The sequence below is a fragment of the Meleagris gallopavo genome, chromosome Z (assembly GCF_905368555.1).
Source record: "Meleagris gallopavo chromosome Z, MGAL_WU_HG_1.1, whole genome shotgun sequence".
In the NCBI taxonomy this organism is placed as follows: Eukaryota; Metazoa; Chordata; class Aves; order Galliformes; family Phasianidae; genus Meleagris; species Meleagris gallopavo.
The window spans coordinates 66968039-67040127 of NC_139435.1; positions in this window are offsets into that span (position 1 = coordinate 66968039).

Sequence of the window (72089 nt, forward strand, 5' to 3'; positions counted from 1 at the left end):
ACATGCACCATGGCATTCAGATCACTCAATTTCTGTAAGCTAACTCTTCAACACATGCCAGCCTATTTTCAGGCGCAGTCTGTAGTAAGAATCACTGAAATTTAAGAAGTGGATAAGCAAACTCATTCACTCATTACCAATTAGACATCAAATTCCAAGTTTTTTACAATCAAAAGGAAAGTAATATTTTCTGTAGATGTAATTTTCATTTGGCAAGAAGGTAAAACATTTACTGAAATGCTATTATATGCCAGCCATGAACATATACTGCAAAAACAGAGAAAGAGCTTTAATAGCAAACAACTTCCTTTAGGCATTAAATTAAAGTAAAATTATAGGGAATTAGATCAATTTACAAGGAAACATTTTAAATAAGATCTACTTAAGTAAAAGGCATCACAAATCTCTACTATCACCAAGCAAAAACTTAGATTCCAAAACAGCCATGCTGCTCTCCTCAAGCGATTTAATGGTGGAGGGTCCTTAGATAAAAAATGACAGAAAATAAAGCATGTGGAGCATCTTCACCAGCTAAAAGGCACCTAGCAGCTCCTTAAAGGCAGGAATTTGGATACTCTGCTAAAGCAATTCTTTGTTTCAGTCTGGGATGTGACCACACTACAGATGTCTGCTTGCCTGTCAGACTCACCATCCAGGCATATTTATATAAAATGTTTATTACTGTGAAGATGTGTTTACTGCCATTTTGTTTGGAAAAGTGAGGTGTATCTATGAAATCTTCCTGCCACTGAACATTCTCTTCCCACATAATCAGTTTCTCCAAAGGACCTTTCTTGCAGGTTTCTGCAAGGTAAAAGCATCAATTCTTTCCAAGCTTTATTGTCCTTCCTGCTTTCTGTTCCAATCATCCAATACTATTCATCCAGTAGTTGCTTCTATAAGTGAACTTTCAGTATAAAAGGTCTGTACCACTCTGGGAACATAGCTGAAGTCTTTCAACAGGCAATCCAGAGTAGACAGGGTTATTAGCACCCTGCTAGTTTAGATCATCTAACTTGTGATTGAAGATTCTTTATTAATAGGGTACCAGAGGCAAAAGTGTGTGCCTGACGTCCAGCCAAATTTCTTTTTTAACCTTTTGAGCATTGCTGTCCTTTCTTTGAATGTTGCTGCCTCCCAAAAAGGAATAAAAGTATCTCACAAGAAGTGATTCTGAATTCTCTTCCATCTCACTAATCAAGTCTGGCTTTTGGACACACTGAATGAACAGGTGAAGAGAGTGATAGCACATAACTGACCACACTTGTGAGTGTGTAGAAAACAAAGTCCTCCATTGCCAGAGACACCCCACACACACCCATAACATTTCCACCCCAGACAAAAATTCAGCCACAAAAACAGGGGTTATTCTTTTGCTTTTTTGCAGTCTTATTTCTCTTTTCATTACTAACCTTTCATGGTTAGTTGACAGCCAACTGAACATGAGCCAGCACTGTGCCCAGGTGACCAAAGCCAATGGCATCTTGACTTGTACCAGAAATAGTGTAGCCAGCAGGTGTAAAGAAGTGACCATTCCCCTGTCTTCAGTTCTGGTGAGGCTGCAACTCAAGTACTATGTTCAGTTCTGGGCCCCTTGCTATAGAAAAGACATCAAGGCCCTCCGTTCCAACTCGTACATGCCTTCTCACCTAGCAGCCTTTTACTCACTTTTTGAACTAGGGAAAAGAAATAGCTCTAAGAGCTTAAATTAATCCCTATTGGAGCAATCTTGCTACCAGTCCAAACAAACTGCCGTGGGAACAAAAAGAGGAAAGAAAACCAAGCAGCTTAAACATGAACAAATAACTCCCCACTGGAAATTTCTAAGAAATACAAGAATGTGGTGTTATCAATGGCCCAGAGCTGGAACTTCTGTTTCAGAAGTATCCCCATTTTAAAAAGAAAAAAAATAACATTGATTTTTAGTTCATCTTTTATTAATCCTCCTTCAAACTAGGTGTCATCCCTTAAAGTAAAGGGCAATTTATATTTATTAGATTTGAGTTATATTTATGATAGTTCATGTAGGGCTGTTCTCATTTTACACCTGAGAATTTATTGAAATCTGTGGAGACTGGCACAAAGTAACAATTTATCCTGACATAAGTGACCTTTTCAAGATGATAAGGGTAATACTTTTCATTTGAATGTTCTACAGCACAGAAGATCTGTTATTGCAGACTGTAGAGCCTGTTTATTAAATGAAAGCTTTCCTGATGGGCCAGGATATGTGAAATTTTAGAAGTATAATCCAAAAAGAGGAATATATTTTAGCAAAACTACCATTAGAATACTGAATTTGGGAAGTTAATTTGAAAGCAGCTGGCATGAATATGTATAAGGCATATGCAATTACAGAATATAATTCCAGCTTCAACAAATATAATCAATCTAACAGTTAAGCAGACTCCCAATTTTGTTCTTTTATGTGTTTTATATTTGGAGCACAGCAGTAAGAAGACTCCAAATTTTTTAACATTTCCACCTCTACAATAGTTAGCTAAGAACAGATTTACAAAGGCATGAATGCAAATTAGCCTGAATTCAGTGATTCCTCTTGCTTTTTCCTGCTCCAGCATTAAAAAAAAAAAAAAATTCAAGATAATAAAAATATATATTCAAATTGGCACTTCTTGAAATCAAAGAGCCATTGGGTACTCGTAAATGTCTTCCATTTGGTCTGGCAACCATTAATCACTTTTCATGAGACATGGCCCTGGAGAGAAGAGGGATCCAAGAGTCTAGGAGAGCTGACTGATTCCAATGATCACTTCTTCTAAGCTCAAGAACACTGAACTGAAAATGAAGTAAAGCCAGCAAGAAGCCCAACTCAGACATAAAACAGTGGTACAGAAGAAGTGGTAGCAGGCCAGGTGACCTGGAAGGAGTGCAGAGACACTGTGCAAGAATGGGGTTAGGAAAGTAGAGGTCCAGCTGGAGGTTTATCTGGCAAGGCATGTCCAAGGCAATGAGAATGATGTCTACAAACGTGTTCAGCAGAAGGATGAGTAGGGAAATTGCAGCTCCATTGACAAAATGATGCAGAGATCATGGGGAAAAGCAGAAAAAAAGCTGATGTCCTCAATGTATTCTTCATCTCTGGCTTTACTAGTAAGACCAAGAGTTCGGGAATCTCACATCTCTGAACAGGGAAGTTTCATCCACACTGGTGCACAGCAAGGTGAGGGAATGCATAAACTAACTGGATGTGTGTAAGTCAATGATATTTGATGGGCTGCACCCACAAAAGCTGAAGGAACTGGCTAATGGCATTATGATGCTACTCTCAGTTATCTCTGAAATGTGGTGATTTGCAGAAGTTCCTTAATACTGGAAGAAACCAAGTGTTGGTTCTACCTTGAAAAAGATCAAAAAGGAAAGATGTGGGAAGTTAGCTTCACCTCTGACTCTCAACAGATGTTCTAATGCCCTAATTAATAAATCAAAAACAATAGGATGTGTTTTCTTTGTTGTTGTTTGTTTGTTTGTTTGCTTGTTTCATTTTCTTGTTTGTTGGCAGCTGCCTTTTTCCTTTAGAATTCCAATCTGAGAATGAGTACCAGTCCCCCCCCCCCCCGCTTTTTGTTGTTACTGGCAAGCACTCGCAGGAGGAGAGATATAGATAGCACAGACTAGCTAGGACAGTTCATTAGTCTCACATTTATCGGCAAGCAGAAACAGACAGTGCAGAACACAAAACACAGAGTGTGGTGTTCCAAAATCAGCTTGCTCCATTTTCCCATCAGATAACTGATAACAAAAAGAAAGATGCAAGTTGCACTGCAGACAGATGAAAGCATACTGTGATAAACCTGTCTGCCCTTTCCCACCAATTTAATTGCCTGGACAAGGCTAGTTTTGAAAATAAAAACCAAAAAGATCTTGGTTAAAGTTAGATAATAGTGTCTGGGCAACCCTTCTGTCTGTGTTGGTTGCTGTTTTCTGTTTGTTTGCTTGTTTACTGCCTGAGAGGACAAATAAAAACATGAATCTAAACTTGGTGAGCAACTGTGTTTTCTTTTTTTCTTGCCACGCTGCCTCACAGCCATTAGTGAGGGCTGGTGCAGCACGGCTGAGGACTGTGAAGGACCCTCTCATGAAGCTGTGTATGTCACCTCCTCAATCCTCACCAGCAGAGCATGGCTAGTATCATCTGCAGCCACGCAGATGAAACCAGCAGTTAAATCCTAAACATCCTCTAGGACACTACACCATAATCATTATTAAAACTAAACTAGATGACACTGAAGCAGCAACTTGACATTAAGGACAAGATCCTCCATTAGACTGCTCATCCTTCCCCGTTTCCCAGGTTACAACACTGAGAAGTCTTTAGGCCTTTAATGAAAATGCTTGCTTTTACAGAATTCACTTTCAAAACATTTACATCTTCACCTCTCACAATTAGGTGACTGCATTTCCCCTAATTTGAGCAAGTTGAGATTAGGCATTCTTTGAGGTCAAAGCAGATTTATATGGCACAGCTGTCATTTGCATTTCCCAGGAGTAGCAGAGCTGAACTAAGAGCAACCAAGAAAAGCTCTGAAGGGAAAATCATAGATTTTTCTAGTGTCCAGGTTATTCTGCAGTTCCACTCCCTCTCAGATCATAGGCAGCAGGTAACTGGTACCTAAACAACGATATGTACACAAGAAGTGATGAGTAGGAGTAGATATACACTTATAAACAGTCCAGTGAATACTCAAATACTCAATACTCAAAAGTGACAAACTCACTTCTGGAAAGGAGTAACTTGTTTTTTGACTTGCTAGCTTGCTGCCTATTACCAAATGATGCGGAAAGCATGCTGAGCATTCAGAAGTTGGATCCACATCCTTAACCACAGCACTTGTGCTTTTATTTCAATACAACTGTAGCAACACAAATTGCTCTTTTCATAAAAATGCCATCGTGAGAATAAAGAAGACAAATAAAAGAATTCATGAAAGCATTGAGCTCTGCTCTCTGGTGAGAGTGACAGGGCTGAGGGAACAGCATGGAGCTGTGTCAGGGGAGGGTCAGAGGTTCAGGGAAAGGCTGTGGCCCAGAAGGTGGTTGCATGGCACAGCTCTCCAGGGCAGGGGGCACAGCCCTGAGCTGCTAGAGCTCAGGGAGCATTTGGACACCACTCTCACACACAGCATTTGGGTTTGAGTGGTGCTGTCATTTGTACCATCAGTTAGATTTGATGAACTCCTCGTGCCTCCATTCCAATTCAGGATATTCTGATTCTGAGATTCTATAAAATGCCTGTAATACTCAAAAGCACAGAGGAACTTTTAATTATAGCTATGGTGGGCTGTACTAACAAAAGAAGACTGAGCCCATAACTGAGTTGTTAGCATGCCATTCAGGATACTCACATTTGCTCATTCCCAACACAATGCCTTCTATTTGATACCAACTTTCTTGTTCTTCTCCTGTAATACTTCAGCGCCAATTGATGGTTTCATAGAGGTCAATTTTTTAGAGATATTAAGACGCCGAAGATAAAACAATGATGGCAAATATATATCTAAGATAGATGGCTATTATTTTGTCTGTACTTCTGATGATGTTAGAATTCAGATTCTAATAAATTATTTTATACTTTGGCTAGTTATAGTAATGCTACTATGAACACGGGAAAATATAATGTGAAAATTAATAAGATACCTACAAAAACCGTACAAAGGCTGTCTAGTTTTCAAACATTTTTCACTTAGTGAAGAGACTATAACACTATCACTTTGCAATGGTGCAAAGAACATAGCGAAGAGCATAGGAACAGTCTAAAAATGTGGCATGTAAGTGCAAGATCAACTAAACCACTGGAAGACAGTCATAGCACATTAAGAAATAATTTGGAATAGGAAAATTGTTTTTGCCTGATTTTTACCCTTCCATTCTTCTAGAAGGCACAGACACTCTTCTCATAATACACCAACAAGTTCAGTCTTCTCATAACACTCTTCTCATAATACACCAACAAGTTCAGTGGGTATGTATATTAAATATATTGACAGTATCTTGTTCTGTTTGATTAAGGGCGTCATAAAGAGCTCCAATACTCTTATAATATATATACTCCAATACATGAATAATTACATGGATAGGAAATAATATGTTTATATGCGCAAAACATCATATCTAAAAATAAATTCAGTCCAAGAACAAAACTTCAACAAAACTCTTTCCCCACTCAATGCCTTTGCAAGGTAAACTGTTGCTACCAGCCTCAATTCTGCCAAACTGTGTGACCTGTTGGATTGCATTAGACCTTGTCCACTTGGAAGGGTCCTACCATCATCTCTTGGCAGTCATCAAGCAGGATGGCAGAGTGCACATGGTGATGTCACTAAGGCTGTGAGCTGATTTCCCAAATACCTGGCTCTCAGAAGAGAAGAACTACATACCCGAGAGGACTTTGTGTTCAGAGGGGAAAATAAAGCTGGCAAGTTATGGGTCTTTGTGGGTGTGCTCCCCAGACATGTCGTCTTCAATTCAGAGTAAGGCCTTCAGTTTCAGACATTCTTTCTCATGTTATTTATTACCCTCAATTCCAATTATATATTGTATTATAGTGTGTTATCTTGCATTCTGATATCATATTTAGTGAACTAACTTTCCTCTTCAGATCGTTGCAACTGTTCTGTTTCCAGGTCCAGCTCCTACCTCTCTAGTCTTCCCTGTTTCCCTTTTTCCAGGCTGGTGGACAACAGAGACTTTGTATTCATGAAGTAAGCTTACAAACTCAGATGCAAAAAACACTCTGTTTCAGGACTGATATGTGCTTAAAGACATATCAGCTTCATCAAAGACTTACGGCTGACCATCAGCCTCCTACAGAATTCATTGGGTTCAGAATGTGGCCGTTGCCACTTTTCCAAAAGAAGAGAAATAAAATAAAATAAAAAATAAGCAAATATACTTATCCTTGCTGCATTAGGATACTGCAAGCAGATGTGAAAAAAGCCTGACATGTAGTGTGAAAGACAGAGTTACACAACTGATCTATGTTAAAAATATTAATAATTTCAGCTGATGCCAGGGTAATGTTAAAAGCAACAAAATAGAAGAACCAACCTAACAGTGAAAATATGAGACCCACCTTAAAATTAGGGAGTATATTGTTGAACAAATAACCTTATTCAGCCCAAACATCTCTATTTGAGATTATGAGAGTGGGACTGATACAAAGAGAAAGAAAATCTACATCCTCATCTGCTCCCAGAATATAACAAAACATATCCACTAGTAGGAAAACTTTAGAGGCAAAATTCTAACTCCTGCAGTGACACTTCCAAACAGGTAAAAGAAAAATACAGATGGGGAAAAAAAAAAAAAAAGAAGAAGAAGAAAGTCTAATTAAGCAGACCAGGCAAGCAGATAATCAAGATAGCTGTAAGATCTTTAGCTAGTGTTCAAAATACACCGTTATACAGCAGTGTGTTGGTGCGTTGATTTTTGCTCCTGTAAGTATGTATACTATACTTGAACTTCCCAAAGCTGCATTGGTAGACAGAAGCCTTCTTAGTGAAAAACATCTCCTTTTTTTTTTTTTTTTTTTTACAAAGGTGTATGTTTTCTGGCATTCCAAAATTCTATTTCTAACAACAACAACAACAACAATAAAAAAACATTTAAATTATTCAGTATTTTTTAAGCTTTAATATTCATCAACTCATTGTGTGTCCTTTTAAAAACTTCTACAATCTGATTAATGCTGGAGGCTTTAGGAATTTTGAACAAGAGAAGTGTGTTGGACATTTGCATTCAACATGAAAATTTTGACTGAAGTAAAACCTAGAATGTTCTTGAAGAAGACAGAATGGTCTATCAACTTATATAATTTTTTTGCTGCAATGGGAAGGTCAGTGACATTACGAGAGTTTGGAGCATGATTTTTTTTTTTCTTCTGCTGAAGAATAACAAATCTAAAGCTGAATATAGTTAATTTTCAGTTAGAAATACCTTTTGTCCATTTTCAGACATTTGCCAGCAATCATTCTAACCAGTTTTTAAGTAAAGTGGCATTCAGGATTCCAATTTTGTAAAATTCTTGTGGTTTTCAATTTATTCTGCTAGTGAACATCAAATATATATAAACTTTAGAAGTTATCAGTGGAGGTAATAGGTGAACACTTCAACACATCCATCTTTTCATGCTGTTTATGACCATGTTGTCCTCTTGTTTTGATGGAAGCTGACCAGCCACCAGACAACATACTGACTGTTTGTAGTTTATTAAAACTAATATAAAATCAAAGCCAGTTAGCTTTTTCTACTAGAACGTACAGGATACAACCTCAGCTTGCTGCTGAAATATTTATTTACTCCTGACCCAGAGGGCTCTACACAGTAAAGACACCAATAATTCTTTCATATTAAAAATCTTACAGTGAGTATCCACTTATCTGACAAGTTTGTTGTCTGTCACCCTGCTGAAAAAGAGAAGAACAATATCTATAGCTTGAGACTCACAGGCAGAGACTGATGTTGAGGAATATCCCATGAAACATCTTTGAACTTATTACCTTTATCCAAACATGTCCAATCTTGTTTGCAAATCAATATAGCTTCCGTCTGGGGCCTAAGATGTTATTAAAATAATTCTTTTTTTCTTTCTGCTCAGCCTTCTAGGCCACATGGTGTTGAGAGCAGACTCCTCCCTGCCAAGGAGTAGCACTTGGCACTGCAGCACCTTCCCAGAGTGGTGGGAGGAGGCACACTCCTGACAAGTCAGCTCCCCAGGAACATCTGGAGGCTCTGCTCACATTTCACAGAAGATTGGAGCTCCAGAATCAGGCAGTAAATGAACCCAGTCATAGTGTTTATTTCACTGTTTAATTATCTCACTGTAGTCCAGAAGCCAGTTCTGAGCATCTGGGAAAGGAGCAGGATAAGGTCTGGCAGTTTGAGGAATAGAGGACGTCTTTTCATTTCTACTTTTAATTGCTGTTTACTCTGTTTCTTAGGCTGAATAAAAAATTATGGCAGTATTTTTGCATAATATTTTATTTTATATTCCTGAATATGACTAAGTACGTGCACACAATTATACAAATTAAAGTCATGTTTACATTACAAATTAATTCTGTTCCTATTTGAAGCTGGGAAGCAAATACAGCTTGCTCTGTGTGCCATGTGTTTCCTTTGCAGACTACTAAGCACAACATTTTCATTGATTCCTGCTAAGACCCTACTGTTACAACTGCTTTTTTTTTTTTTTTTCCCCCCATCAAGGAATGTCACTCTGGGAACTCCTCTGACAGGAATGTTATTGTTTGGACTTCATTTTGAGATCTGGTAATCAACAAACATAGGAAAGATCTGAGCCAGAAATGAGGGTTGCTTGTGAATTAAAAGCTTTGAGTGTAAGCTATCAGAAAAGGAAAGCACAGCAGGAGTTTGGCTAGGAAGATGTGCTTGCATGTCCCAGTCTTGGAGAGGGTCAAAGTCTGACATGACAGAGGATAAGGAATCCCACCACTCATTTAGTCTTTAGTGGCCAGGCAAGACAAAGTCATAACAAAATAACTCTTGGTGCAATGCTGTCTCTGACTATCTTGTCTGGAGATACAGTATGTGTGAGTGCAGGCACCTTTGTGAAGCAAAAGGCAGAACAAGATTAGGCTGTGTATGCTGGCTTCCAGCACTGATGCATTTCCTCACACAGACCACAGCACTCCAGAAGACAGGCATTTTCAGATTTTTTATGTACGAGGTCTGATTTTGCTTCCAGTATGTATAATCAGGCCTTTTAAAGCCATATCAGGTTGAACAGTAAACTGTAAGGATGCTCAAAATGTGGTATTTCCCATATGTTTCAATTCTGACACTATGCTTTTCTTTCCTTCTAAAGGAGCACGTGAAGTCAAACTGTTGGCAATTCCTGTGAAGGAATTTTTTCTTTAAAATTACTGAAATGGCTTCATCAAAAGACCACTGTATTCTAACAGAGTTCACAAGCCTTAAAAAAAACATTTTCCCTTTTTAAACAAAATCACTGCAACTTTTAGCAACACAGCAATAAAATAAATATATTTCTGTTGAAAGCATGAGTAACAGTATTTTTGCAAACCAAAGATCATTTTCTTTTGCATCAGAGGACATGAATCATTCTTGAGTTCTGAAAATCTTGGACAACACCTTATTCAATACCTGGAACTGAACAGGAGTAAGCATGTATGCTGCCCAGGCATCCGCAATATGTTTATAATCAGCATATACTGCATGTTCTGTAGACTCTTTCCCCTTCAATTGTCTTCCAGACTACTTGTAAAAAAGAAGTTGTTTTCTGCATGGTTTCTCAGTGAGCAGCAACTAGCTCCTTAACCTAAAGTATCTGAGACACACTCAGTTTTCTGAGCTCTCTCAGTGTCAGAAGAGTGAAATAAAATAAAAATAAATCAAAAGTGATGTAACAAAGAGAAGAAAAGAAAAGCTGCAAAGTAAACAACAATAAAAAAAGATCAGCTATTCCACAAAGCATAGTACAAGCTGGCAGTCTTCTTAACACTACATGTTTGAAAGAAGAGCTAAAAATACCCTGGCAGTCAACACATAAAGGAGGATGGGGGGCAAAAGATTCTGTTGTCCTGATGGGCTGGTGGGAGAAGTAATCACTGAAGACAACAGTCTGTGGACTGATGCTGAAGGCCCTGTTCAGTTATTTTTACCAACCTTGTTAACCCACTATTGTATCTACAATAATGAAAAACAATCAGCATGTTCAGATTCATTTCTAAAGTTAACTCTCAGTAAATGGAAATGTGGATACTGAGCAAAAGTGGATGTTCATGTGTTATGACAACAGACTGATGGCACTTTGGAATCAGGGATGTGAGATCTGCTGACGGTCATAAAGGTGGGAACTCTTTGAATCCCTAAGAGAGCCTAATATATTTTAATCACTAGATGCGTTCTTTGGCTTGATGGTTTTTTTTTTTTTTACATATCCCAGAACACAAAACCAGAAACCAGTGTAAGTATTCTGCTTCAGTGAGCGATTTGCCTTGTAACTGTCTGACAATATCCAGTTCTTAGCCTTAATGGGTAAGTTACAATCCTCATCCAAAATAAGTGCCAGTAAAACACATCCTCTACTATACGTTTTGTTACAGAATGTCTCCTGAACTCACTTTAAAGATATTTTGGTCTTTATTGTATTATCTTCATCCTTTCCCTGAGCAGGCAGAGCATGCTCTGCTATAAATCTGTGGCTGTGTCACCTGTGTGTCCTATCAGGTGTGTGAACATCATCATATATGGTCCAGCCAGCCACTTTTAGCCATGGAGAGCTCCCCAGAAGTCCTACTGCTATCGACATTTTTGCAAAATAACCATACTCTTTGCCTGTCCTCCAAATTTGAACACCTAGTCAGTGTATTTTAATGCACTAAATCTTACTCAGTGATTACCCTAGCAGCTCTGATGAAATTTCAGTACCCAACTGAATTTGATATTTAAGTACTGAACAATCCCTTTGATATTGTTAAGCTACTTGCAAAGCAGCCAATTATAATTGGAAAAAAATGGCCTGTGGAATTTTTTTTCATGTTCTCTTCCACAGTAAATTCCACAGAATAAATAAATATCAGCTCTGTTTGTTTTTAATAACAGTTCATTTTCTTTTTCTTTTTCATTGCATTAATAACATTTATTTTTTTCAGATGAAGGTATTGCCATTTCAGAAACATATTTAAGCTTATGGATGACATTTATTATGGGATCAAAACCCATGGGTTTCAACAGGAGCACAAATTATGCTTAAAATTGAAGATTTATGTGAATAGGAATAGAGTGCTGAAATACATTCAGATCGAGAGTCATGCCTCCTTTAATTAGATGAAGACTGACTGAAAATCAATAAGCAAAATGCATTTTAGAACAGTATCTACGTGTGTGGAAATCATCCCTTGAGGAAATGTATATAGATGCACACATGTGTGCACACATACAGACTCAGAAACATATTTATATATTTGAACATACATAGACACATAGAATACCAGCATTTATACATGTGTAATGTAGAAAAGTGATCTAATTATGTCTCTGTGAGTTTCCCATTTTTTTCTCTTTACCATTCTTCTGGCTGTTTTGATGAGAAGCTTGAAGCAAAGAGCTGCTCCCCTGGGAAGGTGCAGGAAAAGTCCATATGTATGCTATCCATAATTTGTCTTTCATTTTTTTCAGGGGATAGATATGATAGGAAACTGTGGAGTTTTTGTTTTCTAACACAGAGCATCATCCTAACTGCTGAGATTTGTTTATGGGAAGGATCAAAGCAAAATGACACTCACCTACTATTCAGTATGCTTTCCTTTTTTTGGATGGGGTTATTTTCCAACATGTAAAAGAGTGGCTACTTCAGTAATCTCTAGCACAATAGACCATATCAAAGTGAAGAATCATCTTAGGGCTGAATAAGGGGGATACACTCCGAACTGATTTACCCCAAGCATTAATGTAGGACAAGGCATAAATACTTTTGTCAGGAATGCTATACATCAGTAGCATTTCTCTCATGGAAATATTCCACCTGAAACTATTGCAGGCATTTTTATTGTTCACACAACAAATTTTGTTCATTTCTTTGACCTCTCCAACAAATGCTCAATAAGGTTATTTGTGAATCAGAAATAAAAATGACACCAAACACCATTTTACTGGAACAAAGCATCATATTTGAATTGAACTACCATACCAAAATAAATGTGCATTCCTTTTTATTTTATGTTTCAAGCCCATCTGTGATGAGTACTGCTGGTCAACAACAAGGTCAAAATGAAATTCCTGGGAAAAGAAATAATAACGATGCTAAATTGAAGTCTAGTTTTTGAATCAGTACCTGCAAATTGTTTGTGCAGTGATGTCTGTTAGACCCTTTTAAGTACCCACCTCTCATAAGGCTAGGCAAAATGCAGGGATGTCAATAGGTTATTTTGCCATCCCTCCAGCATATGTGCTTTTTCAAAATACTGCTTCTTTAATAATGGGATGTTTAGATCTTGGGTTTTTCCATTTTGTGGATGAAACGCTGGATTTCTTCCCGTATTTTGAAACTACTTGTTTCTTACAGCTCTCAAGTGAACTGTTTATTTCTTGGCAGCTTTAATTCTCCTCTCATTTGTGCTATATTTCAATTAAAAAGCAGAGTATTTCTGACCTGCATGGCACATTTTTGCCTCATTTGATTTTCCCTAGGGTTGATGAGAGAAGTAGCACGACCGTCAGAATAAGCTTCTTCATACAAACAGGAAAAAAAAAAAAAAAAAGAAGAAAAAAAAAAAAGAAAAGAAAGAAACATCAGAAAAGACCTTTGCACCCTCAACTTGGAGCGGATTTATCAGTGATCCATGGGGTAGTTCTGGTTTCTTTGAAGTATTAAATGCAGCAGCTACAAACAGCAACATGAGTAAGAGCCAGGCTGCTTCCTGCAGACATGGCCAATTACAAGGAGAGAGCCAACACAAAAGATCACTAATAGTACAGCCTGAGATTTTCAAAGTGACTTCGCCGAGTAAGGTACACTGCCTATTTTGAACATCTCTGAAAACAGAGACTTACCAGCACAGCACTCTACAAGGCTACAATAGCTCCCAGCACACACACAGTAATCTCCTCGGAGGTTAAAATGCGATTCTTCAGCTGAAGGAAATATGTCTGTTGTGAAGAAAAGCCAATGCAGAGCAAAGGGAAAAAATGGAGTGAGCATTTTTTTCTCATAGCACTCAAAGCAAACCCAAAGAAAGCCTAAAATTTATTTTGCAGGTGGAAATACACATCAGTAATATAATGCTAATTGCTGTTGGGGTTAATGGCATTATCATCATAAATATAGTGGAAGGCTGGTGAAAAAAAAAGCACAATAAAGCTGTCTTAAAACAGTTGGGGCTAGTTTTCTACGATAAATTGGTCCACTTTCTTTTCGCAAGCACAGACAGAATGATATTTACCTATTTTGTGTGCTAGATAATGTCCTTCTATCACAGTGCATTCTTACTAGGAAGTCTGTAAATTTTAACATCTCTGCAGGATTTCCTCATTGTTTGTTATCCTACCGTGCTCTTTCCCAGGGCATAGTATGGATTCTGCAATCATTTCATGGATCATGCTAACCACAGGAAAGAACTGTAAGATATTTAAATCTCAGTAACTTCCCAGTAAATTACTTTATAATGGGTAGTTCCACATGACTTTTATCTTTTTAGAAGCAGCTTTTTCCATTAAGCCAAAGGGAATTTTGTTATTGGAGTGAAGTGTCTGGACTCATGGCTCATTTCTTTATGAAGAAGTACACAAATAACTCAAATCATAAAAACTTATGTTATTTACAACATTTATAATTTTTTTTCAAAGGATACAAAGAATCCAAAGAAAGGACTCAGAAATTGTATTCTTAAGCTCTGAATGAAGTATTAATGGATTTTTCAACCACACTGCTTAAAAAGCTCTGTCAGTGACACCTAAGTAAAGTAAATATCTATTTAATATTCTTTTGGAGCCTGAGACCCTGAATATCAGGTGGAATTATTAAAGAAAAGACAACACAGAAGGAAATGAGTAATGTCATGTTTTTCTGTAGGAACATTCTGTGCTTCTGTTGGAACTGTTCTTGGAACTCTGCGTTATGTTCTTACAAATTGAATCTTGGATTGAGAAAATGCTCAAACTTGCAGACTACCATTTATTAAACACAATTTGTCTATGGAATGAACCTTTAGTTCCTAAAGACTTCCTTGACATCCAAGAAGTTACGAATCCTTTCAGAATTTATATTTAATGATGTATGGCCTTGAATGGTACATTACAAATATGTAATGCAGTTTCTTTTAGTAATCTCTGCCTCCTCTTCAGCTATCTGAAGACATTCTAGGTCCAAAAAGCTATCTGAGGTTGCACAACCACTTGTGTAACTGATATATTTTCATATTTTGTGAAAACACTGTGCAAGCATTTCATAACTGGCAATTTCACAGCTTGCACAGATTATTTTGTTGTTTTTAGATGCATAATGAAGCATATCTGTTTGACATATGAGAACAAAGTTACATTGATGCTCTTTATGAGAAAAAAAAAATTGACATGGCATCAATATTGATGAACCAGAGTATTTTGAATTCTTGTCCAATGAATATTTTCATATAGTACACATTATTTTAGAACAACTATGGACATGGCGGTATTTAAGTGTTTCTTGTCATCAGCTTGTGTAAGTACAATACATTTGTCAATTTCTCACATAATTGCACTTTCATTACAGTCTCCTTTACTTGTTTTCACCTTCCTTTACTCCCCTATGTATTCCCTTCCTTACCCAGGTTCCTCATCTTTCTTAAAAGTTCATTTTTGCTGAGATATGCATAGTGAATCAAGATGATTTATACCCTCCTCTACCCACCTCCTACGCTCATAAAAATATTTAAAACTGGATCAGAAATCAAAATGTCTTGCTGGATACAGGTGTTTGTAAATAATAGCTGAGAAAAATGTCCTCATTTAAATGGGAGGAGGAAGGTTTAAAATACCAAATACCCTTCTTACAAGAACAGACACACAGTCTTCTGTGTTTAAAGTTTTTCTGTACATAAGGGTATTTTCCCGGTTTCAACTTTTCCTCTACTTCATTTTCTTTGTTGTCATAAAAGAGAAAAGAAAAAAAAAAATTAAGATAAGGAAAATGAAAATGACTAAGTCCCATCTTTAGGCCTCCTCCCAGATGAAACTAAGAATTACTATTAATAATAAGAATATTAATATTTAAATCCAAACAACAAAATAACTGATTGGTGAAAATCACTAAGAATCACTAAGAATAAGGAGTTGGAAGGGACCTCTGGAGATCATACAGTCCAGTCTCCCTGCTAAAAAAGTTTCCCTACTGTAGGTTGCCCGGGAAAGTGTCTAGGAGAATTGTGAACACCTCCAGAGAACATTCCACAACCTCTAGGCAGTCTGTTCCAATGCTTTGTCACCCTCAAAACCTTGAAGCTCTTTCTCATGTTGGTATGGAACTTGTCATGGTCCCATTTCTCCCCATTCCCCTTTGTTCTGTCATTGGGTAACACAGAAGAAGGCTTTGTACCATGAGCTTGAATTGCATCCTTTAGATATTTTTAAGTATTGATAAGATCTCCTTTCAGTCTTTCCAGTCTAGATCTTGGAATCACAGAATCATAGAATCACAGATTAACCAAGGTTGAAAAAGACCTTCAAGATCATCCAGTCCAACCATCCACCTATCACCAATAGTTCTCACTAAACCATGTTCCTCGCAAAATCCAAACTTCCTTGAACACCTCCAGGGTCGGTGATTCCACCACCTTCCTGGGCAGCCCTTTCCAGTGTCTGACCACTCTTTCAAAAAAGTAGTATTTCCTAATGTCCAGCTTAATCTCTCCTGGTGCAGCTTTAAGCCATTCCCTCTAGTCCTATCACTGGTTACACGAGAAAAGAGGCTGACCCACATCTCACTACAACCTCCCTTCAGGTAGATATAGAGAATAATAAGGTCTCCCCTGAGCCTCCTCTTCTCCAGACTGAACAATCCCAGCTCCTTCAGATGCTCCTCATAAGGCCTGTGCTTCAGACCGGTCACCAGCTTCATTGCCCTTCTTTGAACCCGCTCCAGGGCCTCAATGTCTTCCTTGCAGTGAGGGGCCCAAAGCTGGACACAGTACTGGAGGTGCAGCCTCACCAGAGCTGAGTACAGGGGGACAATCACTTCCCTATTTCTGCTGGCAACACCATTCCTGATGCAAGCCAGGATGCACTGTGGTAGCAGTGGTAATGAGAAGACAGTTGGACTAGATGATCTTATAGGTCGTTTCCAACCTTGTGATTCTATGATTCTATGCCATTGGCCTGCTTGGGCACCCGGGCATACTGCTGGCTCATGTTCAGCCCAGTGTCAATCAATACCCCCAGGTCCATTTCCTTTACACAGTCTTCCAGCCACTCTGCCCCAAGCCTGTAACATTGCCTGGGGTTGTAGCGGCCAAAGTGCAGGACCCAGCATTTGGTCTTGTCGAACCTCATCCCATTGGCTTCAGCCCAGCTATCCAGCCTGTCCAGATCCCTCTGTAGGGCCTTGCTACCCCCAGGTAGATCGACACTTCCAATCAACTTGGTGTCATCTGCAAACTTATTGAGGGTGCACTCAATTGCCGTCATCCAAGTCATTAATAAAGATATTGAAAAGGACAGGCCCCGACCCCTGGTAAACACCACTCGTGACAGGTCGCCAGCTGGATTTAGCTCCATTCACTACTACTCTCTGTGCCTGGCCTTCCAGCCACCTCCTTATCCAGCTAAGAGCGTACCCGTCCAAGCCATGGGCTGCCAGCTTCTGCAGGAGAATACTGTGGGAGACAGTGTCAAAGGCTTTGCTGAAGTCTAGGCATACGTCAACAGCCTTTCCCTCATCAACCAGACGGGTCACTAGATCATAGAAAGAGATCAGCTTGGTCAAGCAGGACCTGCGCTTGGTGAACCCATGCTGGCTAGGCCTGATCCTCTGGTTGTCCCACACAGGCCACATGATTTCCCTCAAGACAATCTGCTCCATAACCTTCTCTGGCACTGAGCTCAGGCTAGCAGGCCTGTAGTTCCCCGGATCCTCCTTACAACCCTTCTTGTAGGTGGCAGTCACATTGGCAAGCCTCCAGTCTTCTGGGACCTCACCAGTCAACAAAGAGCGCTGATAGATAATGGCGAGTGGCTCAGCTATCACCTCCGTCAGTTCCCTCAGATCTCTCAGGTGAACTCTCTCCAGCCCCATGGACTTGTGACAGTCCAGGTGGAATAGCAGGTCTCTGACTGTGTCCTCCTGAATTGTGGGGGGTTCTGTCCACACTCCAGTCGAGACTATCAGGTCAGAGAGTGGAGTACCCTGAGGAAACATAGTACACCAGAGATGGCCTCATGAGGGCGGAGAGGGGGAGAATCACCTCTCACTCTGCTGGCCATGCTCTCCTTAATGCACCCCAGAATACCACTGGCCTTCATGGCCAAGAGGGCCCACTGCTGGCTCAGGGCCAATTTACTGTCCACCAGGACACATAGGCAGAGCTCCTTTCCAGCAGATCAGCCCCTAACCTGTACTGATGTGTGGGGCTTTTCCTCCCAAAGTGTAGCATTTTACATTTGCCATTGTTGAACCTTTCTGCCCAGCTCTCCAGCCTGCCCAGAACTTGCTGAACAGCAGCACAGCTTTCTCGTGTGTCAGCCACTCCACCTAACTATGTATGATCAGCAGATACACTGTAGGAGGACTCCACCCCTTCATCCAGATCACTGATGAAGACGCTGAACAAGACCAGACCCAGTACCAACCCCTGAGCTACAGGCCTCCAGCTGGATTCTGATTTTCATCACACACTCTAAGCTCTGCCAGTCTGTCAGTTCTCTGTCCACCTCACTGCACACTTATCTATCCCATATCTCCAAATGTTAGAAAATAAATAAGTCTTACCCACCTTTTTGCAGCTTCTAATAAACAGTAGCTCAGTAAAAATCTCTGGGATTTGTTATGGACAAAGTGGAGAGATAAGAAAGATCAATTCTGTCCATTCCCTCACATGCTGAGACCAAAGTTCAATGGATCATTAAAACATCTGTATCTCTCATTTACAATTTCTTAGCTGATTTCCAGTGTTATAAAATATTTGATGTTTCTCTATGTTCAAATACCAAGAACCAAATCACTGTGTGAACATGAATTAAATCATGTATGCATTGTTTCATGGTTGCTGGAAAATTTTGCTCTATTACATGCGTACTCAGAAAATGTGCTGATCTTTTCAACAGTCTTCTGTATTGTGTAATATCCTACATATTGTACCTCACATTTTTAAATAGATTACATTGGCTTGAGAAACATCTATCTACACCCGTTGAGCGATTTCCATTTCCATTTTAGATGCAATGGGCTATTTTTCAACTAATACTTTGATATCATTTTTCAGCATGCAACCTTCCAAACAAAGAACCAATGAACCCTTTATAAATAAGGAAGAGACACACCTGTTTCAGTTTTTTCCTTCTCAATATCTCCTTTCAAGGTCATCCAGATATAAAACATTGCATTATTTTGAACTGGTAAGCTGAGAAAGGATCACTCACTGTTTCCAAATTACTCCATATTCCCAGTAATGCTGTGTACTAAATAAATAAATAAATAAATGAAGATTAAGAATTGACAGAATTTAACTGCAGAACGATCTTATGAAAAGACTATATTACAAGTGCAGTTACAATGCAAATATTGTATTTTTATGTGACTGAGGGCTAAGATTTCTGAGAATGGAATTTTGCCCAGCTCTCCAGGGTGCCCACTTCTTTGATCCCTCACTTCTGTACAAATCTTGCAGCTTGACGGCAACAGCCAAATCACTGGCAGCATTGCTGAGACTCAGTGTTCCAAAAATATCAAAATTGCTCTTTCCTGGTGCTGCAAAGGCTTATCTCAAAATTTTGCACTGTTTTTGTTTCAGAATGGCTGACACAGTGGGCAGGCATAGTCATCACAATTCACAAGCTAGACAGAACGCTCAGGCAAGACTCTTTTTCCTTTAAGATACAAAGGACAGAAAAATGTCTCCGTAGGTGAGGGATAGCAATAAAGGTTACCATAAGTGTATTCATATTATTTTTAATACAATATGATTTGACGTAATACAAATATTACATATAAGAGATTGCACAAGTACTACAAAGAATTCACCACTTCACAAACACCAGTTAGTGGCAGTGTCAGCCTATTTGATCAGGCATCAAACAGCTGGTTGCCTACAACTGATACAAGAGAAAAATCTGTGTAACTCAGATGGATGTGGAGAAACGACATAATTTAGATGGAAATGGTGAGCAGTGGGTGAGATGGAGAAGAGAACAGAAGGATTAGGGAGTCTCCTAAGAAAGGGCTGCCTGTTGCATGGGAGGTTATGGCTGTGGAAAAGCCAGTCTTATGATTGAAAAGAAATAGATCCAAAGACCAAAAGGTGACTGCAGGCTGTGAGCTGGAAATTCAGTTCTTACTCCACTCAGGGCTTCTTCAAAGCAATGTCCTCTTCAGCACAGGATATCTGACTCACACCTTTTTTCTTCCAGCTCTGCTGGCAGATGCACTCAGCTCCTCGCAGGCATGGTGCAAATGCAAACCCATGCAAGCAAATACTCCATCGAGGCAAAGTTCAGCGTAGAGCAACATGTGTACACACACTGCAGTACAGGCAGGGAGCAAAGCTGTGCTCCCCCCGTGCCCGCGCACGTGACATAGTGAATCCCAGATAAATCATCTGTCACTGCTGACTGGCAAAATAATGGCACTGTGTTAGTAAAGAAAGTGACACAAAGGATGTGTTGTGAAGCAAGAGCACAAAATGATTTAACAGGCATATGAAAAATAGCACAAATGTCTGGGGCCGGGGAAGGGGGGGGAAACAAGCACAGCATGAGAGGGAACTAGATGTTAGTGCACTGGTACAAGTAGGAAAATAAACATTTCTCCAGCTAGCCAAAAGTACAGTTTGATCATCTTAAAATCTCTAAGCCTAATCACTGTAGGAGTCTCTACCAGCTCTACCTGTCTCCTTTTTTTTCTTGAGTTAAGGAGGAGGAAGAGCTGGTTAGTACAACTATAAAGGAAAAATTAAGAGATAATGGGGATTACCGGGAAACTGGAGAAATGAATAGCAAGAATTTAGGATTGTTGTCTAATGCATTTCTAGTAGCTCTGCGTGGGTGCCTTGTAAAATTGTCACCTGCACAGCAATTCGAATGCCAGAAGATAGGAGACTGCAGAGGGGATCTCCAGAGGCCTCCAGCCTCTCCTCCTGCCCAAAGCTCAGCCAGCCAGCAGTTCAGACCAAGAGCTGTGCACATAGAACAGCCACTTCTTCACTGCACATCACTTGTTTTACTTATTGCACATGTTTTTGTGTATCTGGGGATATCTGCATGGAGAAACAAACAAACAAACAAACAAAAAACACAACCTGTTATTTTTTTTTTTCCTCTATTGGCTTTTTTCAGCTGCTTTGACATGTGTATGTCAAAATAAACATAACTGGGTGACTGAAGATGCCTTTGTGCAAACATTTGCAGTAATAATTGGCTTACTTGATCCTAAGGAAGACTTATGGCATAAGCTCCAAATAATCTCTTTCAGTTTAAATGGAAAGGGAAAAGGAACAATGATGCAGCAGAGGAATTCAAAACAGAAACTGTGATCTATTTTGTAATTACCAAAATTTACAGTGAAATAAAAGTTTGAATTACTTATTGGGAGATAAGCTCTAATTCTACTGAAGCATTTTATTAAAAATATTGTGTTAATACAAGATAATTTTCACTTAATCTTTATGTATTTCCGTTGCAATTTTCTCCCACATCTTTCTTTCTCAAAAGACAAATCTTTCCTTCCCAAAACTAATGCCTAGGAGTAAGTTCCCTTCAGCTGTGCAGAGAAATCATCTCTGTACAGAGAAACCATGTGCTGTTTTAGAGGACGAATGCAAATACTGGCTGTTAGAGAAAGCACTCCAGTACTCCCCTTTCCAACTGAACTGCAGCAAGAAGAACTGCCCATCTTGAATAAAAGCCACATCAGTACATTTTCAAAGCAGCTTAATGGCTTCTAAAATGTGGAAAAAGAGGTTCCTGACAATGATGTAACTGCAACAAATGGCATTATGCTTATTACCTCTGCATGCCAGCTTTGACACTGATCCTCCAGACATACCGCCTGTACACGAGATGAGTGTATTCGATAAAGCAGATTGCTTGTTATACATGCCTACACACAGAAGGTAAGGTAAAATTACAGAAAACATAAGCCTAGCAACCCTTGATTTAATATGGAGAGAAAGATAACAAAAGCAGTGAAAATGCCAGCACAGGACCTTATATCAACCACCAGCCAGCAGACTCCCCAAGGATCATAAACATACACAAATAACATAGTTTCTGAGATGTGCCAGAGCCCTTGCCATTGCTATAGGTGAAGGATATACTTAGTCCTTGGCACTGCAGACATATCCATATTGTACCAGGATTAGTCTAACGTCCCAAAATCAATTCTCGTCATTCTAGAGGTTATAACTAAGAGATCTATCTGACTTAGTGACTATAGAGAGCACTACCCTCCTGGCAAACACATCGTGCCACATCACCTTGGGTACATGACGGCACAAAAGCAGTGTTCTGTTCAGATAACACTCAAGAGTTACAACTGCATCAAGTCCCAAAGTGAGGGGATGCAAAGCAAAGGAAGAAGGCTTTTTGATTCGTCCCCTCTGCTGAAGGCACATCCCAAGAAAAATAAGTAACAAAAAAGGAGTAGGTATCATTGATGAGTCTATTACTAATTCTCATTCCACGAGGCAGAAATTGAGCACGCAGACCTCCACTGTGATCTGTTTCACAATCAGCTGCGTGTACTGCAGCACTGTGCTGCCTTTTAACACATCCCCGTGGATTTCTACAGGCCTTAGAATAGCTTCCTTATCTTTTCCAGAGACATGCAACTTCAAAAAACACATAAACTGAAAGAATGATGGTTTTATGGTATTTTCAGACTCGATTTAAATTCAGTAACTGTCACTGAAATAATTCCTAAGAAATGATCGTGTGTGACAGCTTCCGTATTTGTTCTACTTCAGTGTTCTTTCATATCTAATTTGCTCAGTTTAAAAGCTAGAAGATGCATTTTCTTGCTGCCAGACAGCATGCTCAGCCAGGGAGCTGAAAAATCAAGCTGCGATCTTTTCGCCTCTTAAGTTGTCTGCCACTACAAATACTTGGCAGCTTGAACTCAGCTGACAATTTGGCTGATGATGTGTAAGGTGGGCTCATTAGTCTGTTCTTCTGGTGATTTTTTTTTCATGAGAAAACTGAAGATGTAGACAGATATGAAAATGCAGCTTTTCTTCTGTTTAACCTAAACCGGTAGCTTCCTGTGACAGCTTCCTATGTTAATGAGTTTACTCTGACTGGTGAATATCTTTTTAGTTTGAGTGCTTAGATGCAAGCCAATTGCTGTGAAAACAACAATCGCGTGGAAATATTGATGGCATCCTTTGTGCTTTCAGAGGTGTAATGTCACAGTGGCTATTGAAGTCAGACTGCTTGCATGCATTCTTCCTTATACATCTTTTGCTTTGCTGTGCATGCTGAAGGCTTTGGCACCTTCTTCAGGTGTCTGTCCACAAAGGCAACATGAACAACCAACCCCCTTGCAAACAATTTAAATGGAGATGTAATTTACACTAGTTCTGATCAGCAAATGGTCATCTGAAATACCATTTTTGGTCACCTCAATTGTATGCACAATAGTAGAATATCCTACAGTTTCAGATACTTATTTCAAATTCTTTACGGCTGGGAGCTAGAGAATGATTTAAAAATGGCAAAACAGGCAAAATATTTGTGTTTCATTAATAAACGCTAGTGCTAGTGGAGTACTTTTTGTTGTGCTGGATACAGGGTTAAGGTGGATTAACTCAGGGAGAAAACACAGGTTGGTGTTTCCATATGGAAAGGCCACTTTGTGTTTCAAAAGCTTAAAAGCATAAGCAAAGCAGCCTTTAAAACAAACAAACAAAAAAAAGAAGTAAATCAGAGAAAGAATGCTTCCTAAAATAGTGTACTTTGGCCTTGAAATGGATTTGGCTGGTATTATGGAGAGGTACCAGGAGTTCACCAGCACACCAGCAACATCTCTGAGCTTTGCATAACGGGTGGGCTGAGACTCGTGTTTAAAAAGGCAGCATCATTTCTGCCCAAATATGAAAATCAATCTGCCAGAGTAATGCAAGAGAAGTTCTTCTGCTCTGCACTGTTTCTTACTAGTTCCCCATACATCCATTCATTAAGAATATTTTCATATCTCTGATAAAGCAGAGGTGATAGGACAAATATAAACCTTTATATGCTTTCATAGAATGAGGAAAGAGAGCAGAATAGAACATCTATTTATATCATCTTTGTTCCCTAATTATTTGTTCCCTCATTACAAGAGTGCAAAACTCTGTTGATGTAAACAAATATATTTTTCCTACACCATTATGAAAGAAGACCTGTTTACCTCATTTGAGATCTGGCTCACTTATTTTCATTTTCAATTTAGCCTTGCTCTTAGATCTTATTTTTGCATATGAAAAAAAGTAGAAAGTCATTCGCTATTTACTACATACACTGAAACAAACAACTGAATAAACAGTTATTTGCACTGTTAAGCAAATGTATAAGGCAATTTCAATAAAATTAAGGTAAATGCATATCCTGAAAGAGAAACACGTGACATCAGATTTTTCCAAACCCCTTCTTTCTAAAACAAACTCATAACCCCAAATGTGCTTCTTCTCCTTTCTTTATTCACCTTGAATAAAATAGAGTTGTTTTCAAGAAGTATTACAAAAGTATTTCCTAGTTTCCACTTAGTAGGTTCCAGAATATTTTCAACTTCCATCTGTTAGTGTAGGAAATTCATTAATACAGGCATCTGTTAAATAAAGTGTGCAGCAAATATGAGATCACTTTTGTGTGCTTACATTCTTTGCAATATGTTCTTTCCTGATGGTCCAGTGTGCTTCAGGCCTTTAAATTATTAATGTACTTTGTATCTCATTAGCTGCATGTTATGGAAATTCACCTAAGCTTCTACCTCTAGTTTCATTAAAATAGAAAATGGTTAAAAGAGGAGGAGAAACTTTATTGTGTGTTTGCAATTAAATTGGTTTTCTAAGAATGGTAGAAGCTTACAGCTCTACAATTTCATCAGCTGTAATTTAAAAGATCCAAAGTGCAGATTGATGAATAATTCATGCTTCATTTATTAGCCTGGTAACCTTATAGTCAGCCTCATAAAAATGAGGATAATACTTTTTTCTTCTTTCATGAGGCACTGGGGGACTGTGTGCCTGTGTATGCATGTGCTTACTCCTGTGTTCGTGTAAGCTTGTGTATGTTTTGATTCAATGAGTTGGACTGAATGATTCTTGTGGGTCCCTTTCAATTTGGGGTATTCTGTGATTCTGTAATTGTGTATAGGTTCTTGGTTGAAAACCAAGGCTGTGCACCCATTCACATTCATTGCATTGTGTATATACAAAACCATGTTATGAACATAAGAGTTCGCTCACAATGCACACATCAGTGATGAGGACCTCAGTGGTAAAGTTCCTCTGTATGAAACACATTTTCACAGGGGCTGACTCTAAGGATAAACTCAGCTCCAGACCATCCCATTCAAAGCACAAAAGCCACCTACTTATCTTTGCTCACTCTAACATAGATACGGGAACAAATCTGACAAATGCTTTCCTGCAGTGGATGAAAGAGAAATATATGACAGATATTGCTGAGTGTTCCTTTTTGGGATGTGTACAGTAAAACCATCACAGTGTGGCCAAGTCAGAATTGCTATTGGAGAAAAATTATCTGAAAATACTCCAGGTATTGAAAACTTTGCAAGAATAGTTCTGAGCTGAAATATGAAACGCATCTTTGCTCTCATGTAGAGAGTGGATAACCTGGTCAGTATCTAACTAATATTTTTAGATGATAAATGGCAAACTGCTAAAAGTAAAACCTCCCACTGGAAAAAAAAAAAAAAGAAAAAAAAATCAATTTCAACATCTTTCTGTTTTATAAGAAAACTAGAAAAGACAAAATATGTTTGAATGGGAAGTTTGGGTCTTTTTTGCTTCACATGATTTATGAAGTTAGAATCAGAGGACAAAGTTTCGATATTACTTAGAGGAAGCATTGTGATAAAAGTGATATTTTTTCCTACTGCTTCCTTTTACAGGAGTTTCTCAACCACACTGTTTAATAGCTATTCTTACCCTTTGCAAGTAGAACAAGTACTGTGCCGTTAACAAGCCATCATTTTCTTCCATAGATACACCTAGAAATAATGTTCCTAATCTGGGATCTATAGAAAACCAATTGAATATGGATCCCAAGTTACTGTCCTTCTGCTGACTGTCAGAAAGGGTTACAAATTCACACAGCATGTAGGGCAGGTGGAAAGATACTAAAGATAATAATCCAAAGCAATCTTCTAGAAGAGGCTGGATAGAAAATGACCTATCACATCTCCATGAGTCAGCACAATCATTCTGAACTCTCAGAACATCGTTATCCAGCAACCTTGGAAATACACTTCTTGAATCTCTTCTTATCAATGAAAGTTTTTATAGTGGCGTTTGGTTATCAGTCATTAAAACACAATTGAAAGAAAAAACTTCTTTGAAAGCTTCAAAAATAAATCACAAGGAACACGTGTAATCCATTGCTATTTTTAAGATATGTCAAAACCTGCATGTTAAAAATTTGATTTTACAAGAAAAAAATGGCCAGACAACTTTTCGTCCAAATGCAGCAATCACAATGACTACTAAGCAGCAAATAATTAGCTTTCCTATGCCAGCAATAAAGCCACTGTTGACAGCTTTTCTCAAGCAGTGAATCTACTGTGACTTCTGTATTCTACCACATAAGACATAGATTATTTACAACCACTGTCTCATTTTCTTGTTTTCTGTACTACTGACTTAGAACATATCAAGTCACGTAAAGTGTGGAAAAGCCTAAGCTGGACTACAACAGCAAGAGTAACACTAATGAGCACTGTGTTTTAACTTTCTCATTTTTGGTAAAGAAGCTGTCATCACAGTTCTACTGTAAAACATATTTTCTGGCTATAGATCTGACATCACTTTTTTAACACTTCTGTCCTCAGCCTTGTAGCCAGCTAGACTTTATGTAGCTACTCATGGTGGATGGCATGGAAAAGTTCAAGACATTAAGTAAATGCACATTTTCATCACACTTCATGTGATGAAGCCCTTTCCCCTTTGGATTATCTCCTAGACATTCCCCCAAATACCATTCAATGTCTCCCTGTTTTTGTGAAGCCTTCTCCTTTTCACCCCAGGCTCCCTGAAGCTCTCTATCCATCTGTTCTTTGTGTGGCTGAAATCTGTACAGATGGACCCCAATCGATTTTAAGTCAGTATCAGCAGAAACCAACTTCTGGTTTTCAGGCAGCCCCTGCCTTAACCTGCAGTGTAAGTAGTTCTTTACTGTTCTTCTCAGGCTTACAGTTTATGAACAAGAGTTCCAGAAACACCATCTTAGACAAGACAAGCTCTGATGCATGACTACAGTGTGATGGCCAGGCTCTGGTAAACCTCTCCAGTGACTACAGGAAAGAAAATATTTGGGAATAATTAAGACTTGAAGAGGCTGTCTAAGCTGGGGACAGGAGAAAGTGCAACAGGAAATATGGAAATACACTAAAGAACTTCCTGCTGGTCTAGGGTGAAACACAAGATTTCTACCCGACCAGTGTTGAGGAAATCTCCACTATTGTCCTGTAACTATGATAAGCTTCTCAGCTGTATTTTAATTCAAATTTATTTGCACTTTTCTTGCACGGATATTTTGCTTTTTATTTTTTTAGAAATTAGGTTCATTTGAAGGGCTAGCAAATTTTTTAACAAAGCAGAGCTGATTTTACAGTAACAAAGTAATGTGAATCTCCTGAATGTTCATCATGGGTGTTATAGCATAATCTGAACATAAAATAATTAGGAACATTGTATATGAAAAAAAATTAACAGAGATTGAACATCACAAGACAGGAGTTGCATATATAGCCAACAAGTTGTTTTTTCTGACAGGAAAATCCTATATATCTGGTATCGGGCTTCTCTTGAAGCTCCCTTTACCTGTCTTCCCTCTTCTTCAGGGACTTTGTGCCATCCTTTGTACTCTCACTACGTAAGCTCCAAGCACCAACAAAGTCATAGATGTATTTAATGATAACAGCGGTGTTGCTGACAAGCAGTCCTCACTCCTTGCTTTTCTAGACACTGGCTCTTCGAACATTTTCATTAGGAGATGTCCCTTAGTCCAGTTCCACAGATGATTTTGAGCCTTGATAGATTTTTATTTGGCTGTCCTTTCTGGCAGTTGTTTCTCTCACTGTGTACTGGGTCCTTGTGTGAAGGACACTAGGTAACTAAAGGGATTGGATTGGCTGAGTAATTCTTTTTGACTTCATCAGGTTGTTAATCCTGCATGCCTGTGGTGATAAACCCAGAAAATCCCAGATAATCCTATATAATATTCAGGCAGAGCTGGCAACAGCTATAAATACATATCAAACTGTCAAAAACCATTATAATTTAGACTACTATGCATTCCCTTCCAAATTACATTAGAATATCCAGGCTTAACTTGAACTCACTCCGCCACCCCTTCTTGCCACTTTATGACAGGGTCCTGTGTGCAGCTTAGCTTGCAAGTTTAATAATGCATGTTCACTGCACACCTTCCTTTTAATACAGCTCCATGTCTACCTTCATCCTGCTTCCTCATGGCTCACAGCACAGCAAGTACTTGCAGTTTCCTAGATAAGGAAATAATTTTTGGCACTTTCTAAAGCCAAAGAATCCTAATGCCAAAAGGCTTCTTTTCTAGAAAACTACACAGAACAAATGCTGCTATCAATGCAATTCTAAAAACACCTTGTAAATATATCCTCTCATTAAAATGCTGTTGTAGTCTTAGTGTCTGATTAGATACGTAATAAAATAACAAAAGCTTTATTTTCCCTTTTAGAATTTTAGGTTGGCTAATAGCCAGATATGAATAACAGTTTAGTGTCTGCACTGCTCCACAGCAAACCAGTATTTAATACCATTATAATTATTACTGGGCTATGAATCTTTTTGATAAGAAGAAAACCACAACCTTTCTCCAAACTGCTCTTCTGTCCTTTTAATTCTGCCTCACAAGGAGGAAATATTCATCCCCTTTTTTTAAGGTATGAGAAAACATGCACCATGCATCCCTGATTAATTATACAAGTATAAACTGGGAATTTCTCTGCTTGGGTCAGTGGAGTGATTCCACAATAAAATGGGATCATATAGAAACCAGGGTCTGAAGAGGAGTTAGACATTTTTCTCAGAAATACAGCAGAGGTGTGCAATGGACACGTTTTCTCTGCCATTTTCTCACTCAATTAGCTATCCAGAGACTCGGGCAAGTAATTACCCAGGCTAATGACAGAGAAGCTGAAACCAAAACACTACACACAAACTCTTCTTGACAGAAATTAGCTCTTGCAGCACAGACCTATTTTAAAATCATTTGATCCTGTTCTTTCAACTGGATAAAGATCTGATTTTGCTCACTTCATAAGGAGGAGTGCACATCCTGTCAGCTTTCTGTCTGGAAACTTACTGCAGCATGTAGAGAGTTGGAATAGTGTTTCAATATTTCCTGCCTCCTATCCAAAAATATTTCTATAGTTCTTGCTTTGCTTTTAAGCACTGAACTATTACTGACATAATTGCATTTCGTATCTTTTTCCTTTTGTCACAGAGCACATTTAATAGGTCACATAATAAAAGAGCCAAACTCCCATGTGGCTGAGGGCACTCCTGCTGCTCTGCCTGCATGCAGAGGATCTCACACAGTCCTTACCCTTGCTGCCACTAGTCACATACAGTCTCTTCTTGCTCTTTTGTTTCTTCTGTGGGAAATCGAGTCTTGACATTGAAGATAAACCAGCCCAAACTCACCAGTCATCATGAGATACATGAGAACAGCGTGGTGAGGGTAAGTCTGAATCTCCACACATGTCTGAACAGTGCATTAAGATATGGACTAGTGGTAACACGGGGATAACAAGGTGTCCCTCATGACTCTGAGACCGTGTCTGCACTTGCAAGAACGAAGGAGATGTTATGGGAACAGCCTGGCTTACAGAGAAAAAGCCATGGCTCAGAAAACGCAATCATTCACATTGCTACTGTGCTGAAGGAGAAACTCTTCCATAATATTTTGTAATGGTATCTAGTTGGGTCAAAACACTGGTTCTCAAAATATTCAGTCAGAAGGTCATCACATTATAGAAAAAAATGCAGTGTAGAAACTAAAGCTACGATTCTCAGAAACATGGCAACATCTTAGCAGATGTACAGAGCTGTCTGCCTAGTATTATTTCCAGTATGAATCTGAAATAGTCAATGAAGCAAGGAAAAAAGCATGGCTATTGGAGAAGAAGAGCAGACTTGTCTTCCCATTCAGCAAGAGCAGAGAGCAAGGGCTTCATTTGGAGCTTAAGCATCTGTGTTGCATTTTAACCTTGGAATGTTCTTATATAAAGATGGCTGATCTTCTCCTGGTTGATGGTGTCTCCAAAGAGGCCATATGAAGAGCAATGGTCAGTTAAATGTTAATCCAAACTAAACCATGATTGTGTCTGACTTCAAGTTTTGTGGGTTCCTCATTGGCAATCTTCATAGCTGTTACCTTATTCTGAACTCATTGCAATAAGATGAAAAGAAAACGCAGAGGAAGAATATAAAGGTTTCCACATGTTATTCTTGTTCTTTGATTTGTTTTGTGGGTAGATTTTTTTACCTGTCTGTATAGAATTGAGGGAAGGCAGTGGTGTGGTTAGAAGCAAGGCACTGCACTGTGTTCATTTTTATTTCTGGGTTTTGACTTTCTGCTTATCATGAATATCAGACATACATATATTTGGTTTTCAAGCCCTTGGGATTGTGTTGGACGTTTTAGACCTACCAAAACAAAGAAAAATCATATGAAATTTCAAAATGCAGAAATGTTGTTTGTAGCGAGAGTTCAGTTAGAGAACGGTGGTTTTGTGGCTTTGTTTTACAAATACATACGCATTTGAAATTTTATTTCTTAAACATTTGCCTTCTTCAGCTTAGCTATGCCTCAACAAACCTTATAAACAAAGAATCATAGAATCATGGAATTAATAATGGCTTGGGCTGGAAGGGACCCTAAGTTCCAACCCCCTGACAGTGGCAGGGTTGCCAACTGCTAGATCAAGACTAGACCAGATTGCCCGGGGCCCTATTCAACCTGGCCTTAAATTCTGTCAAAAGACAGGTTGTTTTTCCCTTCTTAGAGTCAGTGAACACTGCTATAGATATTTCCAGTGATCATAAAACATTCCCTCAAGAAGCAACTGACAACCAAGGAACTATATTTTTTCCCACTAGAAACATGACAGCCAACAGCTGCAGTGTAGATTAAGTATTGCACATTCTTTTTTTTTTTTATTTTTTCTTTTTCCGGTTCAGCATATCTGAGTTTCCAGTTTTGCCCTTTTACAGAGTCGGAAACTGCTGTTTGAATCACAAACATAAACTGCATCAGAATACGCGCTTGGACTGATTTCTCTCCTAAGGATTTCTTCCTTCTTTTAATAGTCCTCTTAAACCAGAATAAAATATTTCTATAGATTGTATACAATCCCTCACATACATGGAAATACTTAGCTTGTTATTTCCATTATTGATTTGAATGCTAAAGTCCTGTAATTGTACACTGCGAAATTCAAGTTTTGTCTTTCAGACACCTCACACATTTTAGAGTATGTTTAGCTAATTCAAGCTACACTGCATGGGTTGAGAACTGGAAACAGTTCTTTCTAACTCTTGCCAACAGCATGATAATAATCTTCTGGTGGATTTGGTGTATGCACACCAAATGTGCACCATTTGCTCCATATGTGTGCACATAAAACTCACAAATACCTAAAAAGTCATACTCAGGACAAAACATTTACTACAGTTTACAGCTGCTACTGCTGCTACTGACAGGAGGTGAAATGCTGCTGCCTATTTTCAGACAACAAATCAATTAGATATATTTTATTAAAAAAAATTAAAGGGATTTATTTGGGCATCTTTCACCGGCCTGCTCATAGTATTTCTGTGCTTGGCAGCTGGTGAGAATAGAAAGATAGAACTTGTTTCGGAAGCACATGCTGGAATAGGCTGATTTTTGCACTTTATTTTTCCCCTTCTGTTTCATTTCTTTCGCACTTGCTAGTTCTCACAGAAATCTTCCTATTCAGAGCCATTAAGTGCTGCAACCACTCCAAAGGTAACCAGCCACAGCATTTTTTGAATGACTGCAAACACGATCAAAAAACAATGAAGTGTGAGCCAATGAAAACTCTGGCAAGAGAGCACCACCCACACAGACAGAGAAAACTTAGTAAAGTCATCTCAGAGACAGGATATCTGCTCAATTTAAGGGAGTTCTTTCTGGTCAGTGGGAAAATCAACTGAAAGATTTGCAGCAGTCATAAAAAGACCGAGGTTAACATCTATCCTCTTGCACTCGTGAAATGAAATCAGTGTCTGAAATAAGTGGCTTGTTGGCATGTGCTGAAGATGTGAAAGCAAGTGCTCAGTTAGGTGGAATGCCCAGGCCAGGACAAAGGGAGACCCTGTGTGGTGACAGGAGGTAATGGAGTGGTTCTCCTCGCCTAAAAGGCAATGGGTTAGGTCATTTTGCTTTTATTTTTATTTCAAGTTATTTATCTTTTTTTTTTTTTTACTTGTTTACATTCTTTAGATCTAAATGGACTTAAATGAGTAAATACTTTCACTTGGCTTAATCCTTCCATTCTTTTTTTGCTGCATCCTAGATCAAATTCAACTCATTTCTCATACCAGCATTCCCATTCTTTCTTTAAATGGTTTGTGCTTAAAACTGTTCTACTGTCATCATAATAGCATTAATCTAATCAGCTTTTAAATAAGCCAATTATTCTTTACACAGATTAGGCCTAAATATTAATTAAGTTATGTAGTTTAGACTTGTCTATTTCCATTAAACGGGTAAAGCAAATGTTAAAAATTTACAATATGAACTCACAGCTGATTTTTTGAAAATATTTTCTTGCTAAATTTAATGAATAACAGACACTTCTCATTCGGTATTCCCCTTATATTTATTTATCTATTTACAGACAAAAGCCAAGAGTCTTTCTCAGGTGTGTATACTAAGCACCTTGCCAGTTGATAGTACACTTAAAAACAATGCCTTAAATAACTGATCCTTTTGCTTTTTATACAGATTACTACTTCTTTAGTACTCTGCATTGGACAGCGCACTTTTGTTCCCTATCTCCAAGATATTGTTCCCCTATCCCACTGTATTCATCATGCTTTAGCTTCTTTAAGTTGAGCATATATTAAAGTGTTACTCTGACAAGAATTAAAGTTAAGCATTTCCTCTAAAAAGTATCGGGGCAGAAATACTCAACTCTTATGTTTACCTACAGATGTTATCAAAATACGTGCTCATTATCCACTGCAGCCTATACAAATGCAAGTTATTTAATGCTCGAAGGGAATGATTCTTTTTGAGACTGAAGAAGAGAAAGAAACAGTTGCATGTTGCTATTAATATTCTCAGCATCTAAATATCAGTAGAGAACTTCTTGTCTCTGTGCTACACGGCCTCTTTCAAACTTCCCTTTTATTTTCAGCGTTAGGATTGGTAGGATTGATTAGGACTTAACCAACATTATTTAAATCTTATTGGCAGAATTATTCACGGTCATAGCCTCAGTCAGTGCAGCTGCACAGATTTCAGGGAGTGACACAGTACAGATCTTGATGAGAATTAGAAAACCAGAAATATATGTTTGTTGTAGAAAGCCTTAATGTGATGTCAGCTGCAGGCCTCAAAACAAATTTCTTTACTCTCCATAAAGAAGACATCTATGCTGTTTTATTGATTGGTATCTATTCCTTTATTTCTTCAATTTCTATTTAGTACTCTTGAAAATGGAAATCTAGGTTTTAGAAAATGATACTATTATATGCCACAATTAACTGTAAGCCTTACGTTCATGACAGCTTAACAAAAGAAGATAAATCGGGCTCACAGAAAAAAATGGTGAGTCAAAATTTGAGATTTGCAAACTACAGTAGCAACTCAGCAGGATACAAAAAAGCAGTACTTCAATGATAAAAAGATCATTAGAGAAGCAATCTAAAAGAAAATTTGAATACATTCAAATGAAAAAGAAAAGGTGCTAGTGGAGAACGACTTCTGAACTTTTATGAGTGTGACACTGCATTTTGATCGTATCTCTGTGATGCTTTTCACTTAAATAGCTGCAGCTGAGATGGACAGTTTTCACTGTAAAATATTCATTCCGGGATGACTTTGACAGCTGTAATGCATCTCAGTATCTTTGTTAGTACTTTAAGACCTGGTAAAGAATGCAAGAGTTACTTTCAAAGCTTGGAAGATCAAGGCTAAGAAAATTTCTTAAAATGGTATAAAAAAGGTCTGGAATCTACAGCTGTGAATAGAGCTAGTAATAGCAATATTCAATGGGACTAACAGGACCTTTTACAAGCTGGAATAAAACCTTGGTCAGTTCATGAGTCATCATAATCTTGCAAAAGATTCTGATGCAATGGCAGAACATGACACACAAATTCTGATCATTCCCTGGTAGGTCACTTTGTAACAGCCTGTCTGTTCCTCAGAGTAAATCACAGATGCTGGTGAGTGGTTTCAGACCTCAAATCAGCAAGTTCCCTTTGACTTGATATTAACAAGAACAAAGTACACATTACATTGAATTTCTGATTAAAGCAACTCCTGGTGATGATACCATTATACCCGTACACATTTAGTTTTGCTATAAGTAGGTAAAGTTCCTCATTCTTTCGGTCCATTACCTTTTGATTCTTCTTGTCATCTGCTAACTTCATAAGAAGAAAAAGAATGGATGTATGTGGCATATCACAGTTAAAAAGGCAGACATTTTTCTACCTTTCTATTTTTGAGGAGTCTATTCTACTTGTGGGCTGGATGTAGCAGAATATTCAGATGAAGGCATCTCATATCCTACTTCCATCATGTTTGAAAATTAAAAAAAAATAATAATGCTTAATTTGAAAAATGGATAAAACTGATCCTGAGAGTGAGTGGTGAGAGGGAAATGCAGACAAGACAGATGTCTCAGAACAGGGATGTTAGGAGATCAGCTTCTACTCTGGAAACACAATGGTCTACTAACTATGGAATAAATTTGCTTTTCAAGGGAAGAATCTGCACTAATAGTCTGATCTGAAGGGTTTCTTTAAGGACAGCACCCTAAGTTGGGCTCAAGATTGGAAACAAGATAGCCTGCTCACTGTTCTTGAAATAGAATTTAAGTAAAATCATATGCTTGTTTGACTACCGTTGCACAGCAGACGTCATTTGGCTGAACAACAGTAATGGGAAAAAAAACTGCAGCAGGTCTGGTGATCAAGTTTCTAATAAGAAAATGGGGGGGAGGGAGGGAGAGCAGCGAGAAAGGGAAGAATAAAGAAAAAAAAAAAGAAAGAGAGAAAACAGAGATGATTCTAGGACTCAAATCCTGTCCTTGATAGTCTTGCCTGCTAGTTTGCTTTCAGAAGCATTTACAATTTTCTGTTTACTAATATTTCATTTTTAACATTTCATTTTCCTTGCCCCTGATTTCCTCCAGCTCCTATCTACTGCTTTCCAATTCACATGAAAGCAATTTCACTCTGATAAATTACACCATCCAAATCTTTTACACAGTGATTTTCTTATGCAGCTTTGTAACTGCTTTATAGAGGAAAGTAAGTTTCAGCACAGTGATTGCATGAATTCTGCAGGGGAGAAGCACAGTGGATACCTTATGCAACCAAAAAATGATAAAAAGGGGTATTAGTTCATTTGTCCCTTCTCTTTTCACACCAAGAACAGCTCCTTGTAGTACTGCAATAATTCATCTGTAGAAAGTTTAAATTTGTCATGCAATACAAAATTGATTTACAAAGTTCTTTCTTTTTTTAGGAGGAAACACACCATGGAAGATGTGATAAACCTACTTCATCTGGCCTTCTGCGCTAATATTATTTCCTTTTAGTACTCTAAAAAACAGTTCTTCATTATTAATGCTTATCCTTTCACCTATGTAGACATAACACTTCTATCTAGGAAAGATGCTTTGCGGAGTCCTACCCAATCTAGCTGTGCTGCTGACTCAGCATATGCTTGCTTGCTGTGATGCACAAATGGGGCATGCAGTCATGGGGCAGCAAAATTAGATAGGGTTTCTGCTCATTTCCACTGCGTACAGACCCAACACAAGTGCTTATTTGCTGAGTATTTGATCTTTACTCTTACCCAGTGGATAACATTCCTCAGCCTCTCCCAGGTTTGTTGATTTTCTCCTTGAATTTTCTATCTTGAAAAAAAGTGAGGCATGGAAAGGTAGAGTAGAGATATCGGCACTGCAGCCAGAAAAGAAAGGGAAAATCCCTCACTACCTTCTGACATGACATTTCTCCTTCTAGCAAGCGTTTATAAATTGGCACATTATTTCAGCATCACTCTTGCAAAGAACCTGTCAAGTCCATTAGATTACTTTAAGCAGTTATATGCAGCAGCCCCTTTTTATCCTCTTCCCTGGAAGATTTTGAAATCCTAATGAAGCTATTTCTGTGCTCCACTCAGGCATCTGCACGATGCAGAACAGACCCTGATGAGCTTCCCCCTCTATCACTGACATGCACCTGCATGACCCACTCCTGCAGAAACACAGCACGGCAGGGGAAACACTTTGCCCTCTGCCGAAATTCTGCAGCTGTTTGCATTTGACTGCCCTGGATCAGGCTGCTAAATGTGCCAGTTATCACCATGAGATTCTGGGGGTAACAGCATCTGTGGGAATGTAAGCAGAAGCAATAAGAGAGCATGTTTTCACTGGCAAACAGAAAAGACAAGTCTTCATTACAGGACTGTTCCATTTTTCTATTGTGTTACCTTGTACATGATTCTTGTATAATTACAACAAAATTTGCACTTTTTCTGCTGTTTCTTGTGAACAGATAATAGTTATGGCTTTTGTGCCTAGGAAATATTTTACCAAGAAGATCTAATTAAAGACTTAAACACCTTGTGAAGACCTAAACCCAGGTTTCACTATTATTTCAAAAATATTCAGAAGCTTGATTCAATTCAGACTCACAGCGAAGATTTTCATTCATTACAGCTGTTGTGATTAAGTGAATCAGTGACCAAAAGAAATCACAGGGTTTAAAATCCTGGAGTTAAGAAAGTATTATCCCATTGCAGCAGCAGGGCATAGGCCATCACATACTATTTATCAGCCTGACATTTAAACTGAATCAGGGAAAATGTCACGAAGATGGAAGCTTATTTACTGAAAATGAAGGAGGAAGAATTTACATGAACATTATCTTATAAGATTTAAAAAGAAATCCATTCTTGTTTTAGTATGGGAATAAAATGCAACATTGTGGACATTTTGACACAAAGAATGTCCACGTTGTGCTTCCCTTTCCAGTAGAGTTTTCCACAGCATCCATGGCAGGCTTTCAGCTCCTTCCTTTGCTGCTTGACAAGGAAGTATGCTCCTACCTGTCCAAGAGAGGGTTAATACAACACTTGGATCTTTTACAAGACACCAAATCAGTGTCTAAAAAACCACACAGCCCTGTTGGCCAGTTCTAGGTGGTACAGCTGACCATAGATAATGGGTTAAATTTAGGTCTCTTGAACATAAATCTTAGCCACTTTTATGAGTTAAATAATGTAAATGTCCTCTTGGTGGAAGTTTAGTGAGCATACTTTTGATATACCTGTACAGAGCATTTTAGACTCAGAGGCAGAACATTTTTGTTGCATTATTTACATAACAGTCAGGGACTACCTGGTTTCTTCCTCAAAACACATTTTGGCCACTAGACAAGCAGTATAACCACTTTGCCTCCATTATACCTTCATTTTCTTTCTCTCTTATTTTGGTTTTTTTTTCCTCATTGGTTAGGACAGTTTATGTAATCAGGATGTGAATTTCTGTCTTTATGAGAAAAGATATTTACTCTTCGCATTCACTCAGTGGCTCCCTGAGATACACTCTTCTGAAGCCACTCAAGGCTATTATTTTATCTTCCATCATATTTTCTAAGAGATGAACATACAGTACTCGCTAATTGGCAGAACTGGCATTCAAAAAGTCAGAATAGCTTTTGTGATGGTGCATCAAATGGTGCTTAATTCCCTTTCTGTTTGTCTCGAGATTGACCTTGGATTGAACTTCCTGACTTCTGATTAGTAATCAACCACACTTCATCCTTTCATGTGTTCCAGTTTTTATATACCAGAGATCATTACATTAATCCAGCACGCTACAGGCCTTCTGTGGGGACACAGTTTACTCATGTTTCATCAGTAAATGCCTGATGTGGATTAGAGTGGACTCACTTCTTCGAGTTCTACCTCACATGCATGGACTGAAGCCACTGACCAGCCTGAAACAAGTGGCTGTTGCTTGTTAAATAGGCCACACTCCTTAAGCTATCCACATTTTGACTTTTAATCTCTTTCTTGAGTGAAGCATCACTCTGGTACAGATGAGAGGAGCAGCCAGACTTGGCCAGGCCCTGCCTGCTGCAGTCGAAGCCCCAGACGTGCCCTCCTGGAGCATGGTTCCTCTGAGGTGCACGAGCTCAGTGCAGCACTGCACCCAGCCCTCACCGCAGAGCGGGCCTCACCTCCCACATGCTCACCTGTGCATTACTGGCTGCCCTGCTCACGATTCTTACTGGACCGCCTTCTTCCTGTTACTGGATTTATTTTAGTTTTAGACACTGCTATTGGTCCTGTGCCTAAGAGGAGGAGGTAGGAGAAAGGTCAGATATCTGTCCCTCAGAGAAAGGGGCTGGGCTGCGTGAGTGCACTGCGAGGAAACAAGTTTGCATTGGGAAATATACAGTTTGTTCAGGATTCTCAGCTTCTTATAGCACACATAACGGACATGGTAAGAGTTGAAATACTGTGTAACTAAATTTTCCTCCTAAAGTTTTCAAATTTAGGCAGGTAAGTGTAAGGAACCTCCTTTTCTGAGGAGGCAAAGGTCTTTCATTTCCCATTAACTTCACATGGCACTGTATTTTTAAAGAGATGCCACTATGCAACAGTTGTGTACCTTTTCACTGCAAAGAAAAACAACTTTCCTGTCCCCTTTGACTCTGCGCACACTTAAGAAATGACTAAACTGACTCAGTGGTCTGGTGTGTGCAATCTGGGGTTATGCAAGTTCAATTGAAGCAGAGATTTGAAGCATTTGCAGTTTCGTACATGTACACCTGAATCTTTTGGTTTTACTCTTTTTAGAAATACATTCTGATCTGGAGGTTTTAATGTTAAATGTAGTTACATTCACCAAAGATGAGATGATATAATTGAAAATAAAAGTAATCAAAGTAATCCGGAAGCACTGAAAGTTAATAGTATAAATATTTGTAGAACTCTAATGTACCTAATAATTTGTGAAACTGAAATCTGAAACTAAAGAAAACTGGGGAAAGAAAAAGAACGTGTGTTTGCATTTTAAGATCTTTAAGTCCTTTCTATCATTCTAGTAATATGAAACCTTACAGGCAGCAAGATTTCACTGGTTCAGAAGGCCACACATGAGAAATATTATGCTTTCATCAGAAAACAGAATGAAGAATTTGTCAAATGTGAAAGCAGAGGTAGGAAATATTGCTTTGTTTATATTTATGTTGCTTCTATTTGGACAGCTCTGAGGAAGGGTATTTTTAAAATGCAAGAATGTCTCCTATTCTGAAAACAAGGGGGTATCTTATTAGCTATCTATGACACGTATCTACTTTATGACACAAAATAATCTCCTGACTGTTTGTGGGCTTTTTTTGCCCGAGTTGTAATGTAGGAATTGTGAGGAGTCAAATTAAATTTGTCTTTTGTAGAAAGATCTTGTAGCGATGATGCTAAGTTCTCTTGAGTTACAAAGGCTTTACACAGCAAGCAACAGTGAAGGTTCAGCAAGTCAGACTCCATCACTCAAACTGTTTGTGGCCCATACTGTGGATTTCCTGAAGGTTTGTCTCATCTCCAGAGTTTTCTAAGATGCACCTCTTTGTCTGAAGTTTCAGACTCATTTCTGGGTGCAGGTCACTCTGCACCACTAGCAGAATGAGATAAAGGAGAGGTGTGCTGGGCATTAGTAGTGCCATGTTTCAGGCATACATCTGCAGGGAATCTTCCACACACACTTGCCTCCCTCAGGATTTCATCTAATGAGTCCTTTGATGGCTCATATTTCTAAATGTACCATATGCTGAGATAATAAAATACAAATGCCTTTTTAATCTTCACTATAGGAGAGTATGTGTGACAACAGAAAAATTGTACTTTTCCAAATATGTTTCCCCTCGTGATTTCCTTCCTGCTCTACCCCACACATCTGCTGTATCATTACTTGGTTAAAAAAAAAAAAAAAAAAGAACAGATCTTAGTATTTCACACAAGCAATCAAATAATAATCACTTTTCAAATTGGAGCTTAATCATAAACCACAATAAATCCATAATGCAGTTATCACATGGGACTTAATTCCAGAACAGCCTTTAAGTAAGTCCATCCATACAAAGATTGAGAGATTGCATTTAATTGCAAAGGTCTTGTCTACCATTAGAAGCTTGGACATGTTGCAGGCTCCTTGAACTTCTCTAACCCACTTAGCATTTTTTTTTTATTAAGAATATCGTAGGTTTCTGTAAATCTTCATAAAAACACCAGTTCTGCATTTTGGAAGTTAAGATACATTTTGTCATCTTATTTCAGATAAATATGTACCTGAACAGTAAATCCTAATTATGACATCAGTGAGAGAGGAAAGAAGAAAAAAAAAAATTAAGAGTAGTCACAAAAAGCTGAAAAGAAGGATTAGACAAGGAGAAAATTTGTATCCTTAAGTACTGTTGTCTGTAAGAGTCAATCAAGTTGATCTTCATCATGGATGGGTGAGTGGTAGCAATATGAAACTTTAATGCCTTCAGTAGAACATGCATTTATCCACTGCAAATATTTTTGTTCACCAAGTCCACATCTAGTTGCTTTCATTAGAGAAGAGACAGTGTGCCCCTTTGCACTTTTCAGAAGTAGGAAACATACGTATATTATCAGGTGGCCCAGCTTCATGCAGTTTTTGTGGAACATAGGACTGTCAGCATCCAAAGACATGACCAAAGGCAACGTTCATTGACATAGCTACTTAAAAGTTGGCAATTGCAGCCACAGAAAGCAGGAGATCTTTCTCATACACGCACACAAAGACATAACGTTGTCTAGGAAGCAGGTAATATTCAGCAGTGTTGAAGAGCATGGAGATCATGGACTGTATATTGTATACATGGACTCTTACTTTTATCCTGTAGTCTTTGCCCAGCCTGCCAGGCCCCAAACCCTTTAACTTCTTGTTCACCTCATAATCATAAATAAATCTCTTAACACAGTGAATATAGGTCATCCCCGAGTCCTTCATCCCTTCATTCCCTCCCCACTCCACAGCATTAATCTCCCCATTCTTTTCTCTCCTTTTCCAAGAAAATTCTGAGAAAGTCTTCATGATCTGATCCTTGGCTTGAGAATGGAGGGACAAGCCTTGTCTGCCAGGTCCTGCCCAAATCCCGGGAGCATGCCCTGGTCCACGTGGCACCCTAATGCCACCATACCATGACAAAAGAGTGAATAAATAAAATGTGTGTCATCATCACTGATATAAACTATTGATTTTTTTTTTTTTTTTGCTTATAGCCAAAGTGAGCTGGGAAAAGCTAATATGAGCTCCAGGTTAACACTTGGAGCCTTACTACAAGAAATACAATTTTATCATCATCTGCCAGTTTTCAGTTCCTCACCTGTCATTATTCCATATTCTCTACATTCTGAACAAATGTTACCAGTCAGCATTTATCACACAGATAAATGAGCTCTTCTGGTTTTAGAAGATGAAGTCTCAGGTTACAAGGGATTTTCTGCATTAACAGAACATGTATGAATGAGAAAAGACTCAGCTCTGTGGAACTGTGCCCATACTAATTTTCAAACAACAAATAGAAACAACTGAGAACACTGGTGTCCTTGTGCAAAACTGTAGGTAGAAAACAAATATTACATCACAGTATTATGCTGAGATGTTTTCTGAAGTTTTATCTATCTTCTAACCTTTGGGTCTTGTGTGCATTTCTGTTCTTGCTAGTTCAGAATTCTTCTTATGAATGTCTTATTATTACGTTCCTCTTTTTCCTGAATAAGCTTGTGCAGTAGTCAGAGTCTCACACATCCTGTCCTGCTGGGTCCCCAACTCTTCCTGGAAGAAACTGAGGATGGAGCCTTCCTCATCCAGGATACTGCATGAAAGTTGCACAGAAAATTGACATATCTCCAATGACTCACCTGCACCTTTGGAAAAGTCAGGTAAGTTTTATGTACGTATTTCATTATGTTAATAGCTGATTTCATTCTTTATTTTCTGCTGCTCCCTGAAGTTTTCTCTCCAATATGTCTGCGAGAAACAACCCAGAAAAGCAATTTTACCCATCTAGGCAATAATTATTCAGAAATTTTACGAGCGCTTATGTATATTTCATGCAATCTTACACAAACACCTGCTAGTATACTCTGACATTGTATAAGCTCTCAAAGAGAGAAAAAAAAAAGAATATCGTGAGCTCCAAGTGGGAATGGCTCCACAGTTTGCTGTAATGCTCTCCACTGTGCAGAGCTGGCATAGAAATAAAACAGGAGTTCATAGACAAAAGCAGATCTGGAAATGTTCATGGGCATCCTCATACAGGAGGAAAAATTGTCTTTTTCCCCAGATGCAACAGTTCTTTTTACAGCTCAGTTGACTTAGGAAGTCTTACATAAATTCTGGTTTGAACAGGCTAGTTAATCAGTACATACATTGAAAATATGCATCAGAGTTATAGGAAACCAGTTTACATTTGGGAAGAGCTTGATTTGTTTGTTTTCTTGCTTTTTACCACAATATAGTAGGTATTAACATGAGTTTTGAAAGCATTGTTTGTTTTCTCTCTTGGATTCTACTAGCAGGTCATGTCCAATAATATATCCCATTGCAAAGTGCAGTGCAGACCATCAGCAGCTCACCCATTCATTACTCAGCTATACTCCATCTGAGATCAGTCATGGTTTGTGCATCTCTCAAAGACAGCAACAGCACAGCTTAGGCTTCATCTCACTCCCAGACACAGCGTGCTCAAGTTTCCAGTGTTCACCTGACCCCAATCAGTAACTATGCATCCAACATATTGCTTGTTCTCTACCTTTCTCCTCCAGTAGGGGAAGGGAGAGAATCAGAACAGCAAGAAAACAGAAAAGCTTGTGCTTGGAGAATAGTTTAGTAATTGAATGAAAGAGAAACAAAAGTCACTATTGCAAAGACATTCATCACCTCCCACAAGCATACTGAAGGCAGAAGGGCACCCTCCCCTCCCATAGATATATGCACTTTTTTTTTTTTTTTTTTAATTACTAAGCAGGATATTATAAGGCATGACCAATTTGGGTCATTGGTCCCTACCCAACCTTTTGCCCACACAAATCTTGCTTGCTGGAAGGAACAGAGTGAGAAGCAGAGAAAGCCTGGGCACTATACAAACACTGTTCTGTAATAGCCAAAATATTGGTGTGTTATCAGTACTACTTTATTCTCAAACCTAAAACAGCATCGTAGGAGGTTAATATGAAGAAAGTTAACTCCATTCTAGCCAGACCGCTCTATATTTTTAATGCATTATACATATCCAAAGATATTTCCATGTTGTTCTTGCTGTATTTTCCTAATCCCAGTTCAAAGCTAGCCAGCAATAATTCACATTATGCAGATGTTCTCTGCAGTAGAAGCACTTATCTAAAAGGAAATCCTAAATGCTTTTCCAGAAATTTAGGCATATTATTTCTCTCCCCTACAACAGAGTTGTCATGAAGAGTCCTTTTCTTGGCTCTAGCCAAAAGAAAATTAAAGACTATTCCCCTATTTTCCGCCTCTCTGCCCAGATTTCCCATCTGTGGATGATGCTACACACACTACTTCATTTTTTTTCAGAAGTTACGTTACGGACTTGTGGTCACTTCCATCCTTGTTTTCACTGTAGTCTTTCTTATATTCCAGTTCCTCGAGGAATGCCAGCCAAGGTTTTAAAAAGATAAAATGAATTGCCCTGATGTGTTAAACTGGTGGGTCAGTGGGTCCATCTAGTCTTGTCTTCTGGGTCCAGTAGGAGATAATATTCAAAGAGAGTCCACAAGCCTGGCCACTTAAACAATGCAAAGTACAAATAACACAAATAGATCATGTCTATTATTGCTTATTCAGCTTGGTGAGAAACTGACCCTCCATCCAGTCAACTGCAGACATTATTACGAGGGTGGATAGTGATAGGACAAGGGGGAATGGCTTTAAACTAAGACGGGAGGTTTAGGTCAGATATTGGGAGGAAGTTTTTCACTCAGAGGGTGGTGACACACTGGAACAGGTTGCCCAAGGAGGCTGTGGATGCCCCATCCCTGGAGGCATTCAAGGCCAGGCTGGATGTGGCTCTGGGCAGCCTGGTCTGGTGGATGGTGACCCTGAACATAGCAGGGGGGTTGAAATTAGATTATTTTTGAGGTCCTTTTCAAGCCAGACTGTTCTATGGTTCTATGATTATGTTGACTGCAGGAATGTCCATGATTTGACAGACTAGCTCATGAGTTTGTTTGAGAGGAAATCAGTGGTCTAGTAAATTCAAAATTAGGAAATATCGGTGACAGCAGGAAATCTTTGCAGTATCATCAGCATTTAGTCAAATCAGAAAAAAATTAGTTTTTTTCTTAATGTCATTGTTCCTTCCAATGTCATAAGAAACCAGAAAATGTAGTAAGAGTTGAATGAATAAATGTTTATACAAGTACAGAATTAAAAATAAAAATAATAAAAAAAAAAGGATCCTCTTTAAATTTTAGAAGAGCTTTTGCTTTTCTTTCACTGAAACATAATCACTGAGAAACAGATTTCAGTTCAAAGACAGGAGGCCTCAGTAATAAAAAATCGTAAGAAAAGTAAAGTCAAACTAGAAAAGAAGTAACAGGTGAATAATGATTGATGTGATGATGAGCTGATGATCACTCAGGGAATTATACAATAAAACAAATCATTCAAATGTCTAGTCTGCTCAAGAAGCATTGTCTTTGCAGAAAAACAGTTAGAAATTCCCTTGCTTCAATTACAGACTTAACAAAACACACCATGGAAAGTTTAATCTGTGTGATAGACACCATGTGTTAAAATATGTCTTACTGCAATTTTACTTGAATTACTAATACACATTTTGTAAAGTCATGTACTTGCATATTTATATACCAATATTTTGGTTTGTTTGCTTTTTTTTCATTCATGTACAGAATGACATGGAGGAGATGACATACATATACACCTTTAATCACAGTTACTCCTGCTGTTGAAATCTGTTCTTCCTTCATTTTTGCTCTACAGAGTCATTTCCCTCCATAGAGAAAGAGGAAGAGTATCCAATCTTCAGAGCACCAAGGGTGACTGTCCTCCTTCTGGGCTCCTTCCCACTCACCAGAACAATGTATGGGCGCAAGGACTGCCAAACACGTGCTGCAATTATTGCAGATATTTCTACCTTGACCAATATTCAAAAAGCTTCTTCATTCAGGTACATCTTATTTCTATTTAGTTCTCTACACGAGAAAGCTCTTTCAAATTTCAATTGCAGTGTACTATTACCCTGAATTCTTCGGAGAGTTTATTCTGCTAAATTATTTTCATTAACTTAGTTTGTTTATTCTAATTATTATCTAAAGCAGAGCATTCTAAGTAATTCATTATTAAAATTGCCTCAAGGTGATCAAAAGAAGAACTTCACTTCAAATTTTTCCACTTTCCCTCTTCTAAAAATGGTAAATGGATTTCAGAGGATGATACTCCTAGGAATGAGCATGCAGAAATACTGAAATATGGCCACAAACAAAAACATGCAAAGATTGAAGAGGTTTCCTTAATGAGTATGAACTTCAGAAAGAAAGGAAATCTGTATTGCAGGAGGACTTTTCTGACAGCAAGTATTAAAGTAAAGGCACAGTTAACAAAATAACTGGCTAATTTCCTTGGCTGCTTCACAGCATTATGTATTTCAAGAATTATCATTCTTTTCATTCTGTCTCCTATTTCTGCGTGTTGTTTTCACTGACTTATTTCCCCACCTCTTGTTCACTTTAGATGATCCAGTCGCACCAAGATACTATCCTAAAATATTAAAGACCACAGCTCATCCCATTTCCTTACCTTCTCTCCCATCAGTTGTCTGTTGGCTGGAAGAATCCAGACTTCTCTCCATAACTTTGTCTTATTTAATAAATCCTTTCTAACAAATGAAGAGTATATTTTCTGTCTCTTGCATACATTTCTACAGCTGAAATATGTAGAGAAGTAAAATAGGCTGTCTATTCCAGCTGTTGTTCTCAGCTACAACAAGGATAGAAGCTCCCCCTTTGCATTTAACAGCTAATTCACAAAACCCATATTTCACACTCAGTTAAGAGTTGGCAGGGTTGTATAGGAAACTGATTTACAACACCTTTTGTATTGGATTCAATTTACATTTCCTCACATACTGTTAAATGTATTCATTTCTACTGTCTTCTATGGTGTTTTGTTCACAGCAGATGCTTATATACTTGCTTCTCTCTTGCAATGTTTTTGGGAAACCCAGGCTATTTGTTTCCATCTCCATCAACTCACTGTGATACAAACTACTACACCGTTTACTGGAAGTGTCTGAACAGAAAGTCTACAACTTTATATGCACTAGAGCTTAGTTCAGTTCTTTAGCATTTACAGAAGGCTGGCAGTGAAATAACAAAATGCATAATGAGCTTCAAAGAATAGGTCAAGGGAATGTGAGCAATAACTATTTGTGTAAGGGCTGGAATGGGTACGTCCTGGCAGCAATCCACTTGAGCACTACCTGTAGCTCTTTACCCAGGAAAGTTCTCCAAATCAAATACTTTGTACGTACGCTGCAGAAACTACCAGTAGGGGGCAGAAGTAGATGTTTTTTTTTGCATAACAATAAGATGTTATGACTCCAGGGAGCTTCAAAGTGATGTCACAGAGCTCTGAAACAAAATAAACTCCTAGCTGAAAAATAGAAGACCTGTATTTTAGAGGAAAATAGTGAGATATACTGGTATGAATCTATTCTGCAGTTTGAATGATAGCCAGAGGAGAAGGTTAACTGTGAGAGATTATCCCAGCATACCATAACAGGTAAAAACTAAACAAGAATAGGAGGAGAACATGGAGAGGTTAACAAAGCAGTAACAGGAGTTGGACATCTGCCAAAGGTACTAGAAGCATCAGATACATGGAGTATTCAACCAGTAAGGAAATGTGAGGAAATTCATGCCTGGAAGTAAGAAATATAAACTGTTGCATCTCTCCAGTTGCGCACAAATTTTTGTCTTAAGGTTGCCTCTTCTTGCAAAAGCGTGAAATAAATTTATTCACAGTGAATTTCGCCTGAGCCTGGACTATTGAACATGAGCACTGCTCACAGTAGTAAGTATACTTTGATGATTTCCAAAGATTCTGGGATTTTCAAGAGTCATTTCTGAGCAGGCAAAAATTGAAATATTTTAGAGAGGTTATTCATACATACAACACATTTAGCTAATCTGAAGAAAACATCCTGTAAGGTATCTCAAACTGTTCATACAAAATTTCAAAAGATCTCTGAACTTCAGGTGGGAGCTGGGGCAACAAAATTCTGTCTACTGTAAGGAAAGAGGAAGTTCAAGAGCACCCCATGAGATGGAATGTGTACAAGTCTATGTGGTCAGATGACATACATCTCAGTGTCCTGAGGGAGATGGCTGATGTGGATGCCAAGCCACTCTCCATCATGTTTGATACATTGTGGCTGTCAGGTGTAGTATCTGGGCACTGGAAAAAGGGAAATATCGCTCCATTTTTTAAGAAGGGTTGAACGGAAGATGTGAGGAACTACAGCCTGGTGAGCCTCATCTCTGTGCCTGCGAAGATTATGGAGTCCTCTTGGAAGACATGTTAAGGTACATGAGGGATAAGCAGGTTCTCCAAGTCAGCCAGCACAGCTTCACCAAGGGTAGACCAATCTAGTAGCTTTCTATGATGGAATGATGGTATAAGTAGATCTGCCTGGACTTCTGTAAGGCCTTTGATATAGTCCCACATGACATTTTTATCTTTAAATTGGAAATACATGGATTTGAGAATGGGCAAAACTGGATAAAAGATGAGTTCAGTGGTTGCAGACAGAGCTATCAATGGCTCCAACTTCTGGTGGAGGCTGGTGATGAGTGGTGTTCTCCAGAGGTCCTTCTTAGAACCTGTACTGTTTTAAAACTTTATCAGTGACATAGACAGTGGGATAGAGTGCACATTCAGCAAGTTTGCTCATGACACCAACTGGCAGTGCAATTGACACAATAGAGGGAAAGTCCCCATCCAGAGGGACCTAGACAGGCTTGAAAAGCGGACCCAATGACATTCAACAAGGTCAAGTGCAAGGTGCTGCATTTGGGTTACAGCAATCTCAGATATTTGTACAGGATATGTTTGATGAAGAATCTGGAAGAATGTCAACTCTCAGCACTGTGCCATCAAATACTCTCTGTGATTCACAGCAAGGATGAGGGATAAACTAACTCTAGCTACAGTGGCAGCTACAGAAGAGCTAGTAAACCTGGGAAATTTCTGCATTAAGCTTTGAGAGAAAAGAAAGATACAAGGTAATAAGCATATTTTTTTTTGTGGGAGATGACCAGCCATTGCAGAATTCAGTCAAAATTCTACATGGAAAGAATATACAGTTAATAGTGAACATACTTTCAGGGCTGCATGGTGAAAAAGGAAAAGAAATATGTTGTTCATATCTAACCATTATAGCAGCAAGAAGAAATTTTGTTTGTTTGTTCGTTTGTTCAATTACATAATTTCTTCTACAACTGTGTTAACTTAATGCCACAGATGGAGCAATATTATTACAAAATCAGGCACTATAAAATTCTGTTAGAGGAGCTGTAAGAGAATTCCTCTGTAGAACTGATTTTTGTCCCTCCTGTTCTTCACAACAATGGAGTTGTTTTCTATCCAGCAAGACTAGTTAGTCAACCAATGTGAATATAGCACTAACTGCTCCAGGACACTTCAAACCATATTTTATTCACAGCAATCATCAGTCTGGAAGAGCTAAGTGAAAACATTTGGCAAATAATGTGATCCTCAGAAAAAAATAACAGTTGACAATTGCTGTCCAGTGAAATGAGTTAGGATCTAATGTATTCATTATCTTCTCCAGCAGTCAGCAATCAAAATGACTCAACATTCCTGCATTTTCAAAGATTGTTCTTCTAAACAATCGATCCCAGGCTATGCTTCTCATTCATCCATCATTATGAACATCATGACCCTACTGTAGAAAAAGTTTTGATAATCTGTTTTGACAAAACATGAAGAAAATAGAGCTTGATATAAGGCTCAAGAAAGTTGAATTTATATTTAGGACAACCTGAGGGAAACAGGAGATCTCAGTGAAGGTTACAGCTCTGATGATGACCTTGGATGACTTGGCCTTCCTTTCTTTCTAGGTCATGTTGATGTGAAGTGCAGAGACAGCTCTGAAATCTGCTGAGGAACCACCCAGCAAGAGCCTGTACATGCTCAAATTTCTCACATCTACCGTGTAGCAATCCATTCTGCTAACAAGATCAACTAAATAAACACTTATTTTGCTTGTACATCAAACTGTTAATCAAATGCTGTTTCTGTTTGCTCCACTGAAATACTGGAAAATGCCACGTACACGTGGTGGTGCAGGATGTATGTAGCTCCCAGAACTGCCTTGTACATTTGCAAGAAATGAAATTATTAATTTTCTCTGTATTTATGTTTCTATTTGATTCTCAAGCTTGATTGGTTCATTCTAGTGGCTGGTTTACTTGAATGTTCCTGAGACTGCATTACTGCGTAATTAATCTTTATAGCAAAGTGGCCTTGTTTCCACATGGATACTGCTTAAAAACTGTGGAGGCATAAGCAATAGATGAAAAATATCAAAATGAGCTGTCCACTCCCTGTCTGAAATGGATGAATCTGAAGTTAGTCTTCATCTGGGTTGGAAGAAGATGATCCAGAGACATAGAATAGGTATGCGTATCTTCCTTATGTGTAAAGTACATGATCTTGTTTATCTAGAACTGTTAAGGTCAGAAATTTATGTAGCCCACAAGTATAAACTGCTTTCTTCTCAGGAAAACTTCACTGATATAAAGCTGGGAGGAGTGGCTGACACACCAGAAGGCTGTATCTTCAGTAATACCTGTAAAGTTGGGCAGTGAGAAATTTTATGAGGATTAACAAAAGCAAGTGTAGAGTCTTGCTCCTGGGGAGGGATAACCACATACATCAGCACAGGTTAAGGGATGACCTGCTGGAGAGGAGCTTTGTGGAGAAGGACCTGGGTGTTCTGATGGACGACAGGTTGGCCATGAGCCAGCAGTGTGCCCTTGTAGCCAAGTATGACAATAGTATTCTGGGGGCATTCAAAAGAGTGTGGCCAGCATGTCAAAGAAGGTGGTCCTTCCCCTCTCCTCTGCTCTGGTGTGACCACATTTAGTCTACTGCCTCCAGTCCTGGGCTCCCCAGTTCATAAAAGACAGGGATCTTCTAGAAGGAGTCCAGCAGAAGACCACAAAGATGATAAAGGACCTGCAGCATGTCCCTTATGAAGTGGAAACAAATGGATGAGACTGAGCTCCTCTTAGTGGTACATAGTAGGACAAAGATTAATGGCCTAAAACTTGAACATAGGAAATTCTATGTAAATATGCATAAGAACTTCTATATGGTAGGGTGACTAAGCACTGGAACATGTTGCCCAGAGAGGTTATAGAATCTATTTCTTAGGAAATATTCAAGACCTGGCTGAATGCTTACCTGTACAACTTATCATAGCAGGGGGCTTGGACTTGATTATCTCTTGAGGTCCTTTCCAGCTCCTGAGATTCCATGGTTCTGTAATAGCATGCAGCAGATCAGATATTTTTCTTTTCAAACTGGACTTTAGAAAATATATGTATTTTGTTATCCAAGGAAATTAACCTGCTTTCTTCAAGACAAAGAAATTATCTGTAGATACTCAAAGATATTTTTTATTATTTTGCTTGGTTTCTAATTGAGATGGAGGAAGTAATAATCTGTTTTACCTAACATGTTGTGCAGATAGTCATCATAGTACCAATGGCAATGAAACCATTTTTGCTTTCAAAGATAAAATGAAGAGCAGTACTGAGAAGTACAAAAGAACCTTCTGTTTCTACAAATGCTGATGACTTACTCTTACAGCTTAGCCAAATGATTCAAACCAGCGTAATTCCATCAGCTTTAATTTGTTTTCCAGAAAGTTAAAGGCAAAACTTGATGTCTGAGTAAATATATACATCTTCCTTAGGCGATAATCAGTTTTTTCTCTGACAAAGCACAACTGATATCAATCACTTCTCTTTAGAATTCTGATTATAACAGTGTTATTTTGTTTCAGAGTTGGAGGAAGGAAGTTTTTAAGCTTAGATAATAGAGCATAGCAAATTCTGCATCTTCCATTCTTGTGGTTATGTTTTTATACATCCACTCTATGGTACTGTATGTGGCAAAGCTTCCACCTGGTCTGAAGGAAATAAAGGAAATAAGGAAATAAAACTCACAGGTAGCTTCTGTGTTGAGAGAAATTATGCCTTATGAATGGGTAGGGAGCCACCATCTATTTAAGGATTCAGCCTTTGTTAAAGGGCCATAGGTTAAAAGCCAAAACTCAGTCCAGCAGTGTAGTCTGCCCGCATGGGCTCTCACATTCACATGGACTCTCAGCTGCTCTCAGTGGCACACTGCTGCCTTCACTGGCAATCTACACTTCTACATTTTCATGTAAGACACCTGCCGTCTGTAGCTACATCAAATTTTTGAAATAGCACACTTCTTCTCTACTGGCACTTAACGAAAGTCAAGTTATCCCAGATTATTCCACATTTGCAAGCTGCTTGTCTGCTTCTCTGCTCAAGCAATCTCTTATCGGCAGGGAAGTCTGCACTCAGTGAAGTTTCTTGGAACAAAGTGCCATTCTTATGCACAGTGCTTTCCCACTATGAGAAGCATTTAAAGACAATGAAAACTGCTAAGAATACAGGCTGCAAAGAAAAAACATGGGAAGAAGAGCTTTCAAGTTTTCCTCTTGTTGAGGACCTTTTCCTCACTTTGCTTCTGTGGATGCTCCCCGGAAGGAAGAAATAAAAATGAACACACTGTTCTGCCCTAACACCAAACTAACCACTGAAGTCTTTCTTAAACCAAAGGGCACACAGGCAAACTTATTGCAGTTTTTCTAACTGGCAAGCTAATAGTACCTGGAGAAGAGAAAGAAAACAAATGTATAAGGAATGACAACTTACAGATAAGAGTAAAATTGTCAGGACTTAATTTTTAAAGTTATGATAAATAACTAGAAATGCATCAGCATTTTGTCCTCTCTTATCTGTTTGACTAACACTACGAGTATCTGAATGTTTATTCCCACAAACAGGAAAGACTTATTTAATATGTACAAGAAACTATAACTAGAATACATTTAGGGAAAGGAAATTGAAAGCTGATAATCACAATGACAGCAATATCTATTGTTCTATGAAATAGCACACTGAAGGAAGGCATAAATAAAAAAAATTAAAAATCTGCAATGAAAATGCGAGCAGTGTATTACACTGATTATTAGGAGTAATACAGTGCTTCTTTGTATTGTTTAGGTTGTTTGTGTGTATGGGGGAGGGAAGAGGGAGAGAGAAACTCCTTTGATTCCAGCACTGGATTCTTTTCATGCTTCCTTTTTCCAGGTCTACAAGTCTTGGTTGTTTTTTTTTTTAATCTTGCTAAGAATTTAAGAAAAAGGATTGCATCTTTTTTGCTTGTTTGTTTGTTTTTTTTTGTAGTAACATATTTAAGGAAGGGCAGCAGAGCAATTTCACTCAAAAATGACTAGAAAAAAATCTCTCAACTGTTCCATTTTATCACCAAACTCTTTCCAGTCCACCTATTAACAGCACATGCTTTCAGCTTCAGGACCTGATCAGAGCCTGATGATGTTGACCACACCGCACTGCCCATATTTCTCATTCAAGTGGGCACAAACAGTCTTCATGTAGGTGTATGTATGTATGGAGTTGTAAAATCAGTCTTATACTGTTAGATTTGAGAGTCTGTGACATGAACCAATCTGCCACTTTACTTCACATGGCTGAACCCATCAATGAAACAAGGAATTGAACGTGAAAACATCTCATAGCCTGTGGTAGAACCTGAGCTGATAATAAGGGGAATCTTTTACAGTTCTGCACCCTCAATCCTCATGCCATCATCCTGCTGCCTTGCTTAGTTTTGGTCTAGTGAACAGGCCTAACAAGAATGAAAATAAAGCACAACTATCCTGGGAGCTCCAGATAGATGTTCTACTTGAAGACACAATCTAATACCACAAGCTTATTTCTGAAAGGCTGACAAGCATTACTGAGACAGTCACCAGCAAAACACCAGCTACATTCAGATGAGAGGTGAAAAAGATGATGTATGTCATTATAAAATCTGTTATTTCAATCCCTGCCAAACTCTGCAACTTCATCACGTTGCTACATAGTTCCTTAAAATATTACTCACTGCTTTGTCATACATCTCAGATGACTTCTGTTTCCAGTTAAAGACTAGTTAGAAATATGATTGTGGTCATGAATTGCATCACTGCCTCAGAGAAATCCATTCTCAGTCCTGAAGCAAGCTTCTTAAAACTAATGAAGGATAAGGAAATCAGCACAAACCTCTGTAGAAGATCCAGCATTGAGTTGGCTGACTAGTTGGACACAGTGCCAGTGCTAGAACGTTTCTCTCTCTTAGTCTCATAGAGGTAGCATTTAAGGAGCTGGACAATAAAAACATAATTAAAGAAACTCTAATGATGTTTTCTTGCAATGTAATGGAGAAGTTACTCTCAGATTCAGAAATCTTTCCTCTTCTTTGCCAAAATTAAGAAACCAGCATTATCCAGTCTCTATAATAGCCATCTTTGTATCCACAAAAACATTCAATTAAGGCTCTCACTTCTGCAGAAGTTTTTCACTATCATCATCATCACCAGTTGGAAGGCATTTGAGATGTGCTAACACAGCATCAGTGAGCACTCACTGGAACATGAACACTCTGAGTCTTGCTTAGGAATTAAGTCCCCGTGTCGGTCTATACACCTGTCAATAAGTAACATCATAGCCCAGAATTTGAAAGCATCGAAAAGTGGAGGGGAAAGAGAGAGACAGGTCCATACTATTCTCACTCTGAAACAGAACTAAAACACACATACTTGAGCAAAATCATGGCCAAACAAGTCAGAACTTCATTAGCCTATCTCTAGAAAATACATTTATACATGTATTTATGTATTTATGTATGTATGTATTTATTTATTTATTTTCCATTGCCAAGTAATACTTATAAAATGAACATAATTGTGATGGGACAGGAGGATCAGAAAAGTGTGTAGCACGTTCAACACTGCTTTTACAGTTTGAATAAATTCACTAGAAAACCATCTGATTTTGATATGAGTCTGACTGACTCAGTCCTAAGAAGGTATGTCCAGGTGATCTGCATTTCTTTTTGAACAGCAGTTTGCAATGAAAGTAACAGTTTTCCTACATCTGTTATGAGAAGGGAAACAAATGTTTGAGCATGTTTGCTTGGATGAATGAACATGAATTTTTCCTTGATTTTCCTGAGCAATGCCAAAATCTTCCTGCCAGCTTCATTTACAGCCAGAGAGCTGGGGCTGCTAAAAGTCCCACTGTGAAAGAAGAGACCTGCAATTCTGCTGTTCACACATCAAACTTCACAGGCAGCCCAGTATCTGGCTTTGATTCCTAGATCTCCTTTTTAATGTTTTGTTTTGCTTTGTTATGCATTTCATTCTTGAGAAAGAAGCTGACCTTGGGGGTTTGAAATCTCTTTAGATTTCTTTTGGAGTCATGGACTTCAGATACATCCTGGATGCCTTTAATGAATTCGAACTGAAACTCTGACTTCTGCCTTACAAAGCCTGCACAAATAAACAAATAAATAAATGAATTCACAGGAGAAGTGCCACCTTTCCTTTTCTCTAGACTTTTCCCTTCCACTACTCCTTCATGGCAGAACATTTTTTAAGAACTTAACATCAACTTAATATTCAGATGGATGAAATGAAATCTGTTTGCACTGTTGGCCTCAGCACAAGACTCTTTGCTGCTCAAGTTGAGACCATGAAGGAGATGGTTTTGTAGAAGAGTGAAATACAAGCAGCAATTTCTTTGATTGCATTCTTAAGTATTCTTTGGAGGCATTGCCAGTGTCAAACAACAAGTTTAGAAAGTGAATAATTATTCGGAAGTGGTAAATGGACCAGTCAGCTTATCTAGGAAAGTAACAGCATTCTCATGTACTGTCTGACAGCTGATGAAGAGATACTTCAAGCTGCCCTTTAATCTGTTCCTAAATCTCTCCCGCATTACATTATCTTACAAGAATCATACCCTGCAAGCAAGGAGCTCTTGTTCTACATCTACTTTTTGCCCTGTCTGGCTCCAGGCAATTTATCTTTCTTCAAGTCCCCATTACCCATTGGTAATGAAGCCACCCCTTCATTATCTCCTATCTTATGAACTGGTGGCAAACTCCTCAAGGTAGGGAAAGGTTTCTCATCTGTGCCACCAGACAGGTCCTTGCATGATGGAAGGTCACAAGAAGATCCCCATGCATAACAGGCATGGTAACGGAAACCTCAGCCAGAGAGAGATTCATTGCAATGTTCCTTCTTTCTTTCTTTTTTTCTCTCACTTCTTTCTGGTTTTGTATTCATACTAGGATTAATTGACTATAATAGCGGCAAATGATTTGAATGAAGGAGAGTTACTCTAATTAAATTGTGATAGGATTATGTACTTATGTATTTAATCTCCTTATGGAGAAAGAGAAATGGGGTTTTAGCAAAAAAATGACTTGTATTTTAGATACTCTAAACATCACTATATTATCCAACTTCTTCTCTAGCAAAATAACAGCCAGTTAACACTGCTGATGCTCCTGAGGGCATGTGTGCAACTTCTACCCAGCACCTTCAGATTAGCACAGGTATATGAATTTTGGGCAGGAAGCAGAAACAAAGACAGGAAGTAGCTGTATCATCCTGGATAGTTGCACACATAGACATGCTTGGAGTTCACAAAGAATGGTGGGATAAATGTAGTCCCTTTGTGTTCAAGGAAGCTTTGCTATCAATGGCCTAATAATGTATTTTCAGTGTTGTCTGATGTTATGTGAAGGGGAATTTTATGATCCAAGAAGGTGTTTAAACCTGTTGGACCCTCAAAGAGTACTCTTCCAAAGACACTAGCTGTTCTCTCTCTGCCCTCTCACAGAAACATCACCTGCACTCTCTTCACCTCTGTAGAGCTGAACCATCCTGTGTCTCAGCCTGTCCAGTTGTCTCCCCTGCTCCAGTCATACAAAAATGTGGGATCATTCATAATATTTCAGATAGGCTACCAACAAATGTTAGGCACTGCTATTCTCCTCACCTAGCTGGCCATTAACAGGAGGACTATCAGCATTCTTCAGACAACCATTTGATCAGCACCAGCACCAGCTTGCAATGGCTCTTGTGTGGACTGTTCTAGTGCTGCTCAGGCACAGCCCAGCACCAATCTCCAGAGAGACATCACTTTCCAAGCAGGCATGCATCCATGGTGTAACAAAACTATCCAATTTAAAAGTTATACTGAGTGCACAAAAGTCGGTCAGATCATCTTCAGAATTCATTTGCTACATTTTCTGAAAATGTGTTACTTAAAGCATCTGTTTCCCATGCTTCTGAAAAACCACTTAAAGAAAATATGTTGAGCTTGAATTATGCAGAAAGCAGAAAGCTCTGTTTTGTTTAGGAAATAAATACCATGGAGAATCAGGTGGAAGTTTTAGTATTAAAAAAAATCAAATTAAACCCTTCTATGGACTTGAATGGTAGTTATCTGAATATGCCATGAGAAAATCTTCGCAAGGCAGTCAATGGAAAGGAATTCATCTCACCAACAGTCAGATAGTGTTTACATCTAACATGTGTAGACTTTCTGTGATCAGTGAAGTGAGATGTTTCTTTGGAAACTGAGTTCAGTTGACGTGTTTTAAGTGTTCACAGCATGAAGGAGGCAGCCGACCCTAGTTTTCATGACTTACAGTGACACTGGATGCTCCCCAGGTCTCTGCCAGAACTGTTCCCACACCATCTGCAAGTATCAGCCATCAGCGTAGCACAGGGGTTTTGAAGTTCAGAGTACATCTTTCTGGCAGTTATGTGAATACACATTGTAGAGAGAAAAGACATAGCTAGGGATGGGAGAAGGTCACAAAATTAAATGATCGCATCCCAGACTGTTTAATGAGTTTAATGAGGTGATCTGCTTCAGACAGATATCGTTTATTACTACTTCACTAGCGTGAAGAAATAAGACATCATGATACAAACTTGACATAGATTGAAGAGTGAAAAGGAAAATAAAAAAAGATATAGCATGAAGGTAGGTTGCTATATTGGGTCTACAGAAAGCAGGTCATGTCTCAGCCACCCAGTGTGGGGTGAGTGCTTTCCATTTATAAAACAACTGTTTCTAAAGGTCTTGAAATAGTCCATGTAGAGCTACAGAACTTGAAAAATTGCCATCACCTGGAAAAGCTAACTTTTTTTGCCCAAGTAACTTTGTCTCCATTTTCACAACAAGAGAGGCAGTACCACCCCTGCCAGCAGATCCTTTCCCCTTGGTGTACTGCAGGAAGAGCAAGCACCCTCTGCTGCTTTTCCCTATTTTGTACCTCAGCTGTCTCCTCCTTGCCTCAGCCATCTCATTCTTCTTACTTTTGTTACCCTTTGGAAAGTGTTACATCTTTGATCACCCCTCACCCCTAAGATACAGTGGAAGTCTTTTCCTTGTGAGGAAGGAAATCACTAAATAATTTGGTAATAGAAAAACTGTGCTTTAGCTAAAGCACCACAAAAAATACAGACTCAGTACTTTTTTGCTCTATTAATGGATATATCAGAGGTCCTGCAGTTTCAAATTAGAGCTGTGTTAGTGCACTGGAGAAATAAAACACCCAGCGCTGTGAGTCAGTCTTTAGCACTCTTGCATTATGAAAACAGAAGCTAAGCTTTCTCATTTGCACTCACCTCAAACTCCTGCATCTGCTTAGGACCAGAAGTTAATGCCTGCAATGCCATTTCTGTAATGACTACCAACAGGGAACACAGCCCCACTGTATCCGTGACAGCAGCCTCCAACTGTTTGTCAATTTTCCTTGGGAGTTGGATTATTTGAGTAGTCTTGCTCCTGCAGTTTCACCCTGCTTTTTGCAAAGATGCTTTCCCGGCCAAGAGGCCACAAAGGCAGCAATGGGAAAGGTTCAAAGAGAAAGTGCTTGATGGAGATGACTCACAGGACTGATTTCCTTGATTCTGATCTCTTACTCCTCCTGCGACCCTCCTCTGCTCCTTCCCCCCAGCTGTCCCATTGCATGCAGCAACAGATGCAGCAACATGCCCACCCACAAGGTTTCTGTCATGGCTCATGCTGGTAATGTTGTGAATCCTCCAGAAGAATTCTTCTAGCCTACAAGGGCAAATAGATAACTCCTCCATTCTTTCAAACACACCTCTTGCCAGGTGGCAACCTTACATGGTGCTCTCTCCACAGAAAATGCCACCCTTTCACAACACTGCCAAGCACACGAAATGGAACATCAGCTCTGCACACACTCTCTGTGGTGGAGGGCAGAGGTGAGGGACACATCCGGAAGGCTCTGGAGGTCTCATCCTCAGATTTCTCCACACTGACTTCGAGTGTCAGAAGCAGAAAAATGCTCACTCTTCTGTCTTCTCTGGAGAAGTAGAAGCAAATGGGAAGAAGCAAGTCAATAGGAGAGGCAGCACAGCCTGTCAAAGGTCAGCACTGTGCAGTGATAGCAGGGATGCTACTTGTTTGTGAGGATGCCCAAATCACATCCTCAAAGCCTCAGAATTACAGCCATCACCTCATCACATTGTGGCCTTACTGCTCCTGCCATCTGGAAAGATATGCCTAAATGATTTCTTTTAATGACTGATTAATGTTCCTTGACAGATCACATGTTTCATTAAATTAAATAATGTTCCAATTAATTGATCTGTTTGCAGACATTCTTAATTTAGTAAATGCTGAGGAGAATGCTAAAATTACCATTATATTTCTGACAGAAGCACCCTGAAGACTGATAATTGATAGCTTTGCAGTTTTCTCTGATGACCCGAAAAGCTTTTAAAGCTGAATTCTGTAATTGTGTTCATCTTTGGAAATTAGTTTTGTGAAACTACACATTTAGTTCTTGCTGAGAAATCTCATTTTAGTCACTTTTAAAATAATTTATAATGCATAAACTAAATTAGCTATTGTAGCTAAACCAGCACATTTTTCTCTAATTTTTATCTCTTCCTAATATATTTTTGACCTTGAGAACAGCAATGTCTGTAGGATACTGCAGCCTCAGAACAAAGGAATCATTTCCATTCCATCACTATGGTTACACTTTCTTCTATCTTCAGCACAGAGCCGGCTGGAAATGTTGTATCCAAGTCCTCAGGAGGGCAAGAAAACTTCATTTAATGTCATTTAGTTCTGATTACACAAACAAGCACACATAGCAGAGCCCTGAATGTAGCAAATGACTGTATTGCGCTTACACTGCTTATGAGATGAAACCAATAATAAAAAACAGCACATCGTGAAATGCTGTCCCCTCCCCTGCTGTTCCTTCAGCCATTAATGCTCATATCTGCTTGTCTCAGGTGGTTTCAATGGAGTGCTCTGCCTGTGGGTTCGGCTTTGTGTCAGTTCCTCAGACCTCTTCATTTCCCACAGGGACAACAGAGACAGACCAACACTGAGAATCACAGCTTCTCTCTGACTGACAGAAATTTTGTTTGGAATATTTTTAAATGTCCTCTCATGGCTTTCTTCCAGCCTTGTAAAGAAAGCTGTGGAGGAAGAAATGTGAGACAAGTGCTATTTTTGACAATAGGAAGAATCTTTGTATTGATGCTGCTGCACTCTTTTAAATAACCTGGCTGACAACAAAATCGTGGAATTGTGGTCACAGAGTCATTAAGGTTGGAAAAGACCTCAAAGATCACCAAGTCAAACATCAACCCACCGCACCATGCCCACTAACCCATGTTCCTCAGTCAAATTTCCACATTTCTTGAACACCTCCAGGGATACTGGTCAAAATTCTCCTAGTTTTCATCTTTTCCCAGGCAAAACCATTACTGTGGTATTTGGCAGTTTTTGCATGAAAAATCTATTTATGCAAATCTCCATGAGGGGAATATCTTCTTACTAAGAAAAATATCCTTCCAGAGAAACATCCTTCCAAAACTCACTAGAAAATGTCATGGTATACAACTTTTTCCCTCTCATATAAGTTTAAGGGCTCAAATCATTACAGGTTTCTTTCATAGTTAAGAAATGCTTCTGAGAAGTAACTAATCTGTAAAAGAAAAAAAAAAAAATCACTTTCCAGATTTCAATTCAGCAAAGGTTTCCTGTGCCTGGAAAAATTAAATACATGCTGAATTCAGAGTGTAGCTTCTTCACTAATAATCACCAACTCATCACAGTGCTTGCAGTTCACCTCTCTCTCTCTCTTTTTTAATTACTTATTTCTCTCTGCCTCATTATGGAGAAAAATATGTCATATTATATCGAGGTTTTAAAAACTATTTATCTGAACGTTCTTTTTGCTTGGAGAGGTTAAATATGAGAAAAAATAGGGAAAGTTAGTAAAACATTATCTGCTCTGAAAGGCACTTTTGATAAAAATTCAGTTTTCACTTTGAAAAAAAAATATTGGAAGATTCCTTCTAACCATGATTTTTCTGTGAAAACCTTTTTCGACAAGAAGCTATCATTAAAATGGTTTTTGAACATCAGCTCCCTTGGAGCTCTCATGCCAGATCTGCTCACTTTACTTTAATCAGTCACCAATAAACACACACTCCTCTCCTGGCCACTTACTCCCACTGTGACCCTCCCCCCGCACCCCCCATTCTACCACCCTCCTCTTGCTTTGTTTTGCTATCTGTACTGAAACAGCTCAGTTCTTGCACTGTAAAAGATTGCCCTCTTTTCCTTCATTTTTTCTGTGATCAGTCCTAAAAGCAGGCTGCTGATATTTTCCATTTTCAACAAACAACATCATTGTGAAGCACTTCAGCTCAATAATGTGATCAGAACAGGAAATCCTTAACACCTGAAACTCAACCAGTATGTTGCATGATGGAACTAATGTCCAGTTCAGGCAATTTGCCTTTCACCACCAGCTCAGGTGTGTCACACACAAGCCTTCAAAAAACACAGAATCAGAATCTAATGAAATTTCAGAAAAAAATTACATTCAGTTTAAAACAAACACAAAAACAAACAAAAATGCCACAATTGTTTGTAATACTTGTGAAATATAAATGAGTGTATCAGCTGAATAAGTTACTCATTATAGACTGAAGGAACTAGACCTTTTCACCTTTGAGAAGACTCAGGGGCTACTTCATCACAGTATTCCAGTACTTAAGGAATTGCTGCAAAGAGTACAGAGGCACTTTCTCCACAAGTAGCCACATGGAGAAGACAAATAGCAATGGGTACAAGGTGCACTTAGAAAGGTTTCATTTTGATGTAAAAAAGAAATTATTCACAAGAAGAATCTGTCACTGGAGCAACCTCCTCAGGGACATTGTTGAATACCCATCACTGGAGGTTTCCAAGATGTTACTGGACAGAGTACTAGTTAATCTCATTTAGGTTCCCTTTTCCCACAAAAATGTTCAATCTGATGATGTTTTCATGTCACTTCCAACTTGAGCTCTTCTATGATTCTGTAATTGTTCTGTGATTATGTACAGTCAGCTCTTGTCTACCAAGATCATTTTGTTCTCGCTGATCTTGTTGATAATAAAAGCGCAATCTTGGCAAAACATTGCACACAGCAGTTAGAGATGGGCACTGGAAGCAGCCTTAGCATATGTAGCTTTCTAAATGTTACACGCCGCTTAAACATGACACCATGTCTTAGTTTCAGCTAAGACAGAATTGTTTTCTTCAGAATGTCTGGTATGATGCTATGTTTTGGTTTTAGGAGAAAAACAGTGCTGATAACACATGGATATTTCTAGTTGCTGCTAAGCAGTGTTGTACAGAGCCAAGGCCATTTGCAGCCAAGGCCCCAAGGAGTTAGGAGAGAACAGAATTAAGACAGCTGACTTAAATTGGCCAAAGGGATATTCCATAGGAGGAGTTTTGAAGGTAGTGAGACCTCACCTCTCTCGCTTCTGTTGCTTAGGGAGCTAGCTGGGCACTGGTCAGGGGTGGTGAACAATTGCTTCTGCAGCACGTGTTATATATATATTCATATGTATATATAGTCATAATCTGTTATCTTTTTCTCTATCTCAGTAAACAGTGTTAACTCATGACTTCTCATTTGTTTTTTTTTCCTGTTTCTCTCCTCCCTCCCATTGCAAAAGGGGACAGTGAGCAAATGACTGTACTGTGCGTGGCCTTCTGCCAACACACCACTACAGATGTTCTCTGTTAAGACACTCTCACCTGCTGCAAGCCATCTTCAAATAAGATTTCCCACTTCACTCACATAAAGTACTACAAAAATTAATTTTATTGCTGAGAAGTTATCAAGCAATTAAGTACTTCTGAGATATAACACTAGGGAAAGCAAGGAGAACTCTCTCCCTTTCTAATGGCACCCAGGACAGATATTTCTGTAGTTCAAGTCTGTCAGAGTGCAGAGTTAAAGAGCCAGAGAAGTTCATTCAATGGCAGTAAGAAGGACAGAGCAGTGGAAGAAAGTCTCAGGTTTAGTAATACTTAGTCATGCAGAAAGTGAAGATTGAGACAATATGCATTCTCCTCTCATAAATTATCTAGATTTTTGTACACTTTCAGGCTTATACTAACATCCATGTTTCTAAATCTAAGAAATAATGACCTCGTTTTTAACACTCAGTGGGAGTAACTCTAGTGAGATCATTGATAGTCATCACACAAGTATAGCACCTCAATACTCTGAGGTGAATCCATTCCATTGTCCTGCTGAACCCTTTCAAATTCAGTCGTTTTGTATATTTCTCCCATCCACTGTTTTTCTTGTTTTCTTGCCTCAGTAACTAAGATGGAGGTTCTATAAAGAGATTGATATTTGTCTAATGTCTGATATAGAGAGGCTTTGAACTCTTCATAGAAGTTCCCACTGTAATGGCAACTTATTTGGCTAAGTGATGTAACATACATTGAGATACTTATGCGATCAGGATCTACATAAAACTTTTCCAGGATATTGCAGTTAAACACCAGCTCTACAATAAGCAAAACGCAGAGGAGTAGGAAAAAGTAGAAGCTGCATTACAAAACTGCGAATGGGAGGCAAGGTATGTAATAGGAGCAAGATTCTATACTTTGAAACCTTAGTTGGCTCGGATCTCTTTGGGATTCCCTTAGTAAAGGTTAAGAATGCCTTATGGGGGACAATGAACTTTCAAAATGTGGTTTTTAAATTTCTTGTACCATCTTGACTCTTCACCAGGCAATTAAGAGAAGAAAAACAGTGTATGTAGAGAACATTTCTATAATCTCTGCTTAGTATATTTCAGAGCTGCTTGCTGCTGCTCCTGAGTTTCTCCTTGGCATATTACAAACTAGCACTTCCAGTACTGTCAAACTGCATTTCTATTTTCTTTTTAAATGGTTTAAAAATTCAACTATCATAATTTAATTTGAAATTATCCTCAGACATTGTACGTGGGCTATGAGTGAGAATATTCTAGGGGAAAAAATGGCAACAGCAATTAAGAGTAAGGGATGTTCTTACGAAACTCATCATTTTAGAAAGAGTTGTAATACTATTTTCTGTCAATATAATCCTTTTCACAGGTAATAAAATAAGGATATGTGTTAGGAGCACATATGTTGATAAATTAGACCTGCAGAAACTATTTTTCGTGTGTTCCTTATCCAGTTAGACATTTAATCTCTGACTCCCACATAAAGTGGGAGTAGATTTCTTCACAGTAATGTGAATAAATTGGTTTTCTTTCTGAACGGTGTGCATGTTACAGATCTTAAATTTAGTGTCTGTTTTAAGAATTTCCTGTCTTAAACAAATATATATGCATAAATATGTACATACACACTTCTGTTACTGTCATGAATAAATGACATTCTCTTGGTGAACTGATGTTTTGGTCACAAATACACATAACCCCATAAATTCTCACTTTATGATTGTTTTCTATTGCTTAGATCTTGGGCTGAAGCGTTTCATGCTAAGCGCTGTCCCTCAGGCAGAATGGTTTTGGAAAATTTAAGCATTTCAACCACTTCTGAGAAACAAAAAGTTGCTTGGCAAATTTAAAAATAATAATAATAAAAACGAAGAGAGGGAATTTTGTCTTTTCCTCAAACAGAGAACATTATCCCTGCCTTCACTGTAGCAAAGATACATGATTTTGAAACGGAATTACCTTTTCGACAACAAAATGCCCTTTACTGCCACCGTACCTTTGAAAAATACTGGTTTGCACACACTTAGCAGAGACGTGCTAAGCAGTGAGTGCAGCTGTGTGATTCATGAGTGCACTCATGCTCTCTTGCCTCACAATTTCAGCACTGAATTTACAGAGCTGGGCTGGACTCATGTTCAGATACAATACAAGAGCAGGGATTTTACCTCCTTGCATTGATGGTAAATCTGCCACCACGCAGGTCTCAACCCATCCAAGAAAAGAGCAGTTTTGTATTTCCTGACAGAATAATAGGTGGACTTGAACAGAAATGTCAGAAAAAAAACAAACTGGGACAAGTGGCTGAGGAGAAGGAAAGGAAGACCAATGCCAAAAATGGCAGGAGTGAGGCAAACAATTGGCTAGGAAAGGGCAGCTATATTTTACCTAATTAGGGTGAAAAAAAGGCAAATTGCAGACCCAGCCCATGGACTGAAAACTGGAACCTTTGCAAAACTGCGTGATTAAAGACTGAGTGTCTGTGTGCAAATAGACACAGGCCCAAATCAAAATTTTTGGATGTCACCATAACTACCATTACCCATCAGTAATTTTCTCTTTTACTTTGACATCTTCATCATGAGTATCTATTTGTAAAAGTAAACCCAGACTGAGTAGATGAAAATCAATTCAAAGGTTAAGTCTTGGTGCAATTGAAGACCATTCAAGTTCTTTACAGAGAGAGTGGTGAGGTGCTGGAACAGGCTGCCCAAAGAGGTTGTGGATGCCCCGTCCCTGGAGGTGTTCAAGGCCAGATTGGATGGGGCCCAGGGCAGCCTGGTCTAGTATTAAATGGGGAGATTGGTGGTCCTGCCTGTGGCAAGGGGTTGGAGATTCATGATCCCTGAGGTCCTTTCTAACCCTGGCCATTCTGTGATTCTGTGATTCTGCGATCCAGCTAGACTTGAATCAAATCACATTTATTCCTGAAGGATTTGAAGGCACTTGGTCTTTCGTAGTTTCTGTAAAGGCTGTCTTATTACTTCTCTTATGGCATAGGCACAGAGCCAGCCAAAGAGGCTACTTGCTGGTTTTCAGCCGTATTTAATCCTGTGCTACCCTGGCCAAAGACAAAAAAACCTGCAGTTGCTAGACATTATCCATAAATGAGGGGAAGATAACCAGCTGGAGCCCTTCTTTCCACTCCACATCTCTTCTGAGCAAACTGGGACACTAGATGAGCAGTATGCTCTGAGTCCATGCATGTAGAAGATAACCTCAGCAACCACCCATGCACTGCCCTCATGCTCTTAACTGCTTGGGATATACCCTGGGGTTGCAGTGCACAGGAGGAAGGCAGAATCACCTCCTTCTCTGTTCCCAAAACAGTGACCTTGAACAGCTAACCGCTTCACTTCTGCGTGCATCCAGATCAGCTTCTCAGCACAAGCAGGGCCTGCTTCTTGGTCTCTGTGCCTTTCCCTAACGTGCTGGCAGTCACGCAGAGATGAGAGCTGGTTCCTCTCATCTTCTCTCCCCATCTGCAGCCCACATCTATCTGCCTGGGAAGATGGGTTGGTGAGCAATGCTCTTCCTATGCAGACCTGTTCATTCATGCTTGCCTTTGCCTCTGTTGACGTGCAAGCTCATGGGGTTACGTGGCCAAGAGGATACAACACTCTTGCAGGTTACATGGAGGAATGAACTGAGGAGTCAAACCTCAAAACAGTTGTTCCTATTGTACAAAGACGACAAGACACCATATCATCTTTACTGACAGAGTTGTTGGAACCTCTAGAGTTCTGGAGCCTCCAAAAAGGGAATCATTTTCAGTGTGTTTCTGCTCTAAGTAGATTTCACCATCTTTGTACTTGCCTGTTTTGCTTGAAAGTAGACGGTTAACTCAGATGGTTAATATTCTTGCTGTTATTGCAGCATGAAATGAAGCCACGCAGAAAACCTAGTATTTCAGCAAAACAAAGACAAGCCATCAACAAATTATTTTTGATCTTTTACAGCTGGTGGAAACTTCTACTTTTACAAGAGAATAGCCAGGCATTATTTGCTTTTTCTCTACAATCTGCTCGAAGAGCTTGAAGGATCATATAATTGTTCCAGTAGATTGATTTTCATTTTATCTCTACATTTGCATTTAGAGTGTTGCATGTTTTTTGCTGCTGGGCTGCAGGACCTTTGTTTCATGCTTAAAGTCATGTAGAATGCGTACACCTACAATATTGTGAGTTGAATCATTATTCCCATTGCATTTTTTTGCTGAATGGTTTCAGCATGCCTAACAAGAAACTTACTCTTTGCTAAGAAGGTACTGACCATAACTGATTTTTTTGGTGTCAAGAGATCACTCCTTCACCTCATTTTGATTTAGTAGATGTTTCTGTAGATGTGTCTCTATATTCTCAGAAATTGTGTGATGATAATTAATTAACAGAACACATAGAATCGCAGATGTGGATGTGACTCTTAAAACACATAGTTAATGTAGCATTTTTAGGGTAGCATTAGTGTTCTGATATATTATTAATTAGACTAAAAGGGGAGAAAAGAAGGCAGATACCAATTACTATAGCAGAAGCTGTAAACAGTCTGCCTTTTCAAATTTCAAGTCTTCTAGAATTGAATATATTAATGTTTTATTTAGTATATATTAATTTCTTATCAAACTTCAAAGTGAACTGTCTTATCAAGAACATTTCCTGTATTGCATAGGTGATGCTAAACACCTTGGGGGCATAAATAGATCTCATTCCATTTGCATTTGCAGATCTGTCCCACTTCTAATAAAGCATATTAACTATATTTAAAGATTATGTATAAAATATATGAGCAGCAAAATAACTACTTTTAACAACCACTGCTCTAAAAACTCACGATCTGTAAGAAGCATTATTATTTTGTTGTAAGTGATACAATTTACAGTTGTAAATTGTATTGGAATGAGAACATTCCTACTGAGGTCAGTTGGAGGTTTACTACAGATATCTTTGCAAAGAGAAAATAGAGATAATACACATTAGTTAAAATCAGAATCACACTACAGTAGTTTCTATAATCTTATATCTAATTATAATAACATAAACTTCTATAGAATTTTTGGTAAAAGGTATTTGGGAGCTAGATGAGGAAAGCATAATTCTCTTGGGTTCATTGCAAGAAAAAAAAAAAAAAAAAAGAAGTCTAAAACCAGGAATGGCAGAAAAGGTATGGGAAAGAGAGGAAAGAATATTTCTACAAGAATGTCTTTCTTTCATCAGTTTTTAGAATCATAGAATCACAGAATCCTTAGAGTTGGAAGGGACCTTTGAAGGCCATCTAGTGCAATACCCCTGCAATGAACAGGAGCACCACACCTATATCAGGCTGCCCAGTGCCTGATCCAGCCTCATCTTGAAAGCATCCAGGAACAGGGCATCAACCACATCTCTGGGCAACCTGTTCCAGTGCCTCACCACCTCTCTCTAAAAGAGTTCTTCCTCATATCCAACCAAAATCTACCCTGTTTGAGTTTGAAACCACTTCCCCTTGCTTTATCACCACAGACCCTGCTAAGGAGCCTGTATCCTTCTTTCCTGTAGCTCCCATTTAGTTACTGACAGACTGCTATCAGCTCACCTCTCAGCCTTCTGTTCTCCAGGCTGAACAGCCCCAGTTCTCTCAGCCTGTTCTCCTAAAAGAGGTGTTCCGCTCCTTGGATAATTTCTGTGGCCCTCCTCTGGACACGCTCCAACAGGTCCATGTCTCACGTTACTGAGGACTCCACATCTGGACACAGTGCTGCAGGTGAGGCCTCACCAGTACAGAACAGAGGAGCTGCTCCCTAGCCCTGCTGGCCGCACTGTTTTTGATGCAGCCCCGGATACGGTTGGCTTTTTGTGCTGCAAGGGCAAACTGCTGGCTCATGTCCTGCTGCCCATCCAGCAGTACCCTCTGTCTTTTTCAGCAGGGCTGCTCTCAGTCCTTTCATCCCCTGGTTCGTATTGGTTATGGGGGTTGCCTCAACCCAGGTGCAACAGCTTGCACTTGGATTTACTGAACCTCATGAGGCTTGCCTGGGCCTGCTGCTTCAGCCTATATAGGTCCCTCTGAATGGCATCCCATCTCTCTGGTGAGTCCACTGCACCCCACACCTTGATGTGATCAGCAAACATACTGAATACCTCAATACCACTCAATACCACTGTTAATGTCATTGATAAAGATATTAAAGAGTATTGGTCCCAGCACCAACTCCTGTGGGACACCACTCATCACCAATCTCCAACCAAATACTGAGCCATTGACTGCCATTCTATGGACTCGACCCTGCAGCCAGTTCTTCATCCATTGAACAGTCCAGTTTTGAAAACACAGGGTGAATATTTACTCTTTAGGGAAAGAGAAACACTGTCACTGACTTGACTTCTTTTCCTGATGTATTTAGTCATCCTCTGAGGTACAAACATGCAGAGCTGAAGTGCAGAAGAAAACAAAAGATCCCCACCTTGGATCAAATATTTGGCAGCTTCCAGCTTTCCCAAAAAGCCTTTGTTCAGCATCACATTTCTAATTTTCACAATGTGTACAGACTACTCTGTTGAGAAAGAATTAAACAGATTGCTGAAAGACGAAGGTGCTTGAAAACTTGTGGCTGCTATTGTACAGAACAAAAAAACTGTATTGAGTGCACATGTATATTTATAACCATACTAACAAATGTTAGCGTTTGAATCCTGTCAATTTCACATTAACCACAGTAATATAATTGAAAAAGTTCAAATTTCTATTATAATCCTGAGACTTTAAATTTGACCACTGGAATCCATACCAATGCTATTCATTGTAAACTCCGAATCTTACCACACGAACCACAGCATGTCCCTGCAATGCATATGTGTTACCCACAGCTTCATAAAGTCATACAAAGTGTCGTTCATTAGACTCTGGCCAATATAGTGTCCAATATCCAACAGTTATAGCAGTCTTGAGAAGCAGCGAGAAACTTTTGCAGTATAATCTCTCCTATTAAATTCCTCTCAACTGAGTATCTGTGATCAGTATCTCTACTGTAGGCCCAAATACTCCACCCAAACTGCTGGGCATTTACATGCTGGTTTCACACTCCTGCATTTAAAATAGGAAAGACATTGAGGAAGAAATAAGCTTTAAAATTTCTTTAAAATTCTGAATTTGATTTGTGTATGGCAGTCATTCAAAGCTTCAAGCTGACAAAAAAAGGAACAACTAAGTGACAGGGAACACGCTGGCAGTCATTAGCCTAATAAAGCATCACCCCAGGAACAGCCTTTCCCCAGTGGACACAGTTCACAGGTTGGCTGTGATTTCCCGATTGCAGGCAGATTGGGACAGATGTACCATCAGTAATAGGGGCCTTACAACAGGTCACAGCAGCCTTCGTAGCCTGGCTGTGCTACAAGAGCAATGTGGAAGCCACAGATCTTGGCCAGAGGAAGGCACAGCCAATGGGGCACTTAGTAGGAAGCTGACCTCCTAATTTCTTAATTATACAAATTAGAAAAGAAGAAACAGTCAGTGATGAAGTTGAAAAACATCTCAGTAAAAGTCCTTGCCCAACTTTTCCATAAATACCTCAACAGGGAAAGTCTGGACTAAACAGTAGAATTGAAGTATTCATATTGTGAATCTGTATTTGGGGTAAAATGCAGACACTGATAAAATGCATTTCTGTCTTACTGCAGTAGTATTCAAAATAATGGTTCCAAAGCACTTGCCTAAAATAAGTTGAATATAAATTTAAAATTTTTCAGGTTCTCTTGGAAAGCCTGCAGACACAATACCTTTTAAAGAGGTGACACAGGGTGAAAAATCTGAGTTTCAAAGGGATTTCTGTTTTGTATACAGTCTTGCTTTCACTACCAGTAGGGGAGAAAACCAAAAGTTGCCTGAAGTAAAACTTCCATCAAATTCTGATGGGAATTGAACGTTCAAATCACTGCTCAGTGTGGAAAACATCAGCTAGAAAGTCTCAGCTTCACACATCCTATTTCTCTTCCCTGGCATGTTAAATTACTGTGGATAAAACACAATGCTACTTTAATTAACAATTAACTTATATTTACTTCTCCTTCCTTCTCTTTGAAAAAAGTGGAGAAAGATGATGGGGGAGTGTAAAGGGGGGGAAGGCAGAGGGAAAAAAAGCCCAGCCAAGTTTTCCTCTATCAAATTGGATTTATTCATCTTTCAAAAATTGAGAACTTTTTCCTTCACTTTCCTTTCCTCTCATGAAAATACTTGTTTTGTTTGGGAAAAAAAAATCATTCCTTGTCAAAAAGAAAATGTACTGTCAGTTCTGCTCAGCAGCTACTCTAGTTGATATCTGGACATGATTTCCCACCTTTCTAAGAAAAAAAATGCAGACGAGAAATGAGAGCACAGAGAATTGCAAAAGGACAGACAGTGTCCAAGAAGTTTTGATCCCATGTCAAGCAGGCCAGACCTGATATAATTTTTCTAATTTTTACATTTTTTTTATTTAGCTCTTTTTTTTCTTTTTATTTTTCTTTTTTTTTAAATAAGAGTTGAAGGCATCTCTAATTGGACTCTCTCTCTCAAAAAAAAAAAAAAAAAAAAAAAGCTAAAGGAACATACAGGAACAATGCCCAGCAGATATGACAAACACCTGCTCCTAAGCCTTCCATGCAATTAAATATTTAAGTGAATTTACCAAACACAGGCAAGGTGAAATCAGTGCCCTAGGTTCTTTTCCTCACAGTGTCATCTGAGAAGGATCTGAAGACTGTACAAATAACATATTTATCTTGATTTCTCTCTCAGATAAATAAGCACTGAATTCATTTCAAACTTAATGGTTGCTTTTCCTCAACATAATAAAAACATATTTTGCATGATATTATTACACTGCTTAACATGATTTCTGTTATCTATAATCACGGTACACTGCCTTTGTTGGCTGTGCAGGTTAACAAGTTGCTTCAGAACAGATATTCCCTTAGAACTCAGAGCAAGATATTTTGAAGTGTTTGTTAAAAACTGAAAGGGAAGAAAAAGCGAGCTGAGGTTTCAGAATCCCTTTAGGCCCACTTGCCCAATGGCTAGATAGCCTAAATATCATCTGTTAATGGCCTCTGTCTCCCTGCTAAAGGACATTAACAAGTTAAACTTCTCATTCTTGCTAATCAAAGCAGTTGCTTTTTTAGGTACAAAACCATGCATTTAGTGGAATATATATTATTACCCTGGTACCTAATCCCAGACTCTTCCTTTGGCACAACTGATATAGCAGTATATTTCAGAAATGAGACAGTTACAATAGCGAGGAATTGAAAGCCCCTGATCATACATTAAGGTTGGAAAAGACCTCTAAGATCATCAAGTCTATTAAACCATCGTTGGTATGTCCATTAAACTATATCTCTCAGTGCCACATCTCTACATTTCTTGAACACCTCTGAAAGTGACTCCAACACCTCCCTGGGCAGCCTGTTCCAATGCCTCACCACTCCAAGAAATTCTTAACACCCAACCTGAATCTGCCTTGGTGAAACATGAGGCCGTTACTTCTCATTCTATCATTGTTACCTGGGAGAAGACACACTCCTTCCCCACTGCAACCTCCTTTCAGATATTCGTAATCATTTACAACTCAGTACT